The sequence below is a fragment of the Lepisosteus platostomus genome, chromosome 20, assembly GCF_059453375.1.
Source record: "Lepisosteus platostomus isolate fLepPlt1 chromosome 20, fLepPlt1.hap1, whole genome shotgun sequence".
In the NCBI taxonomy this organism is placed as follows: Eukaryota; Metazoa; Chordata; class Actinopteri; order Semionotiformes; family Lepisosteidae; genus Lepisosteus; species Lepisosteus platostomus.
This window is the reverse complement of record NC_142630.1, coordinates 4,869,033-4,941,121: the sequence shown is the minus strand read 5'-3', so window position 1 is coordinate 4,941,121 and position 72,089 is coordinate 4,869,033. Positions and strand designations below refer to the sequence as shown.

General features: G+C 38.6%; 1 long non-coding RNA gene across 2 annotated transcripts; it reads right to left on the bottom strand.

The window, feature by feature from the left end:
- Positions 1 to 26,119: 26,119 nt before the first annotated feature.
- On the bottom strand, positions 26,120 to 63,679 carry LOC148644310 (uncharacterized). Of its 2 annotated transcripts, none has more exons than XR_015928672.1 (3): positions 62,958 to 63,679; positions 59,565 to 59,693; positions 26,120 to 27,962 (listed from the first exon to the last, which is right to left on the bottom strand). It is a non-coding gene; the product is annotated as an uncharacterized LOC148644310 (long non-coding RNA). The 2 variants fall into 2 exon arrangements; XR_015928673.1 differs by lacking the exon at positions 26,120 to 27,962 and adding an exon at positions 38,428 to 43,611.
- Between the last annotated feature and the right edge of the window lie 8,410 nt (positions 63,680 to 72,089).

Below are 72,089 nucleotides of genomic sequence, written 5' to 3'. Positions count from 1 at the left end.
AGCTTTGCTTGAGAACAAACAGGAGTTGTTAAACTACCACTTTTTCAGTCTTAATTATCTCCTGAAGGTTTGCTATAACCTGAACAGGAATGGTGAATGGAGTTAGAGGGTGGAAAGGCCATTGGATAAAGCAGAATGTATAAAAAGTGAAGTCTGAATTAAAATCTTCTTTTCTGAACCTGCTTTTTTTAAACATAGTTTGTTTATGCGAAATTAGAAATGATACGACTGGTGCAATTCCTCATTCAAAAAATAATACATGATAAAATTACATTAAAATCATTTATTTAAAGTAATGTTTCCAAAATGGCTTCGTTTGTAAACAAATCAATTGAACAAATTCCTTTTCTAGATTTTTAATTGATTGACAAAAGGGTGCTCATTTATTCTGAAAGGTTAGTAAGCAGCTTCTTCAGGAACTGCAGTATCTTATGTTCCTCTTTGCAATCTAGTTCACAATACAAACCTTTATGAAATCATATTGTATGTATGTCTCCCTGGAATATTCTGTCACATAGAAACCTTCCCTGAAACCTAACCTGTGTTGGGTTTTTCGGGTTGACTCTAACCATTTGGGAGACAAACTGAAATCTAAGGGTCTCTAGACATCTTCAGACATCTAGACATGGTTCAGATACAATCCCCTTTCTCTTCACTCCAATTATTTAAACACGCATGGGCTAAATATAGCTTGGGGTTTTGGTCAGCTAAACCTCAGCTCTACATCTTGGAGAGAAGTGTGCAAAACAGGAATGTGCGTGTAAGTAAATAAACTTCCCCACATTTAAGACTAGAAACTAGAAGTTGCAAGTATTTCCTGTATATAAGATTCTTTTGGTCAGGGGTGTAAATAAAATGTCACCCTGAAGCTGCGGAGAATAAAGAGTCTCTCTTTTCCTGCTTTTTATACAGTAGAAAGCAATAAAATGAGCAGTAACTAATATGAAGATGTTACACGTTGCAAGACAGTATGTTTCTCTCATTTCTTGAAGGGTTGAGGGAATTCATCACCGCTTTACTGAGACAACCTCAGACATATGTTTGTAGTAACAACGATAAACACCTATTCTGCTTTACTGTAAATGAGCTTTAATTCAATTTGAATCTTTCTGCTTTCCAAGTGTTGAGGCTGATGTTTGTTTTCAGAAAAGTTAAGAACTATCCACAATAGAAACAATCTGACAGGACAATGTATTCCATGATGAACTGCACAGTTACACAAACATTACACAAAGTCCCCCACATTTGGAACCTTTCATGGGAACACTGACATCTGCTTTTAGACTGTAAAGCAATATGGAGATACTTTTAGAACATACCCAGCTTAAAAGTGGAGTATGGAAAACAAAAAGACCAAAGATTAATGAAAGAGTTTCAAATATTGATTTAATTGTGTATTTTAATAAATATCACAGAACTTATAAAGGTTGTTAGCAGGATACGTTTCTAAGATGTAGTATGGAAATGTCTCAGTCTGTTAAAATATCTAACACAACTGTGTTTTATACAGAAACGGTTCAGTTAAATTAAATGTTGAAATAAGATTGGGATGTTTGAACTATATTAATATGTTTCTGCTGTGTGACTATAGTTGTTGTGATGTGAAGGTGATATGCATAAACAGTCCTGTTTTTTTAAAAAAAAGCTAAGGTTTTTACTCACAAAAGTGCAAAGTGCTCAACTGCCAGTTTGATCCAAGGAAATTTTAATTAAAAATGTTCTAATATTATTCTGTGGTGAAAGTAACATTGTGTAATCCAATAATGTAAAATTTAGCAAAAGGAAGAAAAATAAATATTCTGCATTTAGGAGGTTTTCCAGGACAAAAAAGAGCAAAAAATTGAAATTATACTGCATTACATCACCCAGGATACAATCAACATGACAGAACTGTGTGATAAATATGACAATAATATATGCTCAAAGAAAATGATTTCATCATAGATTAACACAACACAAGTGTTAACTTGGTTAAGCATAATGAAAAAGTCATGTTTGTTTGTAATATTAATCTAAGATGATGGAGTTATCGCCTTATGAAAAGGTACTATCTCCTTTCATTTAAAAATGTTTCATACTTTTTAAAAATATACTTTGGATACCTCAAGTTATATTTTTTTATATATTTTTCACCAAGTTCACAAATGCATCAAAGCAACATCAATAAAAGGTATTTCTAACATAAGAACATATAAATATTCCAGAAGTACCCTGTTTGCTCATAACTTTCAATAATTTGCTTTAATGCATACCTTGGAATACCAAACGTTTCTACATGGATCATTTTTTCATTTTCATGTGAAACGATTCTTGAACATTTAATTGAATTGTTTATTCGTTTTCAAGCAATTAGCTAGTCATTCTCAGAGATTTCTTAGTTTGTAAATAAACTTTCAAATACCATTTAAATTAATTGGTAATTTGGTATTCTGTGACAAAGTAGCATGTGGCCAGTACACATTTATATTAATTATTTTCTGCAAATGTAAAACAAGAATACTTCTCTTTTTACTGCGCACAATATGTGTTTTAAACAATTTATGCTGAAAGAAAAATGCTACTATTTTTGATTGTAAACAGTTTTTTTTTACATTAGTTCAATCTTCTCTGCACTACCTAAAGGAACATATTAGCAAATGTATAGCTTTATACATCAAATACTTTTTAAATGTTCTAACAGAATTTCTTTATATCAGAATCTTATATCAGAAGTTCAGTTTCAACTAAATTACAATTTAGCAGAGAGAGAAATGTTCTCCCATATTTGAGAAAATTTGGAATGTGGTCAGGTAAATGACGTACAGTAAATCTTGCTTTTGTGAGCAGAACTGTCTCACAATGTATCTATTTTTCTAGGAATTCTGTGTCTTTCCCTAATCTAGACATGTAAAAGGTTCGGACACTTTGCAAACTGATGCAGTCATTAGTTTGTATTTGACATAACATAAAGTTTAAAATGGAGGAGACATAAACACAGAGTAGCTTACATATTATGCATGGCCTGACTGAGATGCTCATGCACAAAGCTCAGATGTGTATATGGATGTTGTTTTAGAAAACAGGACCGTACCACTATGTTTTGGGGGTAGGTGTTTTATAATATCAGACCTCTGAATTTCAGACTTAGAATGGGATGCTCACAACCTCAAGCTCCCCCCCCAAAAAAAAAAAAACTCAACAGGAATATTAAAGACACTTGTCAAAAAAATAGTACCTTATTAAATACAATTTCATATTTTTTAAGCAAACATAGAGCAAATTCATCGACAGAAGCCCAGCCAGACCTGTACAGTATGAGTAATAGAATGAGTTGTCATTAATCAAAATGAGTAACTTATAGGAGTGCTCCCTTTTCAACGAGTATTACACTCTACAACTTGACAACATGCTGCCACATTAGTCCTGCAATGAGCTATTTATAGTGCCTCATTAATCAGGAAAAAAATATCAAATAAACCGGTTGGTGTTTTATTGACCAACAAGAAATCCATGAGAATCAATTTTTTATTCTGTAATATTCTGCCACGCCGTAACCTCGCATTTTACCAGTATATCTGTAGTTTGCAATGCTTTGTCATGCTTTCTCTGTGTCTTTCTCTTACAGAAGCATGCTGTATGCTATGCTGATTTAGAAACATATGCCATAGTAAATCGTGTTATTACTATACATTATTATTGCAAGCATGGTTAAGGAGTACAAAATATCGTGGAGAACTATGGCACCATGGTTAAATAGCACCATACAATTTTACCATGGTAAATTTATTGAGAGCTGGTATTTTAAGCAGCCCAGCAAAAACTGCCAAGTCAGGTTTTACTCACAAGCCCTATTTCTTAAACTTTTGCAATGACAGGGTTTAATGTGTCAGCCAGCTGTTTCAAATTGATAAGCATGGATGACAGGAATTTACAAATATATCAATCGATTGATTAATCAGTGATACACAAAGAGGTTTCTGTGTCAAATAATCTTGAGGCCTATTCATGTTTGGCCAGAGAGACAAAAAGACAGATTTGTTCACTTCAATAAACAGGGCTTACAAAATACTGAGCCATCATCTTCTCATTTCCACATCCTGGGGCAAAATGCAACAGTTGCACAAATCCTAAATAAAAAAAACATAAAATGAATGTAACAGCTGGTCATCTTGCTCTCTCTTTACGTCCATTTGTGGTCATTTTAAACATGCAATCCATTATCCTGTTCAGCTTGATTGCTTTCTCACGTGTATATTCTGTCCTTCGGATGTCATGTCAACAGAATATTTACAGTGTGATGTTAATTTATCTGCTGGATGAGTGGGAACAGAGCAGGATGGGTGTACAGTGATGAGGATTACTGCCTCGCAGTGCTTGGCCCAGTGTTCAATTCCAGACCTAGGGTGCTGTCTGTGTAGAGTTTGTATGTTGCCTCTGTGTTCACATGGAGCCTCTGGGTGCTCAAGTTTCCTCCCACAGTCCAAAACCTTACTGGTAGGTTAAATGGGAAAATTGTCCCTGGTGTGAGTGTGTGCATGTCTGTCAGCCCTGTGATGGACTGGTGTCCTGTCCAGGGTGTACTCTACCTGTACACTCGCTTGCCAGGATAGACCCCGGATTCCAATGACTCTGAATTGGAAAAAGTGGTTGGAAAACGGATGGATTCATGAGTGGGAACCAAACAGATAATAAAGTATTTCCCTAGCAGTGCCAGACAGTGATAAACTCCAACATGTTCCATCAAACCAAGCACACTTAAAGACACAGACGTGTGCATATATGTGTTAAAATTTACATACATATAAATTGGACATCTTGTTGGTGATATTTCTGTGGCTCAGAATGTTTGCAACCGTTGTGAAAACACTTCCTTATTTGCAAGGGGTATGCATTTTTTTTTCTTCCACAGCTGGATGTAATTAAAAAGTAATCCACAATGGAAAATATTCCTAACATGGAGATGCCTGCATTGTGTCTCAAGACTCGAAAGTATATTCCTAAAATTATTTTTTTCTTCCTAGATGTAGTTGGGCGTGCAACAAATAAATAACTAATGCTCTCTTTCAGGTGCTTCTGCTATAGGAGCTCAAATTGTCAGCTTGTGCGAAGCTGGCTACAAGAACTACAGTACAAGCTTAGCTTCACATTTATTTCTTGACAGGACAGTAAGAGCACATAAGACAAGGTATTTCTGTTTATGTCCAGACCCTATAAATGTGTACAGTCTCAGAATGCAACTTATTCTGTAAATAAACACAACACAAACGCACACACCCTCACAAAACAACACACAAAATTAAAAATCAGGAACTGTGTTGGAGTAGAATCCACTACTTTTTTTAACTCATATCACTAATTATTCTTCAGCTTGCAGGAAATGTACTGGTACTAGGAGTTTGTTATCCTATTGTATCACACACTCTCAGCTCTCTGTCTAGGCTAATGCCTCTCTTTAATAAAAATAAACCCCTTCAATGAAGCACACATATAGACACCCATGCGTGCTTATAAAGTCAGAAACGTTTACTGTGTGATCTATAGCAAATGTGCACATGAGCTCTCACCCACTCTCAGAGTCTGAGAGTCTGCACCCTAGAAGACTGCACAATCAGGGTTTCATACCCCTGCTGTTACAAGTCATTAGTAATTAGCTCTGTTATTATTAGTTAAAGGTTGGAGGAGTGAATATCAAGGTACACTGTAACAAATCTGTTCTACATCTCACATTATTTCTTTTCTACTGGCTATGCCTGGAGGACACTAAAGGACACTGAGGTTTTCTTTCGAAACCTCAAGAGTGCAAATGGCCCACATCTCCCATGATTTCTGAGGAATGCGATGTAGTAGAAAAGCAGGCGTTGTCCTCAGCAGTGTTTGCTATGGGAAGTAGCTCCACAATCGACATGATTATTGTTGTGCCTCCTTCTGAGGCTTTGCTGTGGGCAACAGTAGACTTGGCAAATGTGTTATCCCAGACTTGCATTCTGGAACCTGCTTGCAAATGATCCAGATGGTTCTTCAAGAGCGAACACTAGCATTTTATCTGGATGCCAGCAGTTGATTTCTGTCATGTGGGCTTACATTTAACGTGCGCTCTCCCACACTGCCAGGCACGTCCCAGGACCTGCTGTCTCCAATTTTCTGTGTGCCATGCTTCATTTGCTTTCAGCTACCATGGCAGTTTGAGCAGTACCCTCCCTGAATCGGCTCAGACTGTGGCTACACAGGGCATGCACAGGAGATCTTCTTCTGTCACTGGCATCTCAGAAACTTTTGGAATGTTGAGGAGCATTCTAAGCACATACCCCAAATTTATTTTGTTTCAATGTTTGCCTACAGCAACTCCTTGAAAGTTGAAAAAATCTCTGACTGAATTTTTTTTTGCAAGATCTACCAAGATCTGAAAGGAATTACACACCAAACCGGATGTTCCCTGGATGCGTTTTTTCAGAAAATAAGAAAAGAAAACCTTCTAAATAAATTGGAACGAATGAGTTACTATAATCTAAATCTTTCTTAAATATTGTTTCAATTGGTAATATTTCGAATCACCTGCAAAAATCAGATTGTGTACAATGATACCATGATCCAAATGTTTGGGAATTTGTGGAAGTGTCCTGCAAATCTCCCTGTTAAGTTTTAGTTTAGAGTGCACAAAGAGGGGGAAAACTAACTTTAACGATACTTTAAACAAATGGTCTGACACCCCTAAATGTTCTGTAAAATTGTTCAAAATTCAAAACACATTTGGAAGTCTGAGGATAACTCACTCATGAGGAGACATTGCCAGCACTTGAATGATTCATTAAATTTAATACCTTCTTGTTGTTTTAAATATTCAACATGTATTTCCGAGTCTTGGCATAACTGTGCCTCGCTTACATTTTCCAAAATATCAAAGGGGAAATTAAGGCTTAAAAACAAACCACTGCCAGCTTACTTAGAGGAGACTGATCGTGAAAATGTGGAGTGTGTGGGTTGGAGGGGTTCGTTTAATGAACTGGCCACTCCTCCAGTTTATCAAAAATAAAAATATCCAGACTTATTAAAAATATCAGGACCAATGAAAATGAGACAAATACAGCTTTTAACAGCTCTCCTACCATTGCTATGGATATTCACCCATCCAAGTATGTTCTAACCACTTCTTCCAGTACAGGGTCACAGGGGAGCCAGAGCTTATCCAAGCAAACACTGGGCACCCCCTGGACACGACACCAGTCCATCACAGGCCACACACAGACACACACCCACTCCCACCAGGGCCACGTCTCCCAGAAGCCAATTTCCAGTGTGTTTTTGAACAGTGGGAGGAAACTGGTGCACCCAGATAAAACCCACATGAACAGGGAGAACATATAAACTCCACACAGAGAGCACCCCACAGCTGGAATTGAACCCAGGGTCCCAGTGCTTCCAGGTAGCAAGTCTAACCACTACACTGCTGGCACAGTCAAATAATCTCTAAATTAAGGAAAAGAGTACAGAGTAAAAACTTGTTTGTTTTTATTATATGCATGGTTGGGATATACCTTTGAATAAAGGTGTCCAAATGAGATTTTAATATACAGAGTTTGTTTTCCTTTATGTAGGGATTACTCTAATATCCCTAGCAACAGCTGGGTAGTATATTAGCAAAATAGTGTCCAAGGTTATGTCCAGTAAGGAATTCTATAACCCTTAGCTTCAAATTTCATTGACCATCATTTTTTTAACAGATCACACTTAACTGCTCCTGTATTCAACGCTCAGGGTAATAACACTGAGTCTAAAATGGCTTAGAATCTTCCACAGTGATTACTCCTCAAGTATGCTGTAGTTACTCCTCAAACCAGTGTTTTAACTTGGCAGACACCACTAAGTGTACAAGCATTGAAAGGTCTAATTAATGATGTGTGCAGAGGCCTGGTTCTCAGGCGAACTCCCAGCATGCACAACTCAAGCAGCACAGGACTGACAACATCATCACTGAGCCAAAATTAGCTTTCACAGGCTGTATTGTTTTAATTTATTAGGAGTTAAGGACACGGCCAAGGCAGAAATTTGAAAACCGGATTTTAACATTACATACTCAACAAACAAGAAACATTTCAAAGACTGGACCAGTAAATCCTTCTTGTATCAAAAGAGGTTCCCTTCCAAACTGTTTTAAAGAAGGGCTGTCTTCTCTACTATCATGTGGTATTGGGAATTTGGCACCACTCTATTATTATTTTTTCTGTTTTCCACTCTTTTTTTATTTTCTTCACTCCTGTTCAACTGCATATTTAATTATATCTTTACGGTGTTTTTTTTACAATCTGCCTTTTGCTAGATCATTTCCACACATGACTTACTTTGTCCTCCACATTGTGTTTGTGGACAACAGAGATAGCATCTTGAATCACTGTTTATTCCACATATGCTGAACGCCAGACTAATTTGTAAACAAGGCTGTAAACTGCTTTCAAATGTGTTTTATATTGGTCCAAGGTTTTAACAACCTAGAGAGAAGTTGGCGAAGCTAGGTCTGACAAAGCAGAATATCGTTTAAACTCTAGAGACAACAGTACAAGGCTGAAAAATTTCATTTGACATAGATAATTCTTAACATTTTCCCTAAAACAGTTTACTAAGTTTAGATCAACCTAAAATTGGCTCCCCTAAGCCACAAAACCCTCAACGAGCAGTCATCTTCTTTTTGTTATTGTAGTTCCAATGTGTATGCACACTGACTTTCAAAATACCAGGACAATATCAACGACTGTGCCAATCAAAGCAAAACAAATGAATAACTCTTACCAGTGCAACAATCAGGTATACAGTACAGCAAATCCCTTTAACTAAAATATTAATCTACTAACATGTTGTCCAAGAAATATACACTTTTATTTCAACCAATGAAACTTGACTTTCCCACTGTTACAGTTCAGTTTACGGTCAATATGTGAAATAAACCTCATTAGACCTCTGAGAATTAAACAGACTGGCCCTTTTGCAACAATCTGCAGTTATTTCCTAGGCACTGACTAAATTCAACTTTAAAGGTTTGAAATACATTAGTAGAACTAGGACAATATTGTTTTACTTCAGATAGGAAAACTCACATCAAAGGAGGATATAACAGCCGATCAGTTTACTAACCCTAGAAGCCAAACCAAAATCTCTCTAGTCACAATCCCAGTACAGCTAGCTTTGATATGTCATACAGTTATTTTTCCATTTACAAAACTAGCATTTCATTTATTAGAAGTAGCCAGCGAAAACTATGCTTAATTTAAGATGTATCAGATATTTTTTCCAACTAGCAAGTTCACATATGCTGTGTAAGGAAAAGCAAAACAAGAAAAACTGCTTCAGCATCTCTGCTGTGCCCTAGGTTGTGTGTCACAGTGAAAAGACACAGCAAAAGCACTGTTTATATGACATCAGGGCCCACATACGAAGTTTGTCTGCCTGCCGGTGAAGGAAAAGGAAAACATTGGGTTGTGCAGATGGAAAATGTTGTGTGTTCTGGAACTTTAAATGTGATATTTGTCTCATCTGCAGCTGCGCAACTCCGTCGAAGCTCCAGTCCAGGATGCTCGGCTGGCTTGAAACGGAATTTAAAATGCTGGTATTTTTCTTTACGGTCAAGCCAGCTGAGGTCTGGCCCCAGTGTGTGCAATACAGCTTTGGTTCAAGCAGCTGTCTTAAATGTTTGAACTTAACACATCGCATATTCGCTTAAAGTAAAATTTGAGGACCGAAGTGGACATTAATACGTGGACAGAACCTTACAGAACCGCGAGGCGCTTCTTAGTCCTGAACAGAGAATACACAATGCAAGGGCCTGAATCAAGACAAAGAGATTCACAAGGTAAACCCGGTGAACCAGAGGTCAGAAGTGGAAAGTCAGTGGAAGTACATTTAGATCTGAGGACTGGAGGCAGGTATGTACTCAGAGGGTTGTGGGTGTATAGAACAGGCTTCCCAGCCATGTTGTTATGACTTGGCAGCTTTCAAGAAATGTCTGAGATCTTTAGATCGGCTAACAGCTACCGAACTGGGCTAGATTGGCTGAATCTCCTCTTGTTTGCAACCTTTCTTATGAGCAGTTCTTAGTATACACAGGAAATACAGCATATCAACGTCTTCTTCACTACAGAAGGGCAGTCTGAGCCGTAATGTGGTGTGAGAGTGTTGGGTGACCTGGTGTCCAGCCAGGTGACTGTGGTTATTCATGTATGGTGTAATTCAGTCACAGTTTTAATTCTGTAAGTCTAGTGGGTCATTTAGGTTTCAGTGACTTTCCTCAGAAATCAAAGTGTCAATTAAAATGTAATTTGGTAAATGCACGCATGGTGACACATTGTTTAGCATTCATGTCCTGCAGTGCTGGGGGCTTGGGATTAATTCCAGACCTAGAGTGCAATGTGGAGTTTGTATGTTCTCCCTGTGTGATTCCTGATTGGTTAAGGTAAGACATTCCTGATCGGTAAGACATACCAATAGGTTAATTATTTCTGGGAAAACTGGCCCTGGTTCGAGTGTGTGCACGTCTGTTTCTGCCCTGCGATGGACCAGCGTCCAGTCCAGGGTGTATCCCACCTTGTGCCCACTGCTTGCTGAAGTAAGCTCCCCCCGCGACCCAGTACTGCATCAAGTGCTTGAGAATGGATGGATGGATAGTGCAGCCTTCATAATTTTATTCAGTCTTAACAATTTACCCTAGAAAGAAATACGGTGTGTTTAATCAGTTCCAGCAGTCAACAGCTGCATTGCAGTAGACAAATAAGAGGGGTTGAAAAAAGTGCTAATCGTAGCACCTTTGGGTGCAAAATTATTTATGATTTCATCTACAGAAAAGGGCCCTCAGGATTACTGAGATTATAATTGAGCTCTTTCAGTAAACCCCTGGAGTCTGGCCCAGCTTCTGACAGGTTTAGTGCTGTCTGCCTGGAGGAAATCCTAGCTTGAAATAAAGCATGTTGTATTTTTTATTGGACTAATTGAATTATGAAAAAAATGAATTACAGCGCCCATGCAGTAACAGTTTGACAGGGATACTTCTTTACCTCCTGCAGTGAATGGCACATGTTGGAGAATTCAAATTTCTATACATTCAAACTATTTGCAATGTCATGCCACTTCTAACTTGCCTCTCGCTCCTCTTCTCTCCCAGCCTTTGTTCTCCCGCTACATTACCTTTGCTGACTGCCTTGTCTTTCTCGCACCTGAAGAAGGCTCTATGGCCGAAACGTTGCGTTTTCTTTCTTCTTTTTTTCAGCATGGAATAAACCTATTACTTGTTGGTTTAAATAGTGCTGCTCGCTGCGCGGCAGAGCGTGTGCTGATGGATTAACAGGGCGGCGCTTGTCGTTGTTAACCCGCTGCTGGTACTGGTTCGTTTTTGTGAGGTGATCTCCGCTGGCTGGTGGGCGTGACAACATGTGGCTACACACATGATTGTGTCAGCCTGGTGCACGTTGACATTCTGACTGCTGTGGTGCTCGGTGCCTGATCCCTTTAGTACTTCTCGTTGTCTCGCCAGGCTAACGGGTAAGCAGCCTGAACAAATGTTTTGGAAGATCAGAAGTAAACAAATACTTTACTTTTACTAACTGTTCAACCTACCGTCAGAATCCCCAGACCTGGGGAAGAGGTGAACCCTATACACATACTCCCCCAACGAAGGGTGTGGAATGAGGTCAAATGCACTAGAAAGGTCATCCTTCAGCTGCTCCTTGCCACAGTGGCCAAGGTAGCAACACTCAACCCCCGCCATTTTCTTTCCCTTCAGTCACCAAAACCTCAGCTCGGGTTTACTTGGTCGTTGGCTCCCCAGACTCCCTGCTGAGCCTCCTGAGGCTTCATCCCAAAAAATCCCTCCATTTGTTTTCCTTTTTTTAGGTCGTTCTACTCTTCTGTTTTTCTTCTACGACTGTGTTAACATTGGCTAGGGCAGCAACTGTCTGAGTTCAAGTAGAATGCACTTGACCGTAAAGCATAAACAAGACCCCATTTAAAAGAATCCGAAGTCAAGCTGGTTCCAGCCTACAACAGCAATTTGGCAAATTAAGAATGTCCTATTTATAATGGCCAAGATCCCTGAGGATGCTGCTCTGGTATTTTTTGAAAACGCTGTGCCCAAAGTTTCTCACTAGTGCTTGGGAGCTTAGGTGGTCCCAAATCTGAAAGGAAGGGCATGATCAAAATTTGCTGTAAGCGAACTTTTACGTCAGGTTAAATGTCTTCATCAAACTTATCAAATGCCTTTTCAGAATGTAGAATGAGAAGGCAAGAAAAAGAGCAGAGCAAACCTAATAATTACTGTAGTAAATAGCTAATTGTCAGATTAGCTAACTTTTCTTACCTCTTCTCTCTGTTAACTTTTTTCTCTTAGTGTAAAGTGCATTGAGAAGTTACTTTTAAAGTTGCTATATAAAATACAGTTTATATTATTATTCATAATGAACTCTGGAGAATAACACTGGTTGCTGGCAAATATAAATTATTTTATTAAGACATATTCCCCCTGAATTCTGGCTTCAAATACTCCAGGGTTGTGATACCATACTGTGTTCTTGACTCTATTCCTAGGATATAACACCAGTTGCTGGAAATGTAGTGTTTTTTAAAGGATAATGTGAAGACATTAAATTTGATGTGAAGTGATTGTTAGGAATTGTTCACATAAAGGTCTGTATTTACACTTGCAGTTTGTGGCGACTGATTTAACCTTTTGTGCAGCTTTGACTAAACTCTACTGCAGTCTGGGCAAGCCAATCATGTCCAAGGAAATTCATTTGTTTATCCTGGAAAAGAGCTGGAATCTCTTGGCCGGTGTCGGTCTGAGTGAGGTTTCCTGGTGGGACATTTGGAAAAACACGAGCAGCTCTTCTATTGTTACTCTCCAACAACAAAGGAATGGCAATATATCAATACAGAAATCCAGCAGTCAATCAAGATTCCACTTAAGCACCAGCATTTGATTGAGACATACTGTACATGACCACAGGGTGAAAAATAATGGTTCTTCAGAGAAAATGCAGTGGACATATTCCTATGTTATATGGACAAATGAATAAATATTGTAACATTCCAGTATTTGGAAATGCGATAAGATCCTTGCTCAAAGAACTCTCTAATATTTAAGATGGGCTACTGTAATAAAATATAGTACTTGCAAGAAATTTGTGTTTGTAGGCATCTGAAGGACGGCGCCAGGAATATATTTTACAAAGACAACATAAAATAAATAAAACAATGTGGGTTAAGGTCATAAAAATATAAAATTACCACCACTATTCTGACTATTGAAAATCAACTCCTAATGTTAGAAAGTAAAACATTTTAATTTTAGCCATGCTTAAATCAGCACGCTGCCTGAAAGACTTAGCAGGCACTTTGTTGTTTTCTCTCTAGAAAAAAAAAACAGTTGTTAACTGAAGCAAATGTTTTATGAATAACTGCGTGTGAGTGATACCTTACCTTGAAACAACACCAACCAAAGGTTGTGTACTCCAAAAGTAAGCGTACAGCATGTACAGACACCTGAATGTACCTATGAGTTGAGCGTTTTCATGGTTAATAAAGTTTCTGAAGGTGCCCCACTATTTAGTAATGACTGGATCATGCACTGCCCTGCGCTGAGCAAGTTACTTATCACAACGTTACAGATACTCTGCAAACCAGAACATCCTCTCAGGAAAGCGAAGTGGAAAATACTCCAAAGTAATATGATAAACCTCTTCCTCAGATTATGGCTTGGAGTCCAAGAGTGAAGGGGTGTTTTGTGAAAAGCTGAAGTGATTGGGTGTTTTCCTTTCCAACTACAATGGAAGGGGTGAAAAGAGGTTAGGCTGCGGTCAGTCGGAATCAATATTTCCAACTTCCAGATCCTACTGCTTAGTTCTAGGAAAATTAAAGCACCCTTTTGCTATTCACTTGTTTAAAGGGCGGCGAAGGGGACAGTGCCAGACAAATGAAGACAGATAAAGAAATACAATCTGATATTGCATGGATTAAAACCTGAGTCCATAAACTCTGGGACATTGGGTCCCACAGCTTTCATTCCTCTTATCTTAATTACCTAATTGCACTATTTATTTGGATAAGAACTAAGATCACTTGTTGTTTTAGATCTTCATCAGTTTCTAATTGACAGGTACCTGTGAAACGTGCAGGAATCTCAGCATTTGAGAACCAGAATTTCCTCTGGTGAACAAGAAGTCTGTCTGTTTTGTCATTATTGAGCCATAGTGTTGCTCAATGACATGCAAACTGAAGAAGCTACAGTCCTGTTTGGGGAAAAAAAGAAGAAAGAATTGAAACAACACTGCATGAGTGGTAGTTTTATGTAAGCGACTAAAATCAATTGCTTGGCTGTGCAGCAACAGGCCAAAACATTTTAAAGGAGCATTTTGTTTTGCTATTTTCTGAAATAATTTTTAATACTTTTAGCAGGAGGCATTGTAAATGTGGAAGAATTTCCCCCTCACCTTAAAAGTAGTCTTACAAAATGAATTGATGCTGAAATGCTGCAACCCTTTCGACAGCAGCTTTGCTGCCTTCTAGCCTGACCTTGTCGGATGTGTGGGATGTGTTGGTGGCACAGTAGTTAGTCTTGCTGCCTTGCAGAGCTGGGGTTCTGGGTTCAATTCCAGACCTGGAGTGCTGTCTGCAGTATATTCTCCCTGTGCATGCATGGCTTTCCTCCCGCAGTCCAGAAACATTCTGGTAGGTTAGTTGGTTTCTGGGAAAATTGGGCTGGCTATGAGTGAGTGCATGTCTGTGTCTGCCCTATGGACTGGTGTCCTTCCCAGGGTGTATCCTGCCTTGTGCCTGTTGCTTGCTGGGATAGGCTCCAGCTCCCCTGAGGCCCTGAATTGGAAGAAAGTGGCTGGAAAGTGGATGGATGGATTTCAGCTTTAATGTCCTGGAGGCATAAAACCTCTTTAGCAAACCCCTTTTTTCACAGCATGCTTTTCAGGGGGGAAACGGGTGTGCTGTTAGTGTGTTCCAGAATGATGATAGGACATTAACCCAAAGTCCACACTATCTTTCTCACAACCCATGGCACAGCTCATAAGAGCTGGGGAGTTTCGTTCCACTCTGTGCTTACCAGTCTGTCCCTCCTATATTTCTGCTTTAATTCAGCCGGTAAGATAATTTCCCATTTCCCCCACTACAACTAAATATGAGGACTGCTGGTGCATAATGGCTGCAGCATGTCACCCAGTTGGGAACTGCTCTTTAATAATTGATGAGTTGCCTCTTGTACTGTATGTAAAGAGATTTTCGATCTTTCTAATTATTTTTTTTCAAAAGTGTGAGAAAAGTGGTTAAAGCTAAATGATCACAGGAAGCCACAGTTTTTCCAACACAGAAGAATGAGGTTTTCATCACAAATTGATAGTAGATCAAGATGTTATGGAACCTCATTATCTTAATCATCAGGCTAATGTTTTCATCATAGGCTGACTCCAATTAAAAAGTTATTTTTTCCCCTAAACTATTGATGTTTGATTGACAATTGACCCATTGACAGAGACAGACACAGTGAAAAACTAAATGCACCAAAATAATTCACATGTATAGACTTCTTATTTAGATAGCACCAACTGCAAAGTAAAAGAAAACAGGGCTACTGGACTACAATGCACATGGTATTCATTAGGAAAACGTTACTCAGTCTGGAAAAAAATATTAATAGGAGAGGCCAGCTATTATTTCCCTTTAAGCCTTTGTCTTTTATTATCAAAGTCAAAAGTTCATCTCTTTACAAAACCTTTTTTTTTAGGTTTAAGCACAAATATCTTATTTTTTCTGGAAACCTCAAATTTATTTATTTATTTTTACTGGAATACCCGAGACAATCCCGTTGTATTAAGTTTTTTAATCATTCTTTAAATGTTGGCTGTACAAAGTTAGGCTTTAATAGGTTGTAGTTAAAAATGACAGTTTTATGTTTTCCAGGATGTGTTGAATTGAAATGCTCTATTTAGTGCTATAGAACCCTAAATCAATGAACAGAGTAGAAAGAAGGAGTCAGACCAGTTGCAAGGGATACTTTCAACCTATTCCCAAAGAAACATAATTCAAGACTTGATGCTATCATCAAAACATTTCTTTTTTTCTCTCCTTCTCATAATGAAATGAACCAGCCAACAGTTAAAATGTTTGACTGTACCATTAAAAAAAAAATCAACCTCCTTCTCTTGTGGGAGATAAGGGATGAAATATTTCCATGCGGTTTCAGGATACACAGCATAAATTGGCACCCTTTGAAACTATGTTCTTAAAATTCTGCGAGAAGTCTTTGAAATCAAACACCAAGCTCTTTATCCTACTTTACTTCCTCCCTGGAAACCATGTGCTGTGTGCTGACCAACTCTGTTACGCTTTCAAATGTTCATAAGAACTGATAAAAATGTATAGATGTTTGAACAGAGTCCAAGCTCCAAAATCAATGCTGGGAAAAACAGGAAATTGGTTTATACTCCACAGTAGGCTCTATAGTAAAACCCCTTAGCCTACCCTTCTTTGGGTGTACAAGGCAACTCCTCAAAGCTCAGAGAGTTTTTATAAGACAGCAGCTCACATAGGAGATGATATTGGAAGGGCAGATATTGACATTGGAAAAAGTCCAATTTAAGTCAACTTCTTAAAAAGCACAATGTTCTTGCAGGCGTTCAAAAACAAGGTCTGAAGATATTTTTATTTTGTTGCTAATTCAAAGTCTGCTAATTTCAGAATGTGTGGTGTTCCTTACCAAGAATAACAGAGTTTCTCAGCAACTGTTGCATCAGCACATTTTGAGGGAAGCCTTTCCACAACAATGCAAGACAATAGAAAGACAAGGAATTGAACGATGCATCAGGAGAGTGTATTGGTTAATAAGAGGCTGCTAAGTTTTCATTGCATAAAAAGGATGAAATACTCAACCTGTATCATCTAATTAGACATTTTAGAGTAGTTTTCATGAGCTAACATCATCTCCACATTCCTCTTCCAAATCTGTTTTCTGAATGTCACTAGTTGTTAATTATCTTGGCGAAGCTGTCCCGAGCCTCAGGACAGCAGAGGACTGGACATGCTTCCTGCCTGGGTCCCAACGACACATGCATCTGCCACCCCTCTCACTGCGAGTTACAGTAGCAGCAGCTAGAGGAGCGCTATGGCCCTCGCTCACGGACCGCCGGAGAGTCCTGGGTTAGCGCTACACCCCGGGCCAAGGGAAGCCTTGCCTCTTCTCTCCCACCCCAGCTCTGCAGCGCTCAGGAAGTCGTGCGCCATCGCTCAAGAAGCCAGGCGATATCTGAACTACAGGACCCGACACACACACACTCAGCCACTCGAGAGCCCCAGCAGGCTCTCGGGTAACAACAAAATCCAGAAGCCTTCTAAGCATTCTATGTGAAATATTGCACATGTTATTAATAATTAATAAAAAATACCACTGGTTTAAAAGATATTTCTATATAAATATTCGTTGTGGTAAAGTGAAAACATTTTATTTTATTCACATCCAGGGTAGAAACACAATATCGTCCGCCTTTTTTTACTATCAATGGAGAATCAACATTTTCTGTTGTTTTTTTTACTACAAGCCCTCCCAGTTGTTTCTTTTTCACACCGTGGCTCACATCAACAGCCCACTTGGGGACAATGCGGAAAAGCCAGAGGGCTCCTCTGACATGGCCCTCCGTCTTTCGGCACGCAGCGCCGGCCAGGGGGGCTAGCGCCATTTGGAGGCGCTGCGAGGGCCTGCGGGAGTCTGGGAAGCTGCAGGAGCTGCTGTTTGGCAGCGACTGAGAGGCCCTACCCAGAGTGCTGCTGTGCCAGCGGAGTGCCGCCACCTCTGGGGGAACACAGGTCCCTTTGCAGCTGTATCTGAACAGGAATTTGCCACTCTTACTGGAAGACAGGGAAGCACATTTCAACAGCAGAGCTGGTAACAAGCAGCTTGTGCGGTTTCATCTCTTTTTCTCTTGTCCTTTCATTTCACATGGTTTAGCACTAAAGATACCCTGAGCCAAAGCTCTGGGAACCAGCTCCATTCTCCCTCACATCAGCACTCCAATTAGTCAGTGTGGACAGCACACAACAGTCAGAGTGCAGCGTACAGCATAGAAAATGACAGGCAAATGATATATGGGTTTTACGGGTGAGCTGCTTCCTGAACATGAACAAAACTTGGGAGTTCAGAAGCTGTACATGTACAGTACATTGCGAAAAAGTGCGTTAGTTTTACTCAGGTTACAAGGACTTAGAAAATACGGGTTACAGTTTATAAAGCACTTATATCATACACGATGGACGAAACACATTCCCCAGCACAGAGCAGGCATATTAAAGAAACACAAAATTAACTAAGTCTACCGTGAAGTATTTCCTGTTTTCAATTCTTTTCCACAAAGGAAAGTAACCTACTGTACAAAAGGATTTAAAATGGATCTAATATTTATTAGTCATAAGTAAATGAGAAAAAAAATGTGGGTTTTAGGAATTCAGAAGGAAATGAGTCACCAGTGTTCTAAATGCAATATCTGTAGTGTTCAGTTTAAACCCAGTTTTTAATGTAAATGCAGCCTGAACCTCAAATACTCACCTGAGACAGATGTTTTCAGCACAGAGTAAATGTTTTAACATGTATGGAGACGTTCTTCTATGTTGATAAGTGATATTCTATAAACACAGCTTACTTTTTATACCCTTTATGGCTGTACTATCACTGTCAGTCTTCAATAGCAAATGTTAGGCTCTGTATTATGATTATTTGCTTTGTAGACGTCTTTATCCAGAGCAATTTATAATGCTCACATTATAAAGTTGATGACGTTTTATATTAAATGTACAAGGTACTCACACCACTCAAGGTTAAGCTAATAAATACTTCTGTGTTAATCCATGTTCATTTTTTGCTTGGCTTTTATTGTTGCATTAATACTTTGTTCCTTTCAAGGCAGGCTTGAAAGACATTAGCAAAGCTAAACAGGTAAGGTTTTCTTCTAACGATTTAATCTGTTAACATTTCAAACCAGTGCAGTTTTCGCCTTTCAACGTTATCATTGCAAGAGGCAGAAGTCACCATCTTTCAAACTGCAGTGCTGCTATGAAAACTAACATGCAGGCCACCCACACCGAAACTGCATGAGGAATATGACCTTTTTCCCTTGAAAGCGGGCAGTGTGAAAAAAGGATGAGAATCAGACAGCTTTGAGCTGAAAAAAAAATGGAGATAAATATATGTGTTCTAAAATATCAGGAAAAGGTTTCCGTTCAGCCACCGCACACAAACCAACCTCTTCAGGTGTCTTGTGCCTCAAGCTCCCTGTAAGTCGGATGTCTAAGGTGATGTCTGGCTGCTTGAAGTTTCCAGCGCTTCTGTGGAAGCAGAATGATGGGAGTGTTAAAGAGCTCTGGCCTCTGCCCCCGGTCCTCTCTTCACTGTGTGTATTCATGTCGACCTGCTGGGACAGTAGCGGGCTTGCTGCTGGGCAAGGCCTCAGTCAGCCTCAACCTCACAACTGTTTGGGCTTGTTTACTTTGTTTCCCTCAGGTCCCAGCTTTGTAACCCTGACTGGGTTCAGGTTTTTTTCTGTACAACTAACATTGTTTCCTGTACCTTGTCGTTCCTGAGACCAACAGAGTCCTATAAGCTTCCATCATCGGGATCAAAGAGCCAGCAGGGGAGATCCAGATTCTTAAAGGTTTGGATGAAAAAAAGGCCAAAATGTGTTAAAACCTTTGAAAGATCAACAATGCTCCCTTTCAATCCCTCAGGTTTGACCGAGTCTCCAAGAACATTCTGTGGTAAATGTGACACTCTACGCTTTTTCTTTGATTCCAGTAAAAATAAAGAAAAAAAACGTTCACCACCAAAATATAAAAGGTGGACTGACAGGAAAGGAGCAGCAGCAGGTCCTTTTTAATCTAAATATATTTTTCTCTTTTACATCAAGGAGGTCTGGACTTGGGTTCTCACATGTTTAGACTATGAAACAAAGATAAACCGCTTATTATGAGGACAAAAAATGTACATTTCCAATGAAACCATTCATTGATCAGATGGAGGACAAAAATACTGTAGCTGCTACATCCTAAATGCAGAAATGCGATTACACCATTAAAGATTGTGTAGCAAAAAACCCTGGGTATACAAAAAAAATAATTGCCAAGATGTACTTTAATATTAATGAGATCTGTGCACAGAGTGCAAATAATTTTGAAATGCTGGGCAAAAACACATTAATTAGCACACAAACCCATTTAACCCTGGTGCTTCTTGGTCTGTTTTACATCACAGCTTTGGATTCACAGACAGCCACCTCACAGGCACCTTTGCTGCTAAGGTCACCTGGAATCCCAGCTATTAGTTTTTAAGCTCAGCTATGGACTGCAGGAGGATCCCGAGCTGTTGAATTTAGCGGACTTATTGAAAAACGAGGGTCCTGCAGGGAGACTGTAGGCTGGATGCTGGGCAGAGGAGACAAATGTATTCCCACAGGCCCACAGCAGAATCCCCCAAACTCCGGGCTGTGTAGACTCCCTCCCTCCACTACTTTTCTTCCCAAATTTGCTTCTCATGTTATAGTGAACACAGCTGGTGCGGTGGTGGGCACTGTAATATTTGTGATTATAATATTAAAACATAACATAATTTCTACACATTTATTAATTGCACATCATCTCTGAAAATGTTCAATTTAATAGTTCGTGTCTGACCATACAGTACATAGCTTACGTTCACATCAGCAGCTTAATTGTAGGTATAGTATGTGGCGTCACGTAGTTGAAATGATATGTTTATAGATCATTATAAACGAAAGGCTTTATAACTAGATTTTACCTGCTGTGAAATAATTTCAAATGGTACCCAAGCATCATGGAGACACGGTATTTGTATAATTTTCCAGGGAAATAAAAAAATGAAATAAAACTTGCATTGAACAGGTTGGGACAATGAACCAAAAAGGGATCATTTAGAAACACAAAATTTGAAGTGTGGAGGAAATGAATAAATCTGCTTTAAGTTTTCATTTCGTGAATACAGTACCAACAATGACTGGTTATTCCAGGACCTCACTGCTCCCCCTAGTGAAACCTTATTACAATGCAATTTGCTCCCTTTATTAACAGACCTTTCTGAATAAAAACCCAGTTGTATGTATTGAATACATGGATTTTTACTGGCATACTACAATAAGCATTAATCTCCACACAATATTAAAGTGTATTAAATGGAAAAGTTATTTGATTAATTCCTATCAAACCTCCTCACACACTTTCTGGTGTAGGAATGCAAAAAAAGCAAAGATACTTTACCAATGTCATATTCTCTAAAAATTCAATTTGTTAAGGGGGCATGCAAACAAGACAAATAGTTGACTACTAAGTGGCCAAATTTAATATTTCTATGCCCTCCCCATTCCCCATAAAGAAAAAAAAATATTTTGATAAGTTTAGAATGAGAAGGGAGTAACTGGAGACCAGTTTCACAAGGGAAGCAGTAAGTATTATTCAGAAAAAAAACTCCTATAAAACGTCTACTTTAACCACAGCCCCTGTTATGCCAAACTTCCCATTTCCAAATAGACATTAATGAACCTAGTGAAGAATGCCAAAGCACCTGTAGCTACAGTGGAGCACTGTGTTCTACTGAATGAGTGGAAGCTGATAATTTACAGTACAAATTCCATATTGAGTACTCTTTCAATATATGTTCTCAATCCAATCCAATTAATAAAATGTTTATATGTTATATGACGTTTATAGAATTATCTTAAATCTCCCCGCTCAAGGCATTACAAATGGCTTTCTAGAGCACTCACATACATCCAGAAATTGAGCTCAAGATCCAACCAAACATGTGACGTTTCTCTGCACTACACTGGTCTCTAATTGTTAATCACAGTTAAATCACAGAACAAAATCACCTGAGATTTTTTTTGTCTACAATCTGCATGAAAAGAACATTAAACATTTGTATTTTTTAACCTGTCTCCTGCACACTGTTTGGAAAATGCAGTGAATTATTATTACATCAACATTGAATGAGAACTCTATTGAAATTCCTGCCTCTGGAGATTTTATGTTTCAGAAAAAAAAACTGTGTATCATGGGCCATTTTACGCAGCACCAATGTTTGTTTTACAATGTATTTAGTGCAGCACAAGATATGCAGTATATATGCACACACACTTTACTTTTTAGTTGTATATTTAGTTAGCTAACTTTTGCTATTTCAGTAGTTGGGTCAGATCCTAAAGAATGTGATAGAGGGACAAATGTATTAGAGAGTATTTGAAGTAACTCACCTCACTGAGAGAAGAGCAGCCTGACTGTTGTAAGGAATGAGGTTGACCAAACCCTCCCCTCCCCCATTTGTGAGGAATGATTTAGGGAGCTGCTTCAAGGGTGCACGCAGACAATAACACAGACACACACCAGGTCCAGCTCTCCCAGAAGCCAGTTAACCTACCTGTACGTCTTTAGACTAGAGGAAAAAGGGGCACTTGGAGGAAAGCCAGGAGAGCATGGGATGAAAACAGAAACTCCATGCTGATAGCACCCCAGGTCCAGCACTGAAGCTAGGGCCCTAGTACTGCAAGGCAGAAAGCTAATCACTGTGCCACTGTGCAGCCATGTTAAATGTAATATTTGACCATATTTTACACCCTGTCATATGATTTACCCAATTTAAATCTCGATGCTCAGCCAAAAGGAAGCCAAGACGAGGTTCAAATGCTGATTTAAAAAATGCATTTTTAAAAAGATTTATAAATGAATGGCTTAACATAACTCACTTAAACGCTTTGCGTTTGAAGCTAGTCCACGGTAACCATGATGGTTTTTCGTGAGAGCAAGTTTGAGAAACAAAGCAGTTGGCTTTACAACACTTTGAGCACCTTGTCTGTGTTATGATATTTCAATAGCTTCATACAAGCCCAGTGGTACCGGGTAGCTAAGTGGGGCAGCAGCTGGAAATTTAACCTGCTTGATCAAAGGAGCAAGAATCTGGCCATGAAGAGAAGAGTAGTCTTTCCCTTTCCTACGTAGAATGAGCTAAAGTACCACTGCAAGGACTGTCACATGCAGGAAGGAGAAATGCGAGATAGTTCAGACCTCGGGACCTTTCTGGGCACATATCCCAGAAATCTCTGGGGAGCGAGCTGCTCCTCAAAGACAATTGGTCGGTGTCTGCTCTCACAGGTGTTATTGATGCTTTATCAGGCGTGATCGAGGGCTTTACTCTTTACGTCTTTACTCTCCAACTTCAGATTATTTGGGTAAGTGATTTCAGCACATTGGCTCATGATATTCAATTCCTTCCTAGAAAAAGAGTGGATGGCCATCTTTCCTTGGGCAAAACAAGGAATTGGACATTGTCCCTAAAGTGAAAATTCAAATGTTAACATGTTGTGAGGTTGAAACCACTGTGCAGTCATGACAAAAGAACGGATTGTCCTTCTGAATATTCGTTGAAGAATCCTATTTTCTTCCAGTTCAAAAGCACCAAACATTTATCTGAACCAGGGGTCTTTGGCTTGGATATTGGAAGACCTCCAGTTTGGTAGATTTTAAAGGGACCATCTTTCTAGCCTCAGATTCAATTATTTCTAAATTTTTCCAACTATTTAACTGTGATAAATTAAGCAGATGATTTGTCAAAATAAGTTATAGAGATCATCTGGAGCAAACACCCAAATACCTCAAGGACCAGAGACCCCTAAATTAAACAGTACTTACTTACTGTAACTGAGCAATACCTTGCAGGTGCTTTCAATGAATGGGAACGATTGTTTTAGACTAGCTCTATGACTCACTGGGACACTCCAGGTGCCCCTGGGAAAAAAACAACAACTTTAAAATCAGCCTCTAAAAGGCTTTGCTGTACAGTTACAGAGTCCTACCATATTAAGCCAAATGTCCAAAAACACGACAGAATTGCAAACAGGATCCAATACAGGACAAGCTGCTTCAGATTCCTAGAGTCAAACAAGGAAACATTAGCAAGTACCATTCCCCTATCTGTTTCCTCTGTCACTGAGATCAGCGATAATAAACTTATGCTAATGGCCATTTCCCTCCAATCATGTTGCTTTATTACAATGTACTTAAGAACAGTTTATTTTGGTTAGTGTCTTGAAAACAATTAAGAAGATTTATTCCTTCGTGCTGTGGTGGTGTGGCCCCGAGGCGCGCTTCCTCTCTCTAAAGGGAACAGCAAGCGCTGTCTGCTTGTATTAATAACTCCCAATGTTTTGAATAGCAAGAAGGAAAATAAACAAACTTGAACTTATCTCTTCTCGAAAGGCACTTTCGCCGGCACAATGAAGCACATGCAGATTGATGGAGAAGCGCGGTGTCAGTCCGAGGAACAGGCAAAGTCGCAGGGCTCTGGTGACAAGGAACTCGATGTGGCAAAGGATTTTTGTTAGGAGACACACAGCATAAAGAGCACTTCAATTTCACCTCATTGTGCAATTAATCATAACCAGGAGGAGAAGGAGAAATGGTATTGATAATGTTAAGATCTCGACAAAGCTTTAGCTGCTACGTTTGGGTTAAACTGCATGTAAAGGATTTCCTGTTGTGCTGTGGTACTCCTAATTGATGTAGTGGATTAAAAAAAATAAAATTACTGGTCAGAGAAAAGTAAATATGTGCTGCGGACACTCGGACTCTCTCTTGAAAGAAAACATTTCTGCTTATTTTTGCGGGTATCCACTGGTCCCAGTATGGGCAAAATGTGAAAATAAGCATCTGCCCAGGAGATCCTAATCACTTGACATCAGTTCACAAAGACGGGATTATGTCAGAGGGAAAGATTTCATTTTCCTTCATACAAGCTGTCCAATGCACATTGGAGCATTGGGATTAAACTTGTCTGCAAAGGCATACAATTAATCTAAATATTCTGTTGTTTTACTGGGAATCTCCCCAAAGTGAAATTGTATTACCATAGTTGCACATGAATAAAGCTACAGGAAAAGCACACTAGCAGCACATACAACTGTTTAATTTCAAAGGCTTAGTTACATTTTTCCCCTACAAAGCCAGTAATTGGAAGAATGTAAAAATTAACTATTTGTACAGGTTTTTCTTGCCATAGCATGTCACAATTCTGTGAACCTGCAAAAAACTGATGCAGAAGGAAACAAATGGTATAAAATTACACCACCATTCATACTGTGGTGATAAAGGTGTATCTGGAGATTGTAAAAAAAGGATTGTATTAAACTATACAAATCCTCCATCTGAACATTTAAGTGTTAGATAATTCTTGTCAAGCCTTCCTAAGCGCAGATTCTTACTTTGAGATTAATTACATCAACAGCTACTGTATGTATGTGGAAAGCTTTGATGGCCTCCAGCATTAGCTAATCATACATTTCATGTAGCACATCTCCTGTTAGCACACTGTAAAAGCAAATCTCTACGCAAAAGCAGTTACTGCACATGATAGCATGGAACAAACAGCAATTGTATTTATTCCCCTATGGGGCTTGTTATTTTCTGGGCATCTCCGAGTGGCAGCTTCAGAGAGTCAGAGACAAAGACAAAGTGTGTGTCTAGAGCAGCTCTTGAAATACTACCATCCAGCAGAGAACCTTTAAGAGCTTCCATCATCATTTAACCTATCATGTCCAAGGGAATAACAGTAAACCTCAAACAAGTTACTGCTGTTACACTGAATTCTCCAATTTAAAGTTTTTTATGTGATTTATTGACAAGAGCAAAAAAAAACCTCTTGGAATAGGTTTGAAAATAAACACTTTCATCCAGCTCTGGTCCTGGACTTGACCTTATAGGTCACCCTAAATCAAGTTTTCTTAATGATTAGAAACAATTGTAAGTTTGTTATCAGTAAAGGAAATAATTTGTTCAATTAAAGGGAACTCTGGTCTTTGAAGGATGAAGGCTATTCCGACATTCATTCCAAATGATCTCATTTAACCTATCACCTATTTAATTTGATTGCAGTTACATTTTTGCAAGACGTTTAATTGTTTAAATCATCTGGAAAATGTATAAAATTACATAATTTCACAAGATACCTGTCAGATCACAGTTTAAATTGTTCCAGGTCTTTAGAAACGATTTAGTTGCCATCTGTAAAACTTGCAGGATAGGGACTCTGATTTTCATTTTCATTTCAGCAAAGACAATAAAAGGAAAATGTAAAGATTTATAAGGCACATGAACATAATCAATGCAAGACATATACAATTTGTTATATAAATAAAGGTTTGTTAAAAATATGATAACTATAAAGCTTTAAAAGAAACTCCATGTACATTTCTCATCTTATCTAAAAAACAGGGAGAAATGCAGTTTGGTTTTGGTTTTTATAAGTAATGTCAGTTCTCAGAAACAATCTTGCAAATAATGATAAGTAATCTTTTCCAATAACTATTCATTTTGTCTGGAATTCACGTTCTGGAGAAAGAAATTTGTATCAAAATATGATTTGCATTGTGAGAAATGAGTTTTGTTAGAACAAAGCGGGACCATATTTAACACAAAAAACCTCCAATATAATAGTGATTCTGTTTAATTCAAATGCACTGGTAAGGAATAAAAACAGACAATCAGGCGCATAACGAGGCAGTATAAAAATCTGGTTAAAAAGCTTTATATTTCACATCTCGCACATTGCTGATGTTTTTCTTCCATGCTTTGCTTATTTGTAGAAAGAAGTTACTGTATGTAGGGCTCTGAGGCAGAAGTTGGGCCATCAGTCCGTCTGGAGTGAAACCCGAGCCGCAGGATTCCCAGAAGAGCCCCGCGCTGCCTGGCCCTCCACTCTCCCCTCTCCAGGCTGGCTGAGTGCCCGATGTCGGGCTTATCACCTGCCAAACAAGCCAGGCAGAGCTGGGAGTGTCCCCCAGCAGCCGGCCTGAGCAGGAAAGCTGGTCTATCACTTCTTTCCTCTCCTCGTTATGCCCTGGCTCTCACAGGATATAGAAATCAAGATCCCGTTTTTTTTTTTTCCTGCGGACAGATAAATCATTTCAGCCTCACCAAATCTGTGAAATACCGTCAGCTGTTCCTCACGTACACAGGGCAAACCCGTCGACAATGTCGTCTTCTTGCCACTCAGAAAATATCTGAAACATTTATTTAGGAATATCTCAGACAGTTTAGAAAAAATAATTACCCATACACAGAGCCGCTGGCTCTTTCAAAAGAGTTTAAGGACATTTTTGGAACAGAATGCTCCACTCCCCCACAGTGGTAGATGGTGCTAATAATCTTATTGCCCCTCTTCTTTTCTTGAGATAAATCTTTTCATAAGTCATTTGTTTTGAGAAACATAACACCCGCAGATACAAAGATAACCAAAGGGAAAACAGAAAACGTGTTTGTTAAAGGTATCATGTAAAAATTTCAGATGACAGAAAACAAGAATGTGCTCACGGCTCAGTTCTGACAAGGTGCTCCAAAATGTACCAGTAATGTGACTTCCTGTGTAAGTCCATCAGGGACATTCTTGCTTGGGCCCAATAAAAAAAAAAACCATTTAGATTAAATCCCTTCAATTAATGAAGTTTTTCTGCCAAATAATCATTAACCTGACCAATGCCTTTAGAAGAGACCGCAAAACAAAATCGTCCGTTTTCAGTCTTCGTTTGATCTTGACGATCTCAGAATGAAACAGTGGTGTGCTGAGGACCTGTGAAGGCAAGGAGGGTGTGGAGCAGGATCCTGTCTCCCCAGCTCCAGGGCTCTCTCTCCAGGTCACCCAGGGGGAGGCCCACGAGGTGCCCCGCCGGTGTTGTTTCCAGCCATTCCAACGTCCTGCTGCACTTCTGACACGGACATCTGGGAAGCCCATCGGGTACCAGAGGGTATCGGGGAAGGGCAGCAGGAAGGGAGGAAGGGGCTTGCTCCCCAGCTGTGCCAGCGATGGGGTCCGACACCAGTAATCCATGCAGCCAGCAGTAAGACCTGACGTGCTGTGTCATGGTGTATTTTCCAAACACGACTGAAAATACAGCAAATTGGTGATCCTGCAATAATGAGAATGCACACTAAGAATGAAACACAAGTGGCTGTTCAAGCCTATCTTGTAAGGTTTTTGTTTTCTTCTGGTCCGGTTTCTGACAATGTTAAACGGCTGCAGATTTTCATCCCAGAGGTGGCCATACTTTGACTCTCATACTTTTGTTCCAGTAAAAAACTCACTGGCAAGTGAAAATATTAATCATTGTTAACATCTCTCTTAAGCACAGTTCACCAAAAAATGTACTCTGATTCTTTTTTCAAACTGTCACCTGAAATTTTATGGTAGTGCGGACCAAAAACTTAATACATTCCCATGACATACAGTATGACTATTTTAAAGGGAAAAAAGAGTATCGAGCCAATATTCAGATTTAAAAGCCGTTTTAAATGACCTTTCTTCAATTGCTTCCTGGGGACTGGGCTCCTGTAAAATCTGACACTCGCACTGCAACAAATGGCCTGTGTGAGGACTTTCAGTGCAAATACAAGTCAACATATCACAAAGTACTGGGCTACTCATCTGTAACAGATTGTGGAAGACTTGGCCACACATCACAGCTTGCATGTGAAGGGTTTTTAAAGTAGTTTAAATTGCAGGGTATCACTAGACAGGAGATGGATTGAGTTGGCCATTCTTATGGATCACACTCGCTTAACTTGGAAGGAATTGCCAGCCTGCCTCTGAATGACACATGCAGTGCTTTAAGAGCTATTGCATTTCCAGAGGACAGCTGTTGGTGATCTTCTCGCCCTACTTCTGTTTCCCAGAGAGCCTGTACCCTCCTGTCAGGTTTCGGTAGAGGTGAGCTGTCCGCCAGAGTGTGATCTAATTGCTGGGCACTGTGCCACTGTGTATTTTAGGAGCTTATTACTTACCCTGTGGCAACTCAAGACAACTCAACAGGCGATTTTCCAGCTGACAGAAGAACATGAAGGATTGTACCTGACTCTAAAAGCGCCCTTCAAGAAACATTAGAGTGGAGGTCATCATGAAATAAGATTGTGTGATACATCTGCCGAAATGGAGAAAACCAAGCTCATTAACATCAGTGACCTTAAACACAGTAGAACTGTACAAATCTTCTTTTAGTAATTTCACACCCTGGGTATATATATACAGTACATACACTTCATATTCCTTCTCTGGAATAATCTGCATCAAGCCCTGCATGATGCATTTGGATAAGGTATAGCAGACACATAGATTTGTATTTGCTTCCTTTAATGCAAAAGGAATTTCAGAATTGTATTGAGATCGTTTTCCACAGAGCTCAGATGTCAAAGCACAGCAGCAGCTCTCCACAGCGATCCTCTATAGCGCCCTTTCTCCCGCAGCTCCGTCCTTATTGGATCACTTATGTTGATACAACATAGACACTTATGATCTCTCTAAATCTCTAGTGACCAAGGAATAAGGGAAAAGTGTTATATTAGTCATGTTAAGCCCTTAATTATATCAATTTAGGTAATGGAGAACTCAGACAGAATTGGAATGCAAACATGCAGACACTGCAAGCTGTACACCCCTGGTCTTGCTCATCAGGAAGTAAACTACAGATACAAAATTACAAGTATTACATGTGTACTCACGTCACATACAAATAGCCTCACAGCATCTAAAAGCAGCCAATGGCTAACTGTCTGCAAGAAATGAGGTGAATAAAATCAGAATTTACAATACAGAGAGCAGAGGTACCCTCAAGCACCTGGTGAAGATATTTTGCAACACATTTTACATCTGGTCCTATTACCAATGCTGACAGAAAGACAAAGTGAGACCCATAAAGAATGAAGTTTAAATGAAAGTTCTGTAGGAAGTTGAAACCTCATCTTGCCAACTTCTGCCGTCCTGTGTATCAACAGTATCAACATCAGAACTGTAGCCCAGCCCTGGTCCTGGAGGTACCCACCAAGTTCTCAGTTACGCAATTGAGCCCTTAACTGACTCAATAATTTATTAATTTGAACTGTTCGTTTTCAGCCCTTGAACATGTTGGCGGTCACCCTTTAAAACGAAGTAAAATAAACTTCAGAGTAGAAAAAAAAAAAACTTGCAAATATCCCAGCCAAGCAACTTGTTGGCTCAATTAGGTAATGAAGCTCAGCAAGAATGAAAAGCAGCAGGTGTGTGAGCCCTCACACTGGGAACTCCTGGTCTAGAGCCCAGCTCACGGATTATTTTCACCACACCCCCACCTCCATCCCCCCATGCCCTCTGCTATAGCTTCCCGGCTCATCCTGCAAAAAAAGTGGTGGTGGTGGTGGTGGGGAGAACAACAGACTGGTAGATGATACTGAAAAACCTTCGCAGTGGGACTGTGGAGAAGTGGGTCAAAAGCTGTTGATGTGAAGCATTTAAATCAGAAGACAAGTGTACCTTTCTGCTGCAACACACTCACCCTGCCCGCTCTACCACAACCATTGCAAAAAGACAGGCAGCTTAACTCAGTGACAGGAAAAAAACCCTTCCTTTGAGGCTGGCGTATGAGATGTAGGTTTTTTTAAAAGGCCACAGTCTTGGATTCACAGTATTAACAGGGCTTCACAAAGGACTGCGATTTAAAGTACCGTAGGGGGGTATTAATACACAGTGTGGTACCCCCCTACAAAAAAAGACCATTTCCCTTGAACATGCAACATTTCGGTTTGGCTTAGTGATTCAGGCAAGCTGCTAAATAAAAAAAATGCACCAAATTTTCAAAATAGCTCAATTTGAGGGTACAGTACTGTATATGATTTCTAATGCCAAACAACTGCAGCAGACAAAAAAGGAGGATACTTTGGAAAGAAGTCATATTTGTGTCTGGTTAACTTTCCGGTAGAGGTACTGACATCAAATATGATACACAGTATCAAAGCACAGTCTGCCTACAGGACGTTTTTGAGTACCATGGGCTTTTAAACTCCCCTCCTCATCACTGCCCCCCACCTCCGCTAAAAGTCAAGCCCAGTGAGGAATGATATGCAGCTGACAGACTACAGAACAGCAGGTCCAGCACACACTGGTTATTTTTTCCTTTCCTGTTGGCTCACTCCAGTGATTTACGCTGCAACTTTCCTTGCTTATATGAAATTTTAAACTTGTATGGCACTCCCTTCAAAATGAGAACCAATTAAGCTTAATGAGGCCTGTACTGCATCATTTGTATGTGGCTTCAGTGTTCTGTGCAACCAGTAGCATGTTGGACAAAAAGGAAGGATGAAGCTCACAATGTTTCTGACAGAAAACCTTGTTTATTTTCTCTGGGCACATCTGCTACACACACACAAAAATCAGATATAACCAGACTAAAAAAATGATACAGTGGTTTGAATCAAATGTTAAGAGTGTGGCCAAAATAACAAATCATGATTGTTTATTGCCAACTCACTGAGGAACCAATTCCTGATAGCTGAAGATACCTTTCTGGAACAGTGTGGTAAACCTGTTGAGTACTGTTTCCTTACATGCTCTAGAAAACACCATCAGACACACCCTTTTTTGTCGTGAAAAGATATTAAAAACATGCAATATGTGAAGGCAAAATAAGTTTGGACCTTGGATTCAACAGAAGAATTGGGATCTAAATTATGTTTGGGTATATCCTTTAACACCTCCCAGTGTTTATATGACACAGTTCCATTAGGAATTGTGCATTACAAGCATAGCATTCACTCATCTGCAATAAATCTCTCTTAATATTATAGAGGTTTTCATTTCATGTCAGCAGGATTGTTACCCTATAAGCCACGGTACTATAAACAATATATTGTGACAAAGCATTTGTAAATATATTGTGTAAGAGATGAAAAACTGCAGAAAAACTACCACATGTTGTACAACAGGTAAAAAACATGTTCACAGTTATTTAACTATATAGAAAAGCACAGTTAAATCTGTGACAGTTAAATACCCTACAGAAATGCTTTCATGCTCTATAAAAAGGCTTCTAAACGGAATTGGGATATTTGTGGAGACTTCCTTAGGTTATTTTTGTGTGGGATTCTCAACACAGTTACGTAACTAAAATATCCTATTACTGGTTCCAGTTCCAAATGTTCCTCCATCACTAGAAAACATGCTATATGGCTCAGACTTCACTGACCTCAATTTTGTTTGCTCCTCTTTCTCATCAGTGCGTTCACTGGTGTCTCGCATACGCTATACGCAAGAGGGATACAAATGGCGGGGACAGTAAGGTACCCGTGTTAGAAATGTCTGTTTGTTTACTCCAGACAACACGTGATTAGACCTGTGAGCTAGTCAAAATGACTTCTTTCAAAAGCAGAGCGAGACTTAAAAAACCTGATTCAGTGAGATTCTGTTCTGCTGCCAATGTGAGGTGCTGCCATAGGAGATTTCAGACTCCAAACATCTGGGTGACAGATAAGCAGGCTTCACCCTACAATTTACTCCGAGCTGTACATTACTTAAAGGGGTCAGCTAAATAGGAGCTAGCTGAACTGACTTTATAAAACTCACTAATAACATACTGGATGTATGGGTGGATTTTGAAGGGCAAAACCACAACATACCAGCCATTGAAACATATGTTACGAATAAAATTGGCTTCTATTAAGCTGGCTATCATTAAAAGTGCATACATTTTACAAAGTACATTCAATGCCTAACAGTTCATTTAACGACTGGAATCAGAAAGGGAAAAAAATGTATTAAATTTAATTACTTTTACACAGAATTACCTCAAGGATTATTATTTTTTGTGCACAGAATTCATGTCTCAATTTCCTCACATTGGAAAGACCCACAAAACTGACATTGCTGTGGTATTTACATTTGTAAAAGCTCAGTTGAAAAGCAGCTTAGCCAAACAAAGTCATGGCTTTATCAGCACAGTTATAAGCTTTATGGTCTTTCCTTGCTGTCATTTCTGCTTTGTACTTTCATTCTTTTCTGAAGCATAAAAAGGTCATTTATGAGCAGGGGGCTGTTAAAAGTTGTAACTTAGCGGTGAGATTACTGACTTCAAATATATAAAGTGCCCCACTGTGATTCCAAAAGAAACAATGCATGCAGAAAAAATGAACTGTCTAATAGAAAAACAAAACTCACAAACACTAAAGAGGTTACAAAAATAGTCATTAGAATGATCACTTTACTTTGCTTGGTCATGTAGATAACAGCCGGGGCAATGTCCTTACTATGAAGTGTAGAAGGTTGAGTATGTGTTTGCTCAACTAGAGTGCAGTTTGTTAACACTTTTATAAAACTACCAGAAATGCTTAATCCTGTTTCTAGTTAAGGAAGGAGGAGGAGAATGTGCTAAATACCATCGTTAATTATGGAATTGTTGGAGCATCACAAAACCAGCTTTTATTTACCTAATGTGAACCATATTAAATATTTTCTTTTGAATTTTTTGGCAGTTTTTAAGAACAACAAAATCACGTTCATTCCAGTGTAAACCAACTGTTGATATCTGCACAGCTGTACATAATGTTATATTAATAGATTCTCTATTTAACAACATAACAAATCTGACACAATACCGGGTGGTTTCCTTTTGCACAGATCACCACTGAAAAGATACCATTACAGGACAGTTTTGCTCTTGCTTGGCTGGGAGCATGCTTCCAGCCATCTTAAACTGAGATATGTTATGATCAAAGCAGAATGAACTGTTGGATCCCCATTCACAGCTATGCAGAAAACAGGACATTTGCAAGTGCCAGCCAGTTTATTTTCTGGGCGGCCTGTTGTCTCATGGGAAGAGAACCGTATAAACAGTAACGTGTCACGAGTGTCACAGCTGGTTATCATTAACATCTGCGACAGAATGAAGGATGCTGCTGCTTGTCAAAGTCATTATTCAATTAACTGATTGCTATGCTGTTTTAGAAAACGCAAGGCAAGCTGCCACATTTTCATCACCAAAGACTAATAATTCCTCATTTACTCTGCGAAGGAATCAGACACTACATGCCCCAAGTGTAGCTTTTCAAATTTGTAATTGTTCCCCTGTAGTGTGTTTTCTTACACAGACAAATGACACCATTTTTCTAGCACAAGCTACTGAATGTGTCCTTATTTCATCTGAGTTGTGTTAGTAAGAGGCTTGGGTGGCTTAATTTCCACAAAACACCCACTTGGAAATAACAAACTTGTATCATTTTTTGATTAAGTACTTCCTAAAACCTCACTACCAGAATTCATTTCTAAAACTGTATGTGAAGGTCAGACTACTTAGAATGGGCGATTTTCAATACATACATCCAGCTGCCAGTTAAGGACGCGAAACTACTATTACTAAGGCTACACTATTGATATCAGTACTATTGCTAGTATTACTACTTTGATAAAATGAAAAAAGACTCAAACAAGCAGCTAAATGCACAATTTTCCATTAAACAGTGAAAACCCTAATTGTGCAAAATACTCATTTTGACACGGACTATCAAATTAAGAGAGTTGGAAAATAAGGGATTGGACATCAGTGAGAATGCAGATCAAAGTCTTGTTTTAACATCTCACGCTGTGTAGGAACATGTTGACTTTTGACTGCTCATTACGACACAGACTAGCCACCTTATTTGCCAATGTAGCAATATTTCTAAAACAATTCAGTCTAAAAGAACTCATTAACTGTCCTATGAATGGGAAAACTCATATTTAAGAAGACACCATGAATCGTCATGCACCTGAAGATTACTAACACACTAGCCAAGTTGAATTTAAACTTACCAACGATATCATCATTCAGCCGCGCAGTTTGTAAATAATCAACAATGCGTTAATACATCTCTAAAATAGAAGGGCAACTATTTATTTGTTAAAACCCACTTGTATTTTATCTCTTCGGCATTTCCACGGAGATTCAGTTAACAGAACATTAATTGCCCTCTCATCTGCGGAGACTTGAAAGCAGCTCACTGGCGACCCCTACACTACAAGAGTGGAAATAGCAGTTTGAAATTCAAACTCGGTTTTAAGGTGACAGAAGGCCGATTTAAACCTTTTAGAAGGGGAAGATCTTAAAAAAATAAAAATCCAACCAGCTAAAACTAATTTAGCCAAATCAACATGAGAAAGGCAACTGGAAACAGAGCGATTTCGACTATTTAGGAAGCAAGCACGTTTCCACAGACTGTGAGATCAGTCAGTTAATGTTCAGCGTCTCTTCTCTCCGCAGCGCAGTTTATTGGGAACGACTGTGACATGTAAAATCTCATGATTAAATCCAAGCTGAAAAGTATCCCATGTGGGATCAATAACTGGCCTGTAGCGGTAAACTCGAGTTCAAACTCCAACCCTGATGACAAAGGTCAGGCCGAGACTCACAGATTTCCCATCCTAAGGGTACAAGCGTTCTCGCAAAACATTTTTGTTCTCCGTAATTTAATAAGGCGCTTCTTCTTTTATCGGGAGAAAGGGGCAAAATGGAGCCTTCGATGCCCTTGGGACATCTGTGGACCGGGCTGTTTTACTGGTGAACTGTGAGCAGAGTTCAAGAGGGAGAAAAACACCAACAAAAAGCTCCATGAAGGAGCTCTTCATACCACCTTAGCCTGGCTGAGATGACAGGGAGCTGAGTGGTACAGTATGTAGTCAGCAAATGCATCAGGGAAAAAGACGCAGCGCAGTCCTTTTATGTGTGGCTCAGCGTGCATGCCTCGTCTGGAAATCTCTACCGCAAGTACTATAGGAACCCTTATAGAAAAGGGTTAGCAGTTCACTTTCCTTGGGAGCCGAGAACAGTGAAAACGTTTAATCCTAAACCACGCCAAAGCATGCCCTCGGCTCATTTAGTATCTCAAAACACTCCGGAGGAACATCATGGAAGGTTTTTTTTTTCCTACAGCACACCGCACTGCTTTTTTTTTCAGTACAGTGCACAGTTAAATCTAGAATGGGGTTTAGACAGAGGTCAGAAATAAAAGGTATGCTCACGATGAAAAATGTCAAGAGGGCCCGTAGAGACGTCACAAAAATGTAAAGTTTGAGTGGAGTGTCCGAAAAAAAAGCACTATATAAGTTAAAGTAATTATTATTATAATTATTTGCGCATGTACTTACAGTACACAGATATTTACACATGTAGAAATTACAGATTTTGTATTAACCATAACTTATAATGAAATAAAATGACAAAAACTATAAACGTTTTTATTAAGGATTTAACTATGATTCTAGGTACAATTTAATAACATTAGTACATGACCGTTGTCTCAAAGATGAATCAGCTGTGTATCTGAAACATATACGACTTAAAAACCATTTTTTTGTCTTTTTTAATGTGTGAATACCTACAGTACCAGTGTATCACTGCTTGGTATTAATACAAGACCCTTGACCATTTGGAAATTAGCATTTAATTTCGCATTATGTCTGTGCATTAAATACTCCTCATTTAGGAACAAATTCTCACGTAGGGATAATTGATTCACACACGGACCCAGTTTACTCCACAGGCAAAAACGAAAAAACCTGAGACAGCACAGACACCACCCGCCCCAGCCCAGCAGGTCAGCGCCTCCCCTTGAGAAACACAGATAAATTGCTTCTGTGAGCAGTGGTAATTTCACGCTTCGCCAATTGCAACCATTCGCTGCATTTTTTCCCGAAGTAATCAAACTATTATGAGACAACGAGCAACAGATTGTGTCAGTGGGATATTGCGCTGATAGTTTAATCAGTCAGTAACTGCCTTTTGCAGAAACAATATCTGCAAAATACCTGTTACGGATTTTTTTTTAAACCACACTATTCAATAATTGCACCTACAATTGTGTATAATGTTCTTAGTGTTTTATTTTTTAAAAGGTACTTTAACTTTACGATGTATATTTAAATCATAACCATTTCTCATAATTAATTATATTTAAATAATACACGTAATGATCATAACGATGTATTTGTACACGCACATCGCTTAATTTTGTAGCTATTTTGCCGTTTGGTAAATCCTTTAACAACAATGCAAAAAACAATTATGTCAATTATGTCATTCGTTATATTTAAATAATTACTCATCAAATAGCTGGTAAAAAAGGTTCTGTGATAATTAGAACCGACACACAGTCTGTGCTTTAAAACGTTCCTCTGTGAAGTTGGCCCTAACTTTGTTACCTCTTGGAAAAACACGAATAATCTGGAATTAACGACACTTCTGTCTCCGTTTCCAACAAATGTTACCTTCACGTATTTGAAGTCACGGATGCAGAGCTTGCTTCAACTCGAGGAGGCTTGGTAATAGGACAGTACTGCAGCCGTGTCAGCTAGCGGTGCGCTAATGGAGACTTTATGCGGAGTGGCCGTCTTTTCTATGGCTCGTTTTATTTAATGCGCCTTCTCTCCGGTGACTACCCGCATCCCCACAGAAGCAACTGTAACCTTATGTCTTGTGTTACTGATGTTTTATTCAGTTACGCCTTTTTAAGTATTTTGAATTGTATAGAATTATCTGTTACTGATGTGTGCATTAAGGTAAACCTTTCTTTGTTTTCTGATTGGTTATATGGTATAAAGTGGTTAGGAAAAAGATCAGGGAGAGGGAGAACGCAGCAGGTGGAAATATAACTGTAAAAAAAGGAGAATATCCGTCTCCATCTAGTTCCCATCCTTACAGACAGAGCGTTTAACCACCATCGCACGAACCCTACAGTTACACTGCTCTCGAATGACATAATACTAGACAATAAAAAAAAAATCCAGCCAGTGTTACACGCATTTCACAATACGACAGCAGCGTCCTATTACAAAAGACAACACATGTGCTTCATGGTACAAATAAAACACAAAATCGCAGCCGCAGAAATCTAGTTTTCCACATAAACATCACACGGCAGGACACAGACAGCTGTTCACGCCCGCAGATCTGTACTAATTTATGAGCCAGCCATAGTGGATCACACAGTTCATATGGTCGCTGTATTTTAGTGCGTGTTGTTTTAGCACAATTCCAGTAGTGTAACTGCTCTGCGCACAATGTATCCTTTTGGCTCTTGAAATGCTCAATTAAATGTCAATCAAGGCCCCGTGTGAGGTTGTGTGATTCGGATTTCTGTCCACTAATGCCGTTTTGTAAGCATACATTTTATTTTAGCTTTCGGGTGAAGTTTGTAAAAGCATCTAGAAGCAGAAGAATTCTCCCAGGGGAAATTAGAGGGCATGTTTGGGATAGTTAGGGGACTGTGAACTTGTAAACTTGCACACTGGAAGATGTCCCTTCACTACATTGCAGATACATGATATATATCACTCAATTAGCAGATTTGTTTTTCCACAAAACATTTTAAGAAGAATTAAACAGCAGAGTCTATTAAGTAGCAATTAAAGACTTGTCATTTCGAAATCAAATGCCCCTGTTTCAGAGATGTTAAGGGAGAAAATAAGTGGAATTAATTAATTTTGAAGGGAATTTGTCAGCACTGAAGTGTTTTTTCCTTTGGTTCCATATTGGGCTGTTATGATTTGGAGAAAAGAAGTGTAAAATGTAAAGCAGTCACTTGCAGAATAATAGATAGTGCCTTTTAATCAGAAAAATAAAAACAAAGACCACAAGTATATCCACACAGGAACATGCACTGTTACTGTACATCAAACAGCTTCTGAATTGTACAGTGTGTTGATGCTCTCGTTACCCTAAGTGAATAAAAAACATGATACAGCCTGTTCATTAATTTGTAAGATACTGTATAAAGATACATCAATACTCAAAGCATTTTCTTTCTACTAACAATAGCTCACCATGAGACAATTTCCAACTAGAGTAACATGTTTTCTCTTTATTATTCTGGCTAGTTGCCGTTATCTTGAATCTCCTTTTGAGTTATGTGACAAATGTGTTTCTTGGGAATAAACAGGGGGAAATAGGGGAGTGATGCTAATGTGCTATTTTTCCAAGCGCCATATTCCAGTCTAATTTTGTTTCTTGGATTCTACACAAAAATTACGTTCCCTTGCAAGTATTTCTGAAATCAAATTGTTGCTCTCTTCAGTTTTAGTAACGTGTAGTGAAAACCTGTTTTTTCACATTTCCTTGTTTGGTGTATCACAATTATTAGCCTTAAGGACTGCCATTTTGAGTCGGATACAGTACTCGTAAATATTTGCTTGTTTGCAGTGTCTTTTACCAGTTCCATGTTTTTACCCCATCACAAAAGAAATTGTTTCAATTTAATCTTTGGTTCCTGATGTAAACTGTTGCTCCACAAGTGCATAAACATGCAGATAAAGGCAAGGTGCCCATCGGGGTTGCGCTTTAAAGAATTGCCTGTATGTTTTTGTAGGTGGAGATATGTTGGAAAGGACATAGAAACTGAAAATCAGAAGTGAGCGCTGGCGCTAGGGTTGAACATAATGCAGGAAAACAAATGAAACATGATAAGATGACACTAACGTGCCAAACTAGTAGCTTTTCTTCTTAAATGGGCACCTATCCCCAACATAATGATTTTGTATCTTTTATATCTGTTGAAAAATAAAGGCAGCAACCTCCTACTGACCTCTGCTTGCTGCCAAGAAGAATGTTACATCACCACATTTTCTCCCCCGAATGCCTCTATTATTTTCCCTTTTCTAGTGTCCCATGTATTAATTCCAAGTCTTCACGCCCTCTGCTAATGGAAAGCGTTGAAACTTCCAGCCCTTGCAGGCTCCTTTTTGGGTTCCTTTGCACGAAATGTGAAAGGTGCCTGATAACACCAGCTGCTCCCGAGCCCGGGCCGAGCACAGAAAGAGTCCTTTCCTGCTCGGAGCCCGGAGCTCGCATTCCGAGAGGCACCGTGAGGAAACGTGGCTGCTTTATTTTGACTGGAAAAGAGCTAGTGGAAATCCTGTAGTGTTTCTGTCACTCCTCTCTTATCTGTGGCCTCATTCATCAGCAACATCTAATCTAAAGATAGACACATTCAGATGCTTTGGCCTCATACTCCCCACAAGCCAACAATTTGATGGTATCAGTCTGGTCTTCCATTTTCTTGTTTAACCAAGAATGCTTGTATCACTTCACATGCGCTAATCCTTGGTAAAAGCAACATGTAAACCAAAGAAACCCCAATGTCTTTTCAGTCATAGCCTTCAATAGATTCTCTAGCCCTTTCCTGCAGCTTCCCCACTGACCACAGATGTTAACAATTGTGGCGCCTTATCTGCTAATTATGCCTCATTATTTTCCCGGAAGTAGATAAATTCCATCATGTTATCAAAGAAAGCGCTGGCTTCTGAATCGAACCAGAAGGGTTGTTTATGATTGAGAAAAAAAGCTTAATATTTGATACTTACTAAGGCAAAGAATATGGGTTAAAACCCATGGATCTTTTGTACCCTCTTTTACTCTTTGTGGGTTATTTCAAATGGTTCCTGTAGTCTTTATTGCAGGGCAAGATTGATGGACTCTCCAAATATGCTTGGAGTTCCTTTGAAAGCTGCTTTTTGCTGATGAACATAATGTTTATGGCAGAAAGGAAACTATTAAAATGAATCCTGGTTAAATTTCAAAAGCAGGATATGTGCCAAGGTGTCTCCAGAGGCAGTGAGGACTTTGGAAATATTTACATGTACCCAGAGTCTTTGCAGTCTTGTAGACAAAGTTCAAGCAGATAAACACCTTCACACAGTTCCTTACGTTCCTTTAAGACAGGCTGCTAAACGGAACCACTGTGTGACCTGTCAAACAACATTTTTCACCCAAAGAACATGCAATAGCCAAAACAGGCAACAGTGCGAAAATCACTGCGACTTTGCTTTTACTCCAGACAAACCATAGTGAGACCGAGCTGCTGCCAGGTGTCACTTTTACAGTCACACACCTCGTTATATAAGCTTTTATGACCAGGGATTTGTTTAAAGAAAAATAAACACACTCCACTTTCAGTTTCATGTCTCGCTGCTCATTATTTTCCTTCCCGAATTGTAAAGAAGAGATAATACCCAGACTGCCTAACTGCGCTGGGTCTGTGCCCCGGCCTCGGTCAGGATTACAACATTGGCCGAACGCCGTGAACAGTTCATGCCGCTAGGATAAGCCTAGATAAGCCCATAACAGCTACCAAACACTGAACCAATGTTGACTGAACTGCAATCAAAATATTATTATAATAATGTCATATATAATAATCGTGAATCGATGGTTAGCATTTCTGCCTTAAGGAGCTGGGGTCCTCCCTGGGTTCATTTCCATTCCTGGGTTCTTGGGGTACTGTCTGTGTGCAGTTCTCCCTGTGTTTGTGTGGGTCTCTTTCAGGTGCTCAGGTTTCCTTTCACAGACATACCGGTAGGTTAACTGGCTTCTGGAAGAACTGACCCTGGTGTGAGTGTTTGTGTCTGTGTCCGTTTGCCCTGCGATGGACTGGTGCCCTGCCCAGGGTGTACCCCCACTTGTGACCACTGCTTGCCGGAACAGGCTCCCGCCTCCAATGCGACCCTGATTTGGAATAAACGGTGAGAAAATGGATGGATTAATAATAGCAATCCATTTCTTTTATATAGATTTTAAATCCAGAAAGAACCCTTAGAACAGTACATATTAAAGGGGATCCTCGCCTTGCAGCTGGGAGATGCCTGGCACCTGCAGCCCCACTAACAGCAGTGAAGACGGAGGAGGGAGATTTTGCTTGAATGAACGATGTCATTTGCAAGGCCAGAGTGGAATTTAGCCAGGTTAACGGCAGGGGAATTAACCTCTGAAATGGGCCGTGGGATCTTTCACAACCAAGCAGTCATGTTCCTGGTTTGATGTCTAATATAAACGTCTGCAGCACACCGTCCCCGATCACCACACTCTGGCACGGGCCCATAAACACAACTCCATAGGGAAGAGTGCCACCTACTGGTCCACCTCCTGCAGCCACAGCCTGCTTTTCCCGGGAGATTTCCCATCCCCATACTGGCCACGTCCTGATACTCAACCAAATCTTTTCCCTCCCAGAACCGCATCTTGATAAGTAGCTGTTAATGCCTATTGCAGATTTACTACAGGTTTTATAAAGTACTAAGGGTTCTGTGGTAGAATAAGGCTGGTAGAATAAATCCTTACCACAGATTTCTTGTTTTGAACTGCATCTCACCAGACCTACATCAATGTGGTCTGCTGAGGACTGACTCATTACACAGAGAAGCTGCATTTACTACTGATATTTCCAGTTTGTATCATCAGATAAAACTTGCTGCTGTGCCCAGATTAATGATGAATTGCGTTTGGCAAACCCAGGTTCATCTCTTTGATTTCAACGCTGTTTGCTGGACCTCGGAAAACGTTTTCCAGTTTCCACATCGACACTCCCTTGCTCTGCGAAGGCCATAAACTGTGAAACTTTTAATTGCTAACACCTTGAGAAAATATTTCACTTTTTTATTTAAAAACATTTCAAAAGCTAGAAGAATAAAAAGGATATTTCCCCACCAAAAAGCACACAGATCCTTCTTAAACAGGAAAAGCAATATTCGTGGCCTGTCCGATGGAGAAAGTAATTTAATTTGAAACAAAAGAAGGGAACAATGCTAAGATATAAACAATCAAAATTTGCTTTTAATTAACTTCAGAAATGCAGTGATACTTTATCTTTTACTAAACTGACTGGTTCTGCAGCTGCATAAGACCTACAGCATTAAACTAAAAGTACGCTGAGAAATGCTGACGGTTTTACTAAAGCCTAGAAATACCCACTGCACACTAGCCTCAGGAGAGAGAGTGAGCTCTGCTGAAGAATACTTAATCCGATTTAGACCTTAACACAGTCCCACTGGGACTCTGTTCAGGCTTGTTATCTTGTGTTCACCCTGTCAGAGGTCAAAGCTGTCTATAAAAGGCTTAAGCCAATCAGTGTCTTAATGAAAAAATGTCTTTACATGGTAGTTTAAACCAAGTGGGAACTGAATCTTAGACCAACAAACAATTTTAGATTAATTTTGTACATCTCACACTGCTATTGTAAATACATGGCAGGTAATGTTGAAATGCTGTAAGCTGTTTTTTATTCCCTACTATTAGTTTTGTAACAGTAGCCCTCCTGGCTTTTTATGCAAAGGCTTGTCCGAGTCCACAAACAATCTTTATTAAATTTGAAAGAAGAAAGCAGTGTATTCTATGCCCTTCATTTGCACCAGTTAGGTAAAATAAAGCTCTGGTTAAGGCTAAGATGTTTTTTTCCTTTCTTTGAAAGAACTTGGCTAACAGTAGAACCGCGATAAACCGTTTTTATTAAACCGTCATTTTGAAAAATGCACTACAGGGCTGTTAAAGATGAAAGCTGTAGTGCTACTGTGCCATGTGACCCACTTGGAAAGATATTGTTACAGAGGTTATATGTTTATTAATGTGATCAGCACCTTTTTCCTTTTGGGAAATTATCCTACAACACAATACCCTGCAAAATGATAGGCTTTTCCTTTGTATTGTAATGCAACTTGTGCATTTACTTTTTAAATTTTATGTGCATTTTGCGGATATACAAACTTACTGTAACTTGGCTTGTGCTTTTCTGAGCTGCACATATGAGAGAATTTATATTTTGTTCCTTTCATATCCAGGTCAAGCTAATGGGAAAGACCAGTAGCGTCACAAAATTTCCTCAAGAAGAGATTCATAATCAGTACTTTCACAGCCATTGATGCCAAATCTCCTCAGTTGCAACAATTGACAGGAAACTGCGCCAGCAGGAAATGGGTTCAAGGGTCAGTGGGGAGACTCTGTCTACGTTCCTTCACATCGGAACCTGCCAGGAGTGGAAAAAAAGGAAGAGAAATGAAAATGGATGGGTAAATTCAGAGTGACAGGGCAAAGTTCTTTCAGGAAGAACAAAGGAGTTAATGAAGAATTATGATATTGGAGCTGAAGATGAGACGACAGATATAAAAGAAAGATAAAAATCTCTTGGCCAGAATGTGAGGCGATGAGGGCCAGAGGCACAAAAAGCTTCAAGCTGGTCTTAGGCCAACTGTCAGGTAAACTACTCAGGGAACATCTTGACAGAGATTTATTTTACTAATTTGACTGCCAATAATTCAAAGTACTTGTACGGGCAGCCTTTAAACTGTGCTATTACATCATTTTTCTTTTTTACCTTCTTTGTGGCTTGAAATTCATGCATTAGAAAGCATTAGAAGTTCCCTTTTCAATCAAATAATTAAATCATGATTATTTTATCAACATCTCCACTTAAAGTGAGAGGCAACACATTAAAAAGGAGTTTAAAATGTCCCATGGTATGTGTACAATTCATTTCACATGCTCAAAGACTGAGTTGCATAATGATGCTAGGGAACTTTGACTGGAATGTCATTACTCAAGTGAAAGAAGCATTGCTTGATTTAACTGTGAACAACAGAGTCCCGCCATCTTAAGTATCTTCCAGAAAGGAAATCTTTTTTAGAGAGAGAGAGAGAGAGGGAATCAGCCTCACTTGTCTAAGTAACTACAGATGCCATAAATGGGATTTTGATTAAGATGGATGAGGTGTCCATGACACAAATTAAGGATTTTAATTATGTTTTACTTAACGTTGGTGGTTGCTATTAGCAGCACTGGGAGATTCTAAACACCATTTTCTGAGATCTAAAGACCAGTTGAGGCTGCTTTCAAATCGGCAAGCTGCAGGCAAATAGACCGATATGCACATATTCCCCTGTGTGGCTGGATTCCAGTGGATTCCAGTACAAAGATGGTCCTCATTGCACTCAAGTCAATGCAGCTGTCTTTGACTTGCAGAGAGGAACCTTACCTGAGTCTGTGCCTGCCTTCTTTTCCAACAGCGGCTCCTACAGGTTAGCAGGCACATGCAATCTTTTAATGTTAAGCCAAACTCTCTTCAGTTACTGATCCAGCCAGTAACACTCTCAGAATCAGAGCTGTTAAAAGACGGTGTTGACTGTCCAAAAAACAGACTCCTGCTTCATCAATATGAAAACACATTCCACATCTCTTCAAAGCCCTTGCTGCAGAAAGGCATTATCCTCCTGGAACAGACCACGCCTTTTGTTTCAATATTTTTATTTTAGTACTTTTCCTATCTATTGTTTGGGCTCAGCGGCTCCACCACCTTTGTGATGTTAAATTAGGTTAGCCATGGAGAGCAAAACAGATCTGAAAGCAATGGCTCTTTCTTTTTTTAAGGCTTATTGACAGGCTCTCAGTACTTTTTCAAGCTCCAAGTTTTGATCAGTATGGTTAATTGTTTTTACTATATTATCTTTTAAAATAGTAGTAAACCTCTCCATAAATCAATGATATACACTGACATACATCTTAATAATAGGTTTAAATAAGATCTCCACGGGTCACTGTAAGTGGTTGTACATACAGTATACACTGTGTAGATACTGCAAACACATCTGGCAGGACTCAAGTTCCATCTTCTGAGTAGAGCAAAAGATAAAAGGCCATGCTTTTTATTTTGTCTACTTAAGTAGGTTGAACAACAGTACGTATAAATAAGAAATCCAAGTTTTTTTCATATTAAAGAGACAAAACATATTCATTGTTCATTTCTTTCCTAAACAGCTGAAGATTTTTTAAACATCCTTAAACAAATCATTTGATAATCCAACTCTAAACTTTGTGTACAACGTCCTCTTTTTCTGTGCATTCTTATCTCTTATGCGTTTGTTAAATAGGAGCCATGGTACAAGAGCTGTGCTATGAAACATTTTCTTACCTCTTTTGGCATAATGAAAATAATGCTGTTATTTAATTCATGCCATGTTTTTTTTCCCCCCATAATTGTTCTGCTCAAAATGAATCCTAGACAAACTTAAGAGTTGTGAAAGGGATTACTCATGATCATTATCAGGTCTCCAACAGTACTAACTTGATTTTCTCCTACACAATACAACTAGAATCCAAACTGCAGTCAGTTCTCACTCCCTTCCAAAGCATTTAAAGAAGAGAAAAGTTTGCTCTGGACACCTTTAGTGCCAATACAAGCAAAAGTGTGCCATTACCCTGAGCTATCAGATCAAAGTGTTTTTTATTGCTAAAAGTCCCAGAGCTGATTAAATATGAATTAGGGCCTAATTGAGGCCATGTCTTCTGGACATTAATCTCAGGCCACAGGGAGAGGTGCACAGGCGTGGCATGCACTGTACTGGCAGTTCAATTAGAAGATGATGTGAACAAGAGAACAATCTGTTCCTCAGGAAAAACATGCAATCCTGGCCCCTTTTCAGTTTCCCTGGAAAGAGGAGTCCAAAAAACATCTCTGCAGCAAATCTCCTAAAATCAGTAGATGATCTCCTGGCTCTATAAATCACGACTACCCGCAACTGGTTTTAAGTGTAATGCTTAGAAAGAAATCAGGCAGCGTGGAGAGTTCATAAAAAGAGAACTGTTTCCGTGGAGAACCTCAGAAAACAGGCGGGTGTAGCCTCGCTGGATCAAAAACCAAAACAAACAGCAGAGGAGTGTATTAAGAAAGTCGCTAAAAGTGAAAACTACACCGTCACTGGGAAGGAAAATACACCATTAAAACATGGCTTTACACCAAGGCCACTGTAACTTGATTTTTTTTTCATTTAGGCTTCACTGCAGTGTAAGCATCTGTTAGAATTAGCCTTGAGGCGCTTCAGTGCTGAAGCCAGTCAATATGTCTTAGAGTGGATAAGGCCATAATGTCAATGTATAAGACTTTGCACCACTGATTGAGCATGTTTTCAGGGGGGGTTTCCAAATAAAGAATATATTAGATTAAATATATTTTCTGTCTGCAAGAATAAAAAATGAAAGTTTAGATTTGCCTGCTCTGTTTTACATCTAACTTTGTTATATGTTCTTTCTTTTAGGTGAAGATACTATGTGGGGCACAATAAAAGCATAGTCTTCCGTGTTTCCAGTCTCCTTAGTCAAAAAGAGGTTTAAAATATATTATGAATCCATGTTTTGCCTCCAGAGCTTAATATTTCATGAAGACTGAATATACATCACCTGCCTTCTGTGTTTCTACAATTGCTTTTCCATTCAAGTACAGCAAATGCTTTGTGCCATACCATGTGATACACTTAAAGTAATAGTAGCACAAAAATGCACTACTTTTTGCTGTCAAGATCTTTATTGTGATACTGTACAGATACTAATGCACAGCTGACATACTCATTGTCTGTTTTTCATAACCTCACAATCTGGTGATTTCAGTACACCTGTGGACATTAAGAACATGAGACTTTCACAGCAAGTAGCTGATTGGGCACCTGTGTGATCCTTAATAATAATTGCTTACACTTCTACAGCACTTTTCCGGCCACTCCATTTAAAGCTCTTTACAGGTAATGGGGACTCCCCTCCACCACCACCAGTGTGATTATTAGGAGGCCATGATTGATAAAGGGCAAAGGGGAATTTGGCCAGGACACCAGAGTTACACCCCTACTCTTTTTGAGAAAAACCCTGGGATTTTTAACGACCACCGAGAGTCAGGACCTCGGTTTTACGTCTCAAGGACGGCGCCTGTTTCCCCGTCACTATACTGGGGCATTAGGACCCACATGGACCGCAGGGTGAGTGCCCCCTACTGGCCCCACTAACACCTCTTCCAGCAGCAACCTTAGTTTTTCCCAGGAGGTCTCCCATCCAGGTACTGACCAGACTCACACCTGCTGAGCTTCAGTGGGTTGCCAGTTGTGAGTTGCAGGGTGATATGGTGATATCCTTCTACTCTAAATAGTGAGAGGCTAGTTGCCTTGATCATTGGAGTGGTAGTATTTGGGATAACAACATACCGAGTTCCAGTTATGTGATGTCGTATAAGGTGACACATAAGGTGCTCAGTGTTTGGTATTTGAACACACTGTTACATATTTGGTATCTTACCAAAGGAGTTGATTAGGAATCTGTATAAATCATAATAATGATACTCTGTCCCAAAAAGACAGATTAGCTGGTTGGCAGGGTCATGAAGGCACCACGTCTGTCACAGTGTGATGCTCTGGTTCAGCAATGAGCCGACTAGTCCACAATTAGCAGCAAGCAGGAAACCAACTTTGAGGGAAAGGCCAAGTCCTGAAGGGCACAGAGAGTAATCACATCCGACCCAACATTGCGACAACCCAGTCTATATGTCAATATTCCAGAGATTGTGTTAACATTTAGGGATACTCTACAGCAGCTTAGTAATAGTTTTTGACTGTGTTTTGACATGTTTCTTACAACCCATCATGATTCTTTAATCTATATTTTTATTTATCTTTTCTGTTCACATTTTGGATTAATATCTACAGTGGCCATGAGCGTAGTGTTTGTAACAATATAAAAATGAAAAGGTACCAATAAGCAGCCTTGTTTCAAGGTAGTGATTTAATTTCAAATGCAAAAAAGCTTTAAAATCTTTTTTTGTCTCTTTTTTTGTGTTTTAGGAACAAAATATGCTGAAAGAAATGTGGGCTTATAGCATGGTACAGTAACCAGAGGTGAATTCTATTTCCTTCATGGAGTTTCAAGCAGAAGTTTGGGAGGAAAATTCAAACCCTTGCACCCTTCCAGAAACCAGGGGATTTTTCTTCTGCCAATAATTCAAACAGGTTATACTCTATGCTGTAGAATGAATTGTTTTGCTTTGGCTACAATCATTCCTTTGTATTTAACACGTATATCTTACTAATCCTCCCACTCTCCACACATTGCAGGATGATAGCATATATCAGCCTCTTCACTAATTTGGTACATTTTCCAATGAGCGACAGCGCAGGAATGTAAACGATAAAAATAAGAAGCACATGGACGCAAAACTGAAAGAGAAATAAACACAGAAGATCAAAATTAATTACATGCACATGACTTTCCATACAGGTGCATTGTCATGCTGCCAATAGTTGCAGGGAAAAGAAATTGCTTGTAATTGGAATGTTTATTGAATCAGTGGAAGGCCCTGCTCACATGTATGAGCGCGTTTTCCTGGGCATTGCTGTGCATAGCAGTCAGCCCCACTCCAGCTCCAGAACATGCTCCTAGGAGGCAGATGGGCCTCAGAAGCGTCTGCCATTCTGATCTCAAGCTCTGCCTGAACACAAACAGATTTACAGATTCTTCAAAGGATTTGCATCAACCAAAGGTAATTAAGAAAATCTAATCCTTCTTCAAGCCGGCTATGGTCACTCTTTTTTTTTTGCCTTGCAAAGGATTTGCATCCAGAATGGTGTTTTCTTACAGCCGTTCAACACATGGCACTAATCTGTTTATTCAATGTGAGGTGAAAATAAATCAGCATGTAAATTATACTCACAACATGTAGCGTTTCTCCAAAATGAAATTAAGGGGCACTGTTGTATCTGCAGCAACATGCTGACCCACAGAACATGTGGTTACAGTAAATCTTTTCTGTTTCTTAACAGTTTTATTCACATATACTGTATAGATTATGAACATAAATTAACAGGAAATCTTGAATAACAAAAGAAAATCCAAGATTAATTGTTGCATGTAATCATTGCAACAATGTATATCAATATATGTATAGCACTATATGATTACATCAATTATTTAATTACAGTGTGACTTGTTTTCTGATCTCATTCTGTTCATTTGTAGGTCCTGATTGGTTAATTGAATCAGATATTCACAGTGAATCACAGTGGGTCCTCAGTGATTCAGAGCATCCAAGATAGTATCAACGTAAAACATTTTAATTCTGTTGTTAAGCCTTCATACAATTTTCATTTTGTAATGTCAAGATTACCATGTCTTTAACTGAGCAAAGGTTTAGCACTGCATTTACACAGTGATTTATTTGAGTTTCAGGAAAACTGAAGGGAGTTTCTGTCTCAAAGTTTGGATATTAGGTGTCAGGAGGCAACTCATTGTTTTTTGATTCAGGAGGGACAAACAAGCCTCTTTCTTCCCAGCTTTTTTAAATCATAATTGTTCCAGACATAATTTCTCTAAGCTTTATATCCTTTCATTTTCTAACCACCATCCAATTCAGGGTCACAGGGGAGCTGAAGCCTATCCCTGCAAGGGACAAGGCAGGATACACCCTGGATGGGATGCCAGTCCATCGCAGGGCACACAGACACAAACAGAGATACACACACACTCACACCGGGGCTAATTTTCCCAGAAGCTAATTAACCTGCCAGCGCGTCTTTGGACTGTGAGAGTAAAGTGGACCACATGGAGGAAATCCCTGCACACCCGGTGAGAACATACAAACTCCACACAGACAGCAGCCCAGGTCTGGAGTTGAACCCCGAGCCCCAGCCCCGCAAGGCATCAGTGCTAACCACTGTGCCTACTGTATATATCATACGCAATTCTCTTTCTCTTGACTGTTCGTCTCGTGCATCTCTCTTCCACTCTAGAAGTACACCTGTGGGGGGAGAGCACGCTGTAGGTGGCAGTCGTAGTGTCAAGATCATAAGAAACTGCTTAAAAAGAAAAGAAACTGAGAACATATGCCTCTTGTCCTCAGTATTGAATGCACCTCCTCACAATTTCGGTTTGAGTCCTCTGGTTCATGTTTCATTGTGCAAGCTGGATTGACATTGTCCATGCCCTTGAGGAGTTTGAACCACTTGTATCACTTGAATCAAGTCCTCTGGTAAAAATATCCATCCCTTTTAGAATATCAGAGTTTTAGACATTCTCTTAATCACAGGAACCTGCTGTTGCTGTTTTTAAAATAAATCCTGCCTACTTTCTATAATTTGTAGGCTGATTTGTGAACTTTTTTTGTATGTTGAGCTGTTTCTGAAGGATATTTTCCGTGAAAGGAACAATATAAAAATAAACTGAATGAATTCTAAAGAAGTATGATTTTTTTGTAGCAGGGTTACCATGACATAATTGTTCTACATCATTGAAATTACTGTATACTTCTGGCAGGAACATGTCCTAAAATGCCTGAGCTATCACTAGAAATAAATGAAGAATGGTCATCTTCATGCTGAAATGAGCAACACCTGTTAGAATCCATCAAATGGTATTTGGTCCAATAAACCAGTATAATACATGCAAATAAACTGTTTCATTTGTTGTCATTTAAGATGATTATTCTCTTTTATAATTTCAGAATTTTCTGAACTAATGCACAAATGAATAAAACATGGAGATATTTTTTTAAAGTAAAGTCATAAATGGAACACATCTCATTTACAGACTCTTAACCTTAAGAATATTCCTGTACAGTATGTACCTCTAAATGAGTTGTTTAAAGGTATGACCCAAGTGTTTTGTTTTATTTAAGCAGTTGTTGGGGTTTCAAAAGTGGAGTACTTTTGCTGAAATCACTAATTCCATTAAACATTTTTTATCGCTCAGACAAATTAGCTGTTAGAAATATAAAACATATAGGTTCTGCAGACTTGACATTTTTTGAGGAGATCCACATTTAGCTGAAGATTAGTGGATATCCTCATCTGCTGCAAGTGCAGACTAGTTCAGAAAGCTCAAGGTATTTCCTTCACAGCCTCATTCTCTGAGGGTTAGAAAAGCACAGCACAGATTTTGGTAGCAAAGGAGCTCAATGCATTTTCAACAGATAATTAAAAAGCAATATATTCAAAAGGATTATATACTTGTCAGCTGAGCTTGTATTTATAGTTTAAACAATATACTTATCATCTTTATAGCCCTCAGAAATGATTTAATCCAATAAAAAATGACTTTTTCTTCTATTTAATGAAAGTCTAAATATTTTGAAGTCAAACATACAATACTTTGATTAGTTTCTAAACACTTAGCACATATTTTCTGGTTTGCAGTATCATTAAAAATCACCGTCATTTTAACATTTGTATAAATTTTATATTGCTCAGCCCTTAAGTTTAGCATTTCTTCGAATTATTATTACTCATTCTTAGTAGTGTTTGTGGCTTCTTGAGTAATACGTTAAGGTGGATTACCAGATACTTTTTAAATATTGTTCTATGAATATTATACACTAAAAGCCACATCATATACAGTACAACATAAAAATGTAAATGTAATGTATCACAACAAAAACGTTTTTTCTTTTTGATATTTTTCAGAGGGAATTAAGCTCTACTTGTTTCTTTGTGCCCTGCATGTTAACATCACTTCTCACTAAAACCTGGATAAACCTTATCAAAAGAGCATGTCTATTTGCTCCTTTGCAAACGCAAGCCTATATACAGTACATTATATAAATAAGTCAAGGTGTTAGAGCCTTTTATATTTGTATTTCTTTGGAATTAAAGAGGGGGGCTGACCATGTGCTATACTGTATCCCCTTGCCTTGAGACACTTCTTGCACGTCTCCTCTCTCTCTTCCATGTTACTCTTCAGCTACCTGGAAAAGTTGATTCATTTTAAAGCAAGGCATTTACTGGGTGCTCTCTTCACCAAAGGAATCCGCAGAATTTTACAAATTTCCTTCCTCGGGCTTTTCTTCATACAGTTCGAAGATTGTTGCATTAAATTGCATTAACTCAAACTTATCTGTCATCAGAATTCAGGCTAAAACTTCCCTCCTCTTCCAGAAATAAAATGCACTTCTACTTTATTGGAAATATAATTTTACCTTTGCATGATGAAATCCCCATCTAGTCTTTAAAAGGTGTTTTGTCTGACTAGACATATTAGGTTCTATGTAACAATGGGGAAATCACATACAATATATTAAAATATGCTTATTAACATTAATATATTTTACTGCATTTACAACGACTATTTATTTATATAACAAAAACGAATAATTTATAATAGTTATTTTTGTAGATTTTAAAGGAGCAGAGCCAGAGGAAAAGACCTATAGGCTTACATTTCTGAAAACGATCTTGATTGCTTGTAACTCAGCTGTTTTTTAGGACAGGAATTTTAGGCATGTCACTTGTCACAGCTATTCCATTTTGTTGGAAAGCTGAGACAAAGGAATCCACAGGTAATCTTTTAATTCTTGAGATAAATGTTTTTTAAGATAAATGTTTGGACATCTTTCTGTCATTGACTGTTTTGACAGTTCTTACTCTACTGAAAGTCTGATTTGCAGTGATTAATCCAGAGCAAAAACATATTATTTCGACTTTCCTCATATTAAAATAAACCATCATTAATGTCAACACACAAGTAATTGATTACCATGGCCTTGAACGTGTAAGTTCCAAAATCTTACAATGATTTGTATTGCTGATATTTCGCAGGATCATTTACAAGAGAGGCATCCGCCACTTAATCTCATTCTCTTCCCTCCTTATTTTTTTCCAAGCCATTGAAGCCATTACAAATGATTCTTTCATAAAACCTTGTGCCCACAATTACCTTGAAGCAATGCAGAAATTAGTATACTTAAAACTTTTACCATATGCAGAAATGACATTAACCAATTTCCTCTCTTATTCTTTACAAAAAGGGCCCATTTTTTCATGCAAATATTAACTAAGCATTTACAGTAACTCGTGCGTCAATGCTGACTTAAGAGATGTACTAGTCATATGAATCTTTTTTTATTGCTGAGGGGCATCTGGCCCAAAATCTGGCCTTTGTGGATATCCTGGGAAACAAGATGTAGCTGCTCAGCTAAAACCACTAAGATCACCACTCTCCCTCACTGAGGAAACAAACCGATCAAATCAGCTGTTAGTTTCACAGCTATGCCACTGCAGGTGATTTGGAGAGTTTCCTGTTCTCAGCAGAATGCCCCGTTTGAAACTCTCAGAGTCGAACTGCTGACTTTCCCACAAATATTTAGTCCTGTGTCTCATACAGCAGGGGGATGTTGTGACTAGTTCAAAGTAAAGGGTGATGGCTTTCTCCATAGCAGCCAATCAGCCATCTGAAGAATAAAAGAAACAGTTGCCCCAGGTCCCCGACTGAGATAAACAGCGGCCGTCTCTTTCTCTAGTGGGATGAAGATCAATGTAAGATAAATTATTGCTCAGAACTGGAGCCAAACACTGGTACAGTAGTCTCACTGTTTGCATTGGCTAAAAACCCATTTTTATTACATTTTCATAAACATCAACTACTCATATGTGATATAAAACACATTTAGCTGTCACTGAAACAAGGTGAATTATTAAAACGCGTGGTCCCTCAGAGACTAACAAGACTTTGAGCTTATTTTGGCAGGTGTGATAAAGGCAGCACACACAGCAACAGCTGAAAGCACTGGAAATGAAGGGTGAGATGTTACCCATATTAATGTTTTTCAATTAATATATCCATTAAAGTTGCTTGCTTTTGATACAAACAAGCTAAATAATGAAGAGTGTTTGAATATAAATACTGTATACAGAGATGATAACTGCATTGGGACAATACTGAAAAGCAATGTACAATAGCCTTAGGTTCAAAACACAAGATCCGGAAACTGTTTTTTTATTCTTCTTTGACTTTTGCAAGTTAAAATGGCCTTAGCTCCAGACGTAATAAAATCAAGAGCCAAAACCTCCATTGGATCCAACAGCAATGATTCAAACAAAGAGCAATATATATAGGCTTGAGCTCTAGTTTGAACTTAACTTGAACACAAATATAATCTTCTATTTAGAACAGACCGAGCCCTACCAGGAGAGAGAAAAAGGAATTGGTCCATTGCCAAAGTTTCATGTAATTACAAGTCCTAACCTCAGCCTCTCTTAACCCTGGTGTGGGTGTCCGTGTGCCTGCCCCGTATCCAGGATGGATCCTGCTTGCTGTGTGATAGGATCGGCTCCGGCTCCCCCCCCCACCGCCACCCTGAATTGGAAGAAGTGGTTAGAAAATGGAGGGATGGAAAGTTTTGTTTGTGTTAATGTTCCATCAAAGTAAAATGTATACTTTAAGTACGATCCCATATATACAGTACACCTTTAATGGCTAGATAGTCCTATCTTGCAATTTCGTGTGGAATTTTTGGGGACGGATTAACTTTAGGGCTAGAAATGGATAGGGACCTAAAAGCTCAATTTGCATTTCACATTTTCTTACAATAAGTGTTTAAGGCACAGCCATGTTTTTTTTTATTAAAGAGAGGTGGCTTGTCTTTTACATCCTAAGCATAGAAAAAAGGCATGGGCAAGCGTTTCTTTAAGTAACAACAACAATCTGCCTAGAGAACTATAGACTAAATATCAGACTGCTGTTCTCATAAAATCGTATGGGAAATGAACACTCAGGTGTTAAGATTTCGACTGTGTTGAAAGTGACACTGAAAACAGTCCCTTACAAGAAACACAAAAACTGAAACTATAGAATAAAAGGCAAAAATCCTCTGAAACTGGAATATGATTCTAGTTCATGGCTGTCCAGTCCTGTTTCTTCGTTGATCTGTAGATCTTCCAGGTTGACCTGGATCAGTTTTTAGTGTCTTAATTAAGACCCTTGCCTTCCAGGACAAGGAAATGAGACTGCTGATGCGAATTGGTGCTTTGTCTACTGATTCTTGTCAATGTTTCCAAAAAACTTTAACACGGACGTTTTGGTATAGAATGTTGCATACTAAGTAGTTTCCATGATATTTTATGTACTAGCATTGAAAAGGTCTTTCACTTTCTTTGTAAAACTATATTTCTAACAGCACCATGCAATGGTAACTGGCTACAGTATGTTCAAAGGGTAATTTTATTGATAGACTTCAATTTACATACATTTATTCCCAGTCAAATGAAATTGAGCTTGTTACTGGGGGCTGAAAGAACAGTAATTTGCCTTTGTCAGACACCAGAAGTTTAATATTAGTGCCATACATAAAGCTGTTTTGTTAAAGTAATAAAGACTACATTTACTGCTATGACAGATCTTTATGGGCTGTACAAAGAAAACCCTCTGACATCTATCAGCATTACTGTCTGGAACCGATTATGTCTGAAATCCCACAGTCACCAGTGTACAGGTTGAATTAGTTACAAATTCATTTCCGATTAAAACTTTGCTTGTCACTGGGGTCAATTTAGTAATGTTTCATGAGTGCCTGGACTGTTTTAAATGGGTACCACTTTCCACATGTAAGTATATATTTTAAGGCAAAGCAATACTGTTATTAACAATTAAATCCATTGCAAGTCAGGACTGTTCCAGAAGGCTGGAAAGCCATGGAATTTACATTTACCCCATTATAATACCCAGATTTATACATGAATTCAATTTATGAGTTTCGTATTTACATTAATGTATTGCTCTATTTGGGCTCAGATTTTATTTTTTAGGAATACACATTCTGAAGTGCTCCTTTTTAAAAATATACTTATCAAACAAAGCCTCAAACCAGTTTAATCTGACATTTTAGTTTAAATTTGTTTTAAAAGTGTTTTTAATTAAAATGCTTCCAAAACCTTCAGAACTTGAAAATTCTGGAAAAGGTTTGAATTTCCCACAACCACATGCTTTCTCTATATAAAATAAATCTCTTATTATATATTATATGATGAAGAGATCTGAGCACAGAGCTATATCAGTGTGCAAAAATCAGACTACAGTATATCAAAATCATAGAATTTTAGGTACACTCTCTGACCATCTTAATGTATTTAAAGCAAAAAAAAAAGATACAAATATATGCACAAACACATACATATACAGTATATTAATGTTATATATTTAAGCAGACATGTGTCACTATTAAGTCCAATATATTTGTAGAAAATCCAAACACAATCCTTTCTAGTTCACCGTAGAACACTTTTGAAGAAAGTACCAACTTCAGATAGAACGAAAGACAAAAATAATTCTGCCAGCAAGCACAAAGGGGAACAAACATGAAATTTAGGACCGGAATATAATTAACATTTAAGATTTTTGTATGAACTTTAAGATGTTTCTCTTCTTTTAGATGTATACTGTAGGTCACCATCATCCTTTTTAGAATAACACTGCCAGAAAAATATTTTTGACTCTCCAAGTTCTTTTATTAACGGGATTACCATTTTCAAAAATACAAATTCAACACAAATCAATGTTGTATACTATATGCGTGTTTAGATTGTTTTTTTTTTGCATTGAAGACTTAAAATGTATTAATGACATTTAATTTAAGTAACTGAAAATGAAGAGTACAATGCAGATAAAAACAGCTTTTTAAGAGAATAACAATAGAACCATTGATAAGGCGAACAATGTGGGGAAAAAAAGGAGACATTTTTGCTGTAACTGTTGGAAATCGCTGAAGACGGACAAGAGTATCGGTTTTCATGGAGGGGTATCGTGTTGTATTTTAATTGCAACAACTACGTAAGACCTCACAGAGTCAAGTGGGACATTATTGTGCAGTTGCTGCAACAGTTAGAGAAGGCAGCACTTCATCTGTTCCAGACAGATGCCCTCCCCTCTTGAGTTAGCCATGGGCCTGCAGCTCAGGGTGGATTAAGCACAACTCGGCTCTCCCTTTGAGCACATATTTAAGGTGTTATACTTTAGCCCTTATTAAGCTCCAGGGTGGCAGCTAAGCCAAAAGAAAAGAACATTCTGAAGGTCAAGAATAGCCTTTTCTATTAGTAAATAATCAAGGAGAAAGAATTTACAGATGACTGTTCTAAAGGGTCCTCAATGCCAAAATCCCGCAGTTTAGTATTAAGTTACTGCAAATGAAAAGCAATGCCCACCTTCTGCAAGGACTCCCATCTGAATACTTAACGGGACACATTGCAATAAATCCAAATTTTACTTACATTGTTAGCTAATAGTATCTATTTCATAGCACCTACTGTATAATAATAATAATAATAATAATAATAATAATAATAATAATAATAATAATAATAATATTGTATTTATAATGTTTGCTTGAAGAATAAAGCAAAGAAAAACAACAAGTAGCACCAGTTATGGCAACTTAGTGAAAACCATCAGTGAAAAGTTACTTGTGGAAAATTTTTGTAACTCGCCTCAGGACAGTAACATTCCTGTAGATAACAGTGAAAATAAATCTTTAAAAAATACCTTTTCTTGAAAAGCAGCATGTCTAGGAATGCACATTCTAAAATATGACAATGAAAGAATAAAAAATGAAGCTTCTTATCCTGGCTTAAAACAGTGGATCTGAGATTTATATTTCTCTTGTGTGATATTTCTCCTTATATACCCGGAGACCCTAATGTTTCATTAGCAGTGTCACATATATTATGGTGTGATGAGCTAAAAGGAAGATGTTGATAAAGCTCAATTAAAAAAAAAAACCTTGGAAAAACTAATATACAGTATATTTAACACAATAAATAAAGACTGGCAACTTCAAGGCTGAAATCACTGTATTTCAATACCACTAAGGCAGGCAAAATTAAATTACATGGACACTTTCTTGCTACATGTCCTAGAAGCAGACCTCTTAAATGAGATACATACACAGGCATCCCGCTGAGTGAAATCAAGTAACAAATTTCCCATCAGACAAATTATCTGAAACCTCAAGTACATAAAGCACCCTGCCAAAAATATATTCAATAAAAACACACAACGGGCCTACTTTAAGAAGGACTGAACCCTTTTGCCAAGCTCAATAGTAGCCTGAAGGAAAAGCAAGTTTTTTTATTTTTCTTTTTTTTTTTACATCTGTGTATTTGTTTTGCTTTTACTCAATTGGAACGTTACGTATTATATTAAATGTATCGACACATTTCTGTGTGTTCTGCACGTATTTCTGTGAAAATAATACTGTGCCCATGGGCAGCAGAAAGCATTGTTGTAAATGACCAGGGACAGTCCCAGGTGTTAAGGTCATCTAAAATGATTGCTCTTGAAGCCCAAGGTGAACTAAAGCGATTATTCATAAATTCATATCAGCCGTTCATAACAGACCTCGACCTCAGAGTGCTCTCCCAACATACACAATCGCCCTCGTGCTGAAAACTGCACCCCAGAAAACAGAACTAAAAAGCAGCAAAATAAAGTACCTGTGTCAAGCAAGTCAGAAACCACAAATGCTGAAAAGCGTTTTACATTCAAAAGCTTTGGTGTGTATTAATATTTCATGTACTGATTCACTTTATTTGCTTGACTTAACCTGCTCGGTACAGTTAAGCTAAACTGTGATGGAGCAGTTAGAATATTTTCCTTAAAAAAAAAAAGCTGAATGAAATTAATGAACCGAAATGGTGGATAAGGAGCAGCCCCTCAACAAAGTGCTCCATCTGTGGATTGCAGAGCTCTTAAGGTGTTCTCATAACGGAATACAGCCTTCTTCAGGATCATCATCCATTTGTTTTTCTATATTCGTACTATACCTAATGTTTTTCTGTTTAAAATTGGCCCTTAAATTTCACAAGAACTAGCCTTCATTAAAGCAGTATGGCTAATGGCTCCCCACGTTAACATACAACACCCTCCAACAAAATAGGTCCACCGTGTTAAAGGCAAAGTATCACGTTTCAGAATTCAGACACTATACTGTGCTAACATACTGTACGTCAGAGGAATATTTCTCTCATCTGAATATAAAGCTAGTCACAGGGAGGAATAGTACCAAAATGACCAAAATTCTCAAGCTATTAGCATACAGTATATGCTTCGAGTGTCCTCGAATATTGTTTTACAATGGGGAACGTTTAAATATTATTCCTCGGATGCCGCAATCTTTTTTTAAATACCCCATGGACTCTTGTTTAATACAGGATTATGCAGCCACCTGTGTTTGATAGAATACTTTTTATTTGTTAATGCCCTGTTATTTTGCCCGTCTGGGCTTCTTAATTAGATTACTCACTGATGCTGAGTGTGCTGTATTTTAACAGTACTCTTCACATGATCGTCTAACGCCATTTTATTCACCGCCCAGCGAAAGCCCCGAAGAAAGACCTCTTCTCTTTGTGAGCTCACCTCGAGGAGTTGCTGACGTTCAGTTCTTTTCCAGTTGTGCCCTCTTCCGATTGACTCAGGCTCCATTCTCAACTGAGTGGGACTTCAGATCTCCTCCAGCTGTTTCTCATTTGGGTTGATCTACGTTAACTTAATAATGAAGAAAAAAAATCATTATCACTTTGCATTCCATTCCACACATTCCGTTCCATCACAAAAGTGAACAAAACATTTTTTTAAAAAGCATTTAAAATATCCTTTAAAAATCCTATAAGGATGAGATGGAAAGAAAGATGTTTCCGGGAACTGCAAGATTTTTAATTTAGGAGAACCAAAATTATTTAATTAGTCATTCTTATACAAAGAGCAAAGTTGCCTATAATTTATTTGTATTAAAAAATGGAGAGGCTTATCAATTATGCCAGCATGTTAGATATTTAAATTAATTTCTGCACATGTTGACACACTACTCAAATATGTTGTACAAATTGTATGTGGGTATATAGAGTGAAATGTGCAGTAGGTCAATACAAATGAATGTATGCAGTGAAATATAGTTTTTTATGTTGTGTAATATATTTAGATTTAGAGCATATAAGTGAATGAAAGGCAATGACTAATATGAGCTCAAAATTAAGTAAAATGAAGGGTGGTTTTCCTGTTATTTTACAACATCATGGTGTAATTTCCCTGGGCTTGTGTGATCCATTTGTACACATTAGCCCAGTGCTCATAATTAAATTGCCTTTGGCAATAGCTGGCATATTATATTTTCAAAAACGTACAAATTCTGCATTGTAGTGTTTTATTGTTGTACTCCCTTATTTTTCTTTAAACTAAATTATAGTTTTAATTTAAGTGTTTAAGAGTTATTATTAAGTTTGCATACTGTAATTTCTACAAAACATTATTTTGCATTGTTTGTATAATTTGCCTTAGACTAGACTTAATTGGTGTAAGTGTCCTGTGAGTGCCCAGTGGGATCTGATCTGGGAGTGTATGATATATTTTCATATGCAGTTGTTTTTCTGACTAAGTACAGGCTCACAGATAACCATGAGACGAGACCGTTCCGCTCAGTCACAAAACCGCCTGAGCTTTCGAAGAGATACAAACACAGACACATTCTTAAAGTCTTATTTTCTTTTTGTGTGACATGACTCTGGGGTTTACAATATTGCCACTTGCTAAACAGAGAACTGCATGTCTTCCTGGTCCGGCAGCTGTTTAAAATCTGTCCAGCTGGGGACAGAGCAGTGGGAGTGGGGACTTCTTTTGGGGCACCTCCAAAATTGTCAGCCCTGGTCTCTGACCGCTCTTTTAATAAAAGAAGACATTTAGATGGTCTACACAATGCCCAGTGGTTGCAGATGTTGAAATGGCTTTTATTAACTTGGCATTTAAGCTTTTTTGGAGGATTATTAGGTTCAGAAATGGGGAACATCTGTTCTTAACTGACCTCTCCTGCTTCCATGTGACCTCTGCTGGTGTAGCTCACATTGACCCTTGGTCGCAGCTAAGCTGTAGTCACTGCCATCCTTCTGGTGCCTGGCTGCCAACACAGCTGAGAAAACCTGCCCTTGCAAACCCAGCTCTGTTATGGTTTTCCTCACGTAGAAATTCTGCACAGAGATAAATGGCTGCAGCAAGTGCACTTCTAATTATCCTGGTCTGAGCACTAGGACCGTGTCATCTGAGCTCATGAACTGACAAATCTTTTATTTTTTTATCCTCATACTGCTGCTTAAAGCCAGCCACCAACTGGCAAAAAAATATTGATTCAGAACGACCAATCTAAATAGCCTGTTTTGTCTAAACATCAAACGTAAGCTAACTGATGAGCTTTTAACAAGTTGTTACACTTCTTGGAAAGTTCAGTCTCATGTTCCCATAGTTACTGTCACACAAAAAGACTACATATGATTAACTCTTTCCCTTCTTCAAAGTGCCGTGTAAAGATGAAAAGTTACAGATATACAGGGGATTTGTCCTTGGAGGTTTAGATTAAGCAATTATTGTTTGCGTAATTACTCTATGTTGCTTGGGAGAAAAATTAATGTGATGAATTCACGAGAAAACTGGAACAAAAGAAAGCAGATTTCATTTTGTGCTTCAACAAGACGCTGGTGTTTAAAGTTACAATGACTTCTTAATCAGACTGAAGTACAGGCTCACTGATGACTCATTGGAAATCGCTGCATTATATGAAAATGTACTTTTGTTTTTAGAAGAGAATGTGATAAAGTATGCACTAACAGTAAACATTTATCATTAACATAATCCACTTCAAAATAATTCATAGTTACATAGAGTGTAGATATTCTGTCACAGGTTTATTGAGATCTATTGCTTTTCACTCATTCCTCTTCTTAATCTTCTGCAATCATCTCTTAAGTTTATTCTACAATATTTCAATGGAGTTAGTGTCAGAGTACTCCTGTTTTCTATCACATATTATGCCATAAAGAAATTAAGCAGAGCTCAAATGATTTGCTTTCCAACGTAATAATGACCCAAAGCACACAGCCAGACTGAAAGGTAAATTGGTTAAGTAAGGCACATTACAGACTTAAATTTCATATAATAAACGTGATAGTTTTCTAAATGTGATAGTCCTCCATGAGTTTAAATGTTATGAATAGATTAATTAATAGATTAATTTTAGTTTATTATTAGTAAATTACTAGTTTTTGCTGATTCTAACTTTTGTAACTTATGTTTCAATATAGTTTTCTTATACTGTAGATCCAAGGCTAACATTGCACATATCAGTATTTTTAGATGCAATAATTAATCCAGGATGTTTAAATAAATTTAGTATGTAAGCAATTGATCATTTTACATCTGAAAATATGTCAAAACAGCACATCTGCACACAGTCTGTCAGGCTCTATTCCACTTCTGTGCGATGCATCCTGTAACGGCTTCATGTACAATAACAGTCTGATCTTTAACACTTTCAAAACTGATAGTGTCTCGCAGTGGGACAAACCGTTAAATACAGTTACTTCAACCTCTTCAACAGCAGCACTTAGTGCACCAGTAATGAAAACCTACTGTATCTATTTACATAGAGTATGCACATATGGGTATAAACATACAATTAAGCACTGCTGTCTTCATTAACCCACTTCTAAAATGTGTATAATTATTGACAAATCATGAGCTCTTTCGGCTCTTTCCTTATGACAGGGAGTGGAAGGGTCATCTTTAACAAGTGGCTCCAAAAGAGTGGAGCTCAGACAGTGTGGCAGGGAGTCTGGGACAGGAAGGCCACTCCTGTGTGCGCTGCCTGTCTCCAGGGCCAACAGTCAGAGAAAACAGGACAGGTGGAAAAGGGTGATGCCGTTCGTTCCCCACCCCCCTCCCCCTGGGATAATGGCACCCTACAGCTGAAAACACAAAATACCCCACCGTGTCAAGCCTGCCACGCAAGAGGAGCTGCTTCTGGAGAGATGTCAACAGCCAGCCTACCCATCAGTCACAGAGAATCTGGATGTGACGAAGCCTAAGGTCAAAAGTATCTCCAGGATTGCCTGCAACACACCAAGCTGCACAAACACACGTGAGTTAGGCAACAGAGGATACACGCCAGACCGTCAGTTACTATTAATTATATCAGCCACATGCAAGATAGTTGTCATCCTTGCTATAATGTTATGCAACCTCCAACATGCCTGCTTCACATGAAGAGCTGTTTAGTTTTAAGAAGTCGTGAAGCCTATAATGTACAGTATATGTATTTAATTTGTAGTAGAAATATGTGGTAAGCTCTCAGAGTTTCAGAAAAGGACCAGGGATGAAGCACGTGTAGATAAAATGCACACTGAGGCAGTGAATCCAAACACTTGGATATGTTAGAGGCTTGCTCCACATGTTTACTCCTACATTAATTGAAGAACAGCGCCACAGCGCAGAGCTGAAAGGGATTGGCAAAGCTAGCATTGAGAGTATGGCAATAGCTCAGAAAGCTGACATGCAACGTACTCTGTACTTGTATAAAAATGGATTTGAGACCAAAGATAAGAGGCTCGGGACAGGGTGTACATCATAAATTACCAACACATGTTGAGGATGCAAATACATAAGGATTCAAGGTCATAAATGATGAAATGCTTGGTTAAATAAGCTGCTAACAGCAGGATAAACATGAACTGGCCAAAGGCCTCCTGGTTGCAACTGCTTTTATACATTCCCAATTCTTATCAGGAGGCTCAATTGCATGCTATTAAAAAAACATGCAAAAAACCGATGCTGTAATTCATGCTGACTTGTGGAGAGAATAAAAATAAAAGCTATCAAGAGAGTTTGACATCTCTGGATGATATAAAAGGTTAATCTTTTTAACAGGATATTGATGTTATTGTTGGATTTCAAAAGAATCTTAGGAATTGTAAATGCTTGGTATTTCACAAAAGGACCGATGGCTGGGATTCCTGTTTCATTTTGTATTTCTATTACATTCCCGCTGCACAATCCCCCAGGAATCTGAGATATTTCAGACATATCGTTAAGAAATCCTATTTTTATATCTAACATTTCCAACAACCATTGCACTCAGTAGCTTCAGGTAAATCAACACTGTAGTTTTTGTTTAACAATAATCTTTATAATATACAGTTACCACCTTGAGGGGGAAGTGGAACGGAGACATTTTCCGTCACATTTTCCTTTGATAAGACAGTTCTGATCCCGGGCAAAAATGGTTTACAGATCTATAAACTGGATTTCACCCAGTCTGTCCCTCATGGCCTTTTCAGGATCAAAGATCAAAGATTGGGACAATAGGAGAGGAAGATGAAGGGAAGACTTCAAGGGAGACTGCTTTAGGGACTGTGCAGGCTTCTCCACAAGGGGACCATTGGTACCATCACAGCCCCGAAAGGGTTCTGCAAACCCAATTACAGGGACAGTCCACCGGAACACATGCTCCTAAACTGGTGATGTGCCGTCTCTGGGTTACATGTTGTGGGCTGGGGGTTAGCAAGCACCACACACACAACATGGACTGGTTGTTAATAAATGTAAAGGTATTCCATGCCGGGAATTTTTGTTGAGGACCCAGGTGCCTAAGGGTGGGTTCTCCAGCGCTGGAACCTGAACCTTCCACTCTAAAAAAGGTAGGGGTGTAAATGTTAGATACTTCGGATTGAATCATCAGCCAAATAAATTAGTAATGTTAGTAAATGTGAGCAGGATCCAAGAACATACCGCGGGAGATTTTCAGCCAAAAACATCATACACTTCCTTACACTTCAAAGAGAGGTAAGCTCTGTTGTAGATCTTGAACTTACCAGAATCAGGGTGATCAGGTGCTTAGACTTTAAACAAAGTAAAAAGTTAAAGGTTTGCATTGTCTTTTCTGATGTTTGGATGTTGGCTGTGATCTTTCAGCCCTTGAGAAATGAATTGAGAGCGTTGCTTATTTGTCGGTGTTATAAACTTGCTTCAAGAGGCATTCTTTGACCACTAATGACAAAATGATTGCAAAGGAATTTTTGAACTCACACATTTTTAGTTGAGTCGTTGAGCGCTGCTTGCACAGCCTATAAAAGGCCTAGTGGATCTCATTACATGTCAAGTGGCTAAACAAATAAGCGGAAATTGCAGACTACAATTTCTGTTTAAGTTCTGTACTGTCTTGGCAAATTGTGAACATTCTTGTCAGTACCTCCCTACCTCCAATTCCAGATCCTTAGTTATATCAGATCACAGCAGTGATTTATTTTTTCAAAGTCTCCTCCCCGCGCCTGACCGAAAAACTAATTACAGTACTATGTGTTTGACGTGCAGCTTTGGTAGCAGATTTTGGCCCACTTTCTACAGATTTTACTCCTCCGATAGAACAGTCGAAGAGTGCGGTGTGGCATAATGGAGGTACCAAAAATGTTCACATACAGGTAGTTTAGATGGAAGACGGTAGGAACAAACAGCATTTGTGAAATCCAAACCGTAAACCTGGGATAAAAGGAATAAACCAGAGAAGAGGAAACACAGAGTCTGAAAGCAGATAGGTAAAATGTTTTATGGGTTTTTACTTTCTTTAATTCTCTTTTAAGCACTTTGTGGCTCTAATGCGAATTCCTGCCTTTTATCAATAGACAACATCTTCAGAGTGTTTAAAAGAAAAATACGGCAGGAAAGTCATTAATTGGAGCCAAAGTCTCTCAGCAATAAGTATATCATCTTCCCTTCCTCCCACCTCTCACTCTTGACTGACAGGGCCCCAGGGAGATCTGGGGTTAGGCCTCTGTCACAGGCTAGGCCTCTACTGTGGTGTCAGGCCCCATATCGATAATCAGCACCATCCATTTGGGACCTATCTTTCAGCCTCTCTGACAGAATCCCAGAGCCTTTGTACAGATGTATAGATGCATAGATTGAAAGAGAATTATTTGTCTATCAGTGTGGCCTTCTCTATGTACATTAACCTCATTCCTCCGGTTTCCTCCCCTCTCAGTGAATGATTCTGGACCAGCTTGTTTCGTCTCCCGAGGCCACTCAAATTATTTATTACTTGGCATATCTGTCTTTTATCAGTTTGAAAAGAAAATTAGGGGGAAGAGCTGACAGTGGCGAAGAGACCTATAACTCAGAATAGATGGCGAAACTTTACGGTTCTCCTTGTGGCATCACGTTGACTGCACACATACTGTGCTTCGTTTTATGTGACCATTTCTCACGGTGTCATGTGATAATTAAAGCTACAGCTATAGTTTATGTGCCATTTGCCTTGGTGAGCCATTAGGATGTGAACTAGTGAAACAAATGTTTACAATTTATATACTGTATAGAACTCTGTCTTAAAGTGATTTAATTTATGAAAGTTCCTTTTCAAAATGATACTGTGGAGACAATGCATTCCCAAAAGGAGCGAGATTTCATTTTCAGAATGATCAACCAATTTGTGGTATAGTAACTCATAGTCATTCTGTGATCCCAGCAGCAACTAGGATATATTAAGAAGCTGCTTTGTATATTTCAGATACATATTCTTATTTTCCCTTTTGGATTTTCTTTGTAATAATAAATATCTGTATATGACTAAAACACGTACAGCTTCCAATTCTTTGTATCACAGATGATTTAGTTTGCCCTAAATAATGAGAAAACACTTCTAAAATTCTTAACGTCAATCGGAGGTCTGAACAGAAAGTGATTAAGTTCTATGACAAGGCCTCAGTGCACTGAAAAAGAAGCCTTGCAAAAATAAACTTGACAGACGCAGTTCTGAAACATTGTCACATAAAGCACAAGAAGCAATTTGGCACCTAATGTGAAAATGATGTAGAACCTTTTTAGGGCACTTTACACTCTTTGCGGATTTCAATGTAGTAGTTACAGTGGTCAAGGCCATTTGCTGCCATGGCACTCCAATGGAAACAAACCCTCAAATATTCTCTCTCAATGCAGCTCAGTAGCAAGTAGCTTGGGAGTAATTGCTTTCAGAGAATGCTGGGTAGAAGGTTTCTGCAAGACACAAAAGCATAATAATACCAACCTGATTATAAAAACATTTGGTGGCTTTAATCTGAAATCTGTGCATAACGTTGCTCACCACAGCAAAGAAGCTTCTACTGCAAAGATTACAAGGAATATCTAGTAGGTCAGCTACAACACCACCAGTCCTGAGAAGTACAACAGTAAAAGTAAAAAAGATCATTTTTTAATTTATGAGCTACACCTCACCTATAATTTTTTTGTATTCAAAAATGGAGAGGCTTATCAATTATGCCAGCATGTTAGATATGTTACCAAACATCCAATTACTAATCTATTTTCTAACCACTTCGTACAATTCCGGGCCACAATTCCGGAAGCCAGAGCTGATCCCATCAAGCAACTGGCACACGGCGGAGTACACCTCGGACAGGACGCCAGTCCGTCGCAAGTTTCCCAGTAGCTAATTAACCCACCAGTATGTCTTTGGAACGTGGGAGGAAACTGCAGCACCCGGAAGAAACCCATGCAAATACGGGGAGAACATACAAACTCCACACAGACAGCACCCCAGGACTGGAACTGAACCCAGGGCCCCTGCAGTGATTCTAATCACAGCACTACTGGCGCGCCTTTGTACTCTGATCCTCAATTCACTCTAAAGAAAAACTGGGCTGTTTTATTTTGCACATATCTATTAAGTCAGGTGGGGCTGCACATTAGTGGTGGTGGAGGGGAGTCCCCATTACCTGTAAAGTGCTTTGAGTGGAGTGTCCAGAAAAGCGCTATATAAGTGTAAGCAATTATTATTATTATGTCTGCAAAGCCCAAGACTGCAAAAGTGAAAACTAGTTTCTTTGCAGACCTGAACATAAAAGGGTGGCGAGTTTTCTGAGCTCAGCTGTATGGATCTGGAGGAGGACCAACTTCCGTGGAAAGAAATCTGTGAAGGATAAAAGTTCAACTGACATACAAACGTGCTGCAAGCAGCCCCTGTAGACACACACAAGGAAGAGCCCCAGATTATTTTTAAGTTTAGAAAAAAGGAAGAGGAAGCAGTGAGATGGAGAGATAAGATACCATCTTTTATCAGAAAAATTGCACAGTACTCTTGGTTTTGAGGACTCAACAGGAAATTGGAGTAGGGGTCATTCATAGCAGAGCAAGACCAGACAAAGAGAGAATTAATCTGGCTCAAGATAAATTAATTTCAGAAGCCCATTCAGGATTTTTGTTTCGCCTAGAGGCACTAAGAGAAACTGTTATACTGTAATTTCACTTAGCTCTGTAATCCACTTTAATCTAAATGTATATTTTTATTTATTTTACACTGTCAAGGAAACAAAATGTTAAAGCCAAGCTGCATGACAGAGCCTTTAAAACTCTATAACACAGAACACAGATAAAAACAAATAGAATGATTAATATTCTCTTGCTGCACTAGTTCAACACAAGAGTAATGTAGAGTGCTGTATTGCAACCTCTATGGAATACTTTAAATGGAATAAATCTTTTATTTAAAAACACAGACATTCTCATTCTGATCTAACACTATGTTGAAATTAAAATCAGTGTAGAAGAACATGTTCTTGTCGTGAAAAACTAGGAAACATAACTAAGAACTTAGGTTGCTTTACCACTAACAGCATGTAAACAAATGGGAGTATTCACTGAAATGTACTTATTATAAGCCTTTGGCAACATTGCAGTGGTAACAGAAATCCCACACTTCATCGATTTCAATACACTCAAGGGCTAAAATGTAACAGGCCGTAATGCCACAAAGCATATTTAATAATAATAATTAGAATATTTTTTTATTATTAATTAAAATATATATTATCTATAATACAACTTTCAGTCACATCACATGAAGCAGTAGTGCTGCATAAATAGGCAGAAATCTGGGCATCATTGTAAATGGAAATGAGAATTTGGTATAGGTGAAGTAAAAGTATTCATTAAAACTTTTTTTTCTTAAAATTATGAACTAAAAAATTCAAATGAAAAAGACAAGAAAGGGCAAACAACAGCAGCAATTGTAACATGCAGTTAAGCCAAGAATAAAAGAGAAGTTACATTACCAATTAAAAGCAAGGATGAAAATATGTTTTTATTTGTGAGTTAAAAATCTGAATGCACTATGACTCTCTAATTATGTGTTTTATTTTCTTGTACCTGCAATGTAGTTCTTTACACTTAATGTAAATTTTCTCTGTTGTAAGTCACCTGGGGTGAGCACATCTGCTAAGCTAATAAGAATACTGTAATTGCTATAGATAAAGAGTTCTCGTCACACTGCAAGGCCTTATCACTCATGCATGTGAAATTTAGGATCAGATGCTCCTCTAAATAGTCCTCAAGATAAGATGGTCCCAGGCCATTCAGAGATTTGTATGTCATCAAAAGCAGCTTATTATCTATCCTGTCTTTAAAGGGTAAGCAGTGTAAAATTGTCAGAATAGAGCACTTATGGTAATATGAAATTGTTCTAGACAGCACCCAGACAGGTGAATTTCGGACATGTTGTAGTTTGTGAAGAACTCTTGATATTTCATTGCCAAACTGAAATTAAATGAACTATTTTTCCTGCATGACTTTTGTATAGTTTCAGACCAAATATAATTGTGTTTTCTATACTGAAAACAAAATCACTGAAAGAGTGTATAGACTGTTTTAAAACAACGATTTAGCTGAATCCATTCAACACTTTTACACTCTTACACTTTGTTTTGTTTGACACTGTTTCTGTTCCAATGCATTTGATTTGTTTCATTACATACACATATAAATGAAAGATTTTTGTTTTCGTGCGTTTAATTCTGGGTCTCTGGTGCTACCTGTGTGGAGTTTGTATGTTTTCCCTGTGTACACATAGGTTTCCTCACACAGTCCAAAAACATACTGGTAGTTCAATTGGCTTCTGGAAAAATTGGTCTTAGGTGTGGGTGTGTTTGTGTGTGTGTGCCCTGCAATGGACTGACGTCCCATGTGGGGTGTATCCTGTCCTGTGCCCTGAGCTTGCAGGGACAGCTTTCAACTCCCCCACAACACCGAATCGGGAGGAGTGGTTAGAAAAGGGATTTTGTTCTTATTTGAATTACCCCCCTACTTCTTCAGGGGAAAATCCCAAATGTTAGACATTCCAATTTGTTGACCATTTTTCAAAAAAAGCCAAAGTCTGATACACTGTACCATAATTGTGTGACTTGATTAAGTGTTACTAAATCAGATCATAAATAGGAACTTATTTTTGGAATGAAATTAATTCTGTCCTGCTTAAAATTGGTGTGTTTTTCCCGGTGTTCTGTCTTCTCTACTTAAAATGGTTTAAAATGAGAATTATTATCTAGGCTGCCATAATTAATAATTAATTATTATCTATTACTGAAATATATTTATTGGTATAAGTGATAGAACATTTTTTATCACATTATATACAGTATGTGTATCACTCTTCATTTTTAGTGTTTTTTTCTTTTCTGTCTACCTGACTGAAATCTACAATTGTCTGTAACTAAGCTGTCTCGAAACGATGTCTGTTAATAGCAAAAAAAGCTTGTTTTTCTGTGGTATAGATTAGATGAAATTCATCTTTTACTCTAAGTGCTGCTCATCTGTGATAAAACTTTAGAAAAATATGAAGGGTTCCCTTGTGGTGCACTAATGCCAAGCCAAAGCCAACATCCTGAAATGAGGAACATAAAATGGAGGCTGGTATAATTGCAAGAATGGCTTTTATATAAGTAGGCAGAAAAACCTTCTCAAAAATTTATTTTCCCCCATTTGCCTTCTCATTGAGAAGGAACATCACTGAACTCTGGCTGGTAGTTTTTTCTCCATTAATGAAGAAACTCAGTCATCTTGCACCACACAGTTTACAAGGTAGGTAGATAAGCTGATAATCTGAAAACCAAGTGCGATTGTGGGGTTTTAGTGCTACATTGCAAAAGCCTGGTCATATTAGCACTAATGTGTTATCTGCTCCTGAAGGTGAAGAAATTGAAGCAAATGCATGTTTATTTGTAAAGTTGCTGGAGTAAAGATTGCAGAAGGCAAGTTAATCCCCAGTTGCTGCATGCTCACACAGACGTTTGTGTATCTTTTCAGGAAGAAACATGTGAGAGAGCCAAGGCCTCCCTCAGTGTCACTCAGTGAACTCTAATTTCATTTCATCAGAGGCTAATTTCTTTTGCCTCTTATTTTGCTGACAAGAACCAGCCCTGCCACTCATGAAGACTGACAGCCCCCAAGCTCCACACTAAAACAGATGTTTGTTGTTGTTTCAGAGGTGAGAAAAAAGCGGCCTGTTTTGCATTTAAGTCCTCCATTCCTCAATCCGCTTCAGCCTAACCTGTAAATTCCCTGAAAGGATGTCTTGAGCCAAACCTGAGACAAGTCAGATGGGCTTTCCCTTTGTGCAAACAGTGTGTGAGCCTTTTAAAATTTGATCCATGTGCCATTCCAGGCACAAATTTAGACCATGGATTGTATCAAGAATTACCTGCATGAAATCTGAACTCTGTGGTGCTAACCCAGGCATACACACTCCCCTTCTCTAAGAATGGAGATGAATGCAAAATATTTTTGAAACAAACACATACTGTACATAATGACGACATTCCTCAATATGTTACCTCAAAATCACCAACTGCTTTTCTTCATGGCATTGGAATGGATAAATGTACAGAAACTGTACTTTTTTAAAGCAGAACTTTAACTTCAGTTGCGGTTTTATCGTAAACTATAAGTTTTATTGTTGTCATAACAGAACATTCAAACAGAAACAGAAAGTAGAGTAATTAATGCTTCAAAGAGGTCCTTTATTTCTTTTATGACAGATAAGCAGCTTTCTTTTTTTTAACCCACCTCCACTCCCCTGGAGTTATTAGACAATAACAAAAAAAATACATTCACAGAAAGAAATAATTCAAAAACTTCCGACTAATATTCTTAACATCCAGTGCCATCCAAGTATGTCTCTAATGGGCCCGAAAAATTCCTATACTCATTAAGTTTTCCCTGTAAATTATATAAAAACTTTTCAAATTTAACTTTTGATACAGCCTCATTAATCCATTCTTTGTAAGCAGCTTTCTGATAAAG